Genomic DNA, 72,089 nt, shown 5'->3' with positions numbered 1-72,089 from the left:
AAGAAATACCTTATTATAATTATTCGATATAAGTAACAAGTTCTAATAAAATTATGGGTTAATAGGTCTTTACCCTCCTGTAATATAGGTCATTTCTGGTTTTCCCCCCTGTAATTTTTTTTATTTACCCCCTTGTAAAAAAAAATTTGTTTTGATTTACCCCCCTAATAGGCCAAACAAAATCAAAAATTTCTTAAAAAATAAAATAAAATTGGTTTTTGTTTGGCCTATTAGGGGGGTAAATCAAAACAATTTTTTTTACAGGAGGTAAATACAAAAAAATTTACAGGGGGAAAACCGGAAATGACCTATATTACAAGGGGGTAAATACCTATTAACCTTAAAATAATTGACCTCTAGGACTTAGACCAACAATATGGAGCTACATCATTGAAGGACCTTCAGCACGGTTCATACAAGTGTGTGAACTTGGGTCCACAATTGGTACAACATTGGAATGAAGTGAGATGAGTTATCACCAATGAGCGTCAGTACTAGGAAAATTAGGAATATGCTGATTCCCAAAAGATAAGACAAGAACAACTCACATAGGAAATTACCAAAGGGAGGAGCACCTTAGTTATTGGGTAGACTTATACTATATAAGAATAATGGAATTGTTGTTGTATGATAAGTCACAAATTAATGTTATTTACCATAGCATTTATCGACTTGCTTTGCAAGTAATTCAATATAAACACCCCCAACTATATATAAATATCGTTTATATTTGTAAACTACATCAGAAAGTTATTATGTTTATTTCTCATACCATTTTTTATAGGTTTTGAACATGACTACACCAATACAGAGCAAAAGAGTGCAAGCACTTGTGCCACAAGCCAAGTTAGAGCATCACAAAGACCTATGCTGAAAAGCTTGATTCGCTAGGCAAGATGAGCGAGTTGAAAGCAAGTGAAAACGAAGAGTTCCATAAGGAAAAACCAAAGGCGGTTTTGTAGGTGAGATTTTGTCTGCTAAAAGAATTAAGGCAGTTCAAGAAAATATTTGAAGATAACTGATTTTAGCGTCCAAAAAAGACCCCTCGACTCGCTAGGAAAGCCTAACTTGGCCAAACATATTTACCATTTCAGGACCTCTATAAATAGAGGTTTAGGTCATTTCTATTGAGTTAACCATTGTTAAACCGAACCAAAATAGAGAGAGACATAAGTTAGAGAAGGGCTAGGAAGCTTGGAATCAAGCTTGTTGATGTTTCTCCAACAACTATCAATTCTCTTATGTTAGTTATGTATATCATGGGTAACTAAATTCTCTTCGGTGCTAGGATTGGGTATAAATAGCTAGGAATCAACATAGTACTCTTAATTTGACTTGTTATATATGATTTATGCATTCAATATAACCTTTAGTTCAAATATGTTCTTAATGTTTTGCCAATGATGTAGTGTTTCGTAATTGATCTTTTGATTTAGTTTGAGCCTAGTTAGACTCACTATCAAAAGGATAAGGTTTAAACTATGATTAGGTGCTATCACGTTAGTGATAGTGGGTAAGTTTATATTCATGTATAACTATCTGAGCTTATGACATTGAAACAATAAGCTTTTTTGCCATCGATTCATCGAAGTCAGTTGGTTCAATGGATCTCGTGTTTCTAACCTTAGATGGAGACGTATGATGAGGGATAATGGAGTTATATACGAGGTATAAAAAATATACAATTGGTTATGAAGAAACATAAGAGGAATAGTTATTGAAATTCAATCCCAGCATAACTTTATCTATTCTGTTTCAGTTTACAAACACTTTTATAAAACCTTGTAAAAAATCTATCATTACAAGCTAAGTGTGATCTTTATGAGTTTGATATTTCATTTTTGATAAAAATTGGCATACTTACTGTTGTACAAGCAAGGATATTCAAAATCCTCTTTTATCATTGTGCCAATGGTTCGAAAATTGTTGTTTGATTTGAGCGACCAAGTTCTAGCTAGGGTTAACAACCAGTACTAGAGTTCTCTTACCATCTCATCCCTTCAATTGATGAACATGAGTGCTATTTCTTAGAGATAAAGTTTGGATTACTTTGGGTGAGTAATGAAAATATCTCACTCCTTTCCTTCAAAGATTGTAATACTCTTTTAATATGAAACTCTTCTATTAATATAGCTATTAAATTTTAATTCATCTCTTTATTACTTTATTTTATTAAGGTTAAGCTCATCATGAGTAAAACCCTTGTGGTTGAGATATGATGAAGTTATGATTATGTTTACATAAGTTTAGAACATTGCAGCTTCAAACTTCTTATAAACAAACTATTTTCATGCTAATATTTAAAAGTAAAACTTGATAACTTTTATATTTATTGCCAAATTTATTGAGACTAAAAGGAGATGGGAATCAAGTTGTCTGTTTAATATAAGTTACTTCCTTAGTCTTGAAAGAGATTAAGATCTTGAAAGACTGTCTGATGTGAGCATATATTTACAACGTGAAGTTCAAAGGTCTATCTATATTTCTTATCATAGGAAAAGACTAAGCCTCTCCACAAGAAGAGCTACTGAGATTTGACCGAAAGGGCAGTTGTCACCCGTTTACCAAGATGATTGTGTTGAAAAACTCGTAAGGCCACCTAGTCTCCAAGAAGCTGTATAAAGTTGCAATACTGTATATCTTTGCAAACCCATGTCATAACTAATTCATTGTTCCCAGCCATACTTTTTCATTTGAGATCTTTTAAGTGATTTTGCTTTTTTTTTTTTTCCTTCCCAACTTTAATTATTTTTAACTTCACTTTTATTCTTCTTACATTGAATGGTTTATTTTGTTTTAACGCAAAAACATTTACAAACTAAAAATCTACAGAAAGCTACATCGCCTCAGTCTTATGGGATGATCTTTTTTATATATTAATTGAGACATTGTATACTTGCACTAGTAAGACTTCTGAAAATACATACTCATTTCAGAGATACTACTATGCAAGAAAAATAGACACTAGAAACTCTTTGTTAGGTTTTGTGTTTACGTTGTTTGGAACAACAATTACTTGGAAGGCAAATCAACAATTAGTTGTATCCTATGAAGCCCCGATACGGATACGGATACGGGTACGATACGATACGGGTACGCGAATACGTCAAAAATTTCAAATTTAGGATACGATACGGCTTGGATACGTTTACAATTTTTTTTAATATATATATATTAGACATAAACGCACAAAAAATAAATAGCGTGAAATCTTAAAACTAATTACACCAAGTAAAAATACAATGGACCATTCACCAACTAAGATATCCTTTAAACCAAAACATAGCATATAAACAACCTGCACTATGATGATACCAAGGTAGTATGAAGATAGTCACCCTTTTCAAGTAATGGCCAATATAATGATCCCAATTTACAAAAATTAATACTTGTGATCAAAATACAAATAAAAATTTTAAATAAAAATTAAATTAAATCATTCGGATACTTCTGGGATACGTATCCGGGAGTATCCTTAACGTATCCTTAAGGTATCCAATATATTTTTAAATAAAAATTAAATTAAATCATTCGGATACTTCTGGGATACGTATCCGGGAGTATCCGCGGAGTATCGATATCCGATACGTATCCGACACGGGTACGGCACCATTTTGGAGTATCCGGGCTTCATAGGTTGTATCTCTTTCATCAACTCTAGCAGAGTACATAGCTCTGGTTGAAGAGGTCAAGGAATCCATGTGGTTGAATGGTATGATTAGGAAACTTGGAATCAATTAAGGGTGTATGAAAATACATTGTGAAGTCAGAGAATGCCATTAATTTAGCGAATCATCAGATGTGTCATGAAAGGACAAAGCATATCGAAATTTGATTGCACTTTGTTAGAGACATGATTGAGTCAAAAGAGATCATGGTAGAAAAAGTGGCATCAGAAGAGAATCCAACCGATATATTCACCAATTCATTACCAAGATCAAGGTTCAAGCATTGCTTGGACTTGATCAAGTTATTTGAAAAGGAGGTGGAGAATGGAGAGAGCAGCTAGGAGATGGATGTAAAGACAAGGTAAAGAATTGTTGCATATGTCTTAAAATCTCAAGTATGAGTTATGTTTATCTCGTGATGCAAAGGAAGTATTTGCAACGTGCAACTTAAAGGATTGTAGGGAGTCTAGCCACTGTCTATCTCGTGATGTAGAGGAAGGACATGCGATGCGGATGCACGAGTTTTTCGGTTTTTTTGGCCGCCAAGTTTTAAGGACTGATTGAATCCAATAAATAAGTAGCTCAGGGTTAGTATTTTGAGAGGTGAAAAAACAAGGGTTTTGCAGCTAACCCTCACTCGAGGGTTTAGAGAGAATTCATAGACTTTCTCTTGGTGAGAACTTTAGAGTTGGGAGAATCATTGTTGGATTAACCTTGTAGAATACTAAACATTGAGTCTCTTGGTCAAGGGTAGAGATTTGGAAAAAAAGGTAGAATTAGGTTTGAAGACTAATTTCTTGTAATTCCTTTGAAATATTTGTACAATGTTACTCACTTGATTAGTGGAATAGAGAGCTGCTTTCTCCCCTATAGTAGGTCATTATTGGACCTAACTAGATAAACAATATGGTGTTCTTCTTTCTTCTTCTTTCCTTCATATTGCTGTTTTTTTGTCATTATTATTGCATTTCTTTGATTTTGATTGGCATCAATTTGCTCCATGCATCAAGTATTAGTGTGACTATAGAAGAATTCACAACAATCTTAAAAGGTAAAATTCTAACATGTAGACTGCTCCGCTTGACCCAGAGAAAACTTTGTTTATAAGATTGACGAATGGAGCTAGGTTGTTTATTGTATAAGGACTGAGATGAAATTAGATAAATTTTAGAGATAGAAAGTCGAGCCGTGTGTTTTGTTTAGTAACAAAAACTAGAAGCATTTTGTTTTTGGTGAGATTAAAAATGACTAATAGTAGTTTTAAATTATAAACTAAAAACCAAAACTACATTGATCTGAATAGAATTGTATTTAGATCTCTTAAGCAAATTTTTATATTCGACTCTTGAGGATAGAAATAAATAAGTTCTCTATGTAAGATTAATCAACAACAAAGTCGATGAAATGTTCGTGTATTCGCAAAAAGACTTTGAGAGGACAAATTTGCACGACTGATTGATGTCGGTTAAAATGTTACTGCCAAAGCTTGTTGTGTAGGGTTGCAATTAAACCGGAGAAAATGACCCTTCAGGAAATAGGAACCTTGGCTGGTCTGTTAAAACTGCAGAAAAAACAGAGCGTGTACCTAGGAACCTTGGCTGGTCTCAACTTAACATAAGATACACAAAAGTGATGAGATTCCTTGTAGTGACAGTTTGTCTTTTCTACTTTTTATTGATATGATTACTAATAGTCTGTCTTGTAACACAATAACTACATGAATGTTTCATTAATATTATCGTATTAATCCCTCAATATACTTACTTGTTATCATATCAATCCGTATACGAAAAGAGGTGTACGACTTAGTAGGAGAGGTTCTGAAAGAGTTTATTCAATGAATCTAAAAAAAAATTGTTTATATTTTAGATTAGAGGGAGTATGACTTAAGGTGCGTTTAAAATTGTTTTTTTTTAACCTGAAACTAAACAACATTGATCGTTTCCTTCAACAAAAAAAACATTGGTCGTAAAGGACCGGACAAAAACAAGAATTTTTATCCCTTACTAAACCATAAGACGACTTTTTGTCCATATTTTCTTACATAAGAAACATTATTTCTGTTTTGTTAATTAAGCGCAGCTTTGTCAATAATTATATAACATTACCTATCATCAACATTTTAATATTAAAAGGTTATGGGACACATGAAGAGAGAAGGTGCTTCTTTAAGGTACTCTTCTAAATAAGTACATTTTTGTTTTTCCTCGGTGGTGGTACATTATTGTAAGTTACAACTTTTGGTACATTAGCGATGGTCTAAAACACTTTTGGTGTTTGTTAGTAAACTAATCGGACTACACTATCATAGGACAGAACATATTTCCACTTATTTAAGATTACATAGGACTCCCTCCGTCCCGGATTAACTGAGTCATTTACTAAAAAAAATGTCCCAAAATAACTGAGTCATTTCAATTTTCAATACTACTTTCATCATTCTCAATTCAATATATTCCACTTTTTCCTGTTTATAACTCTAATTAATACTACTTTCATCATTCCCAATTCAATATATTCCACTTTCCCCTTTATTTATACATTTTTCTTAATAAATGTGAAATGAGTCAAGGGCTCAATTAATTCGGGACGGAGGGAGTAATAACCATGCAATTATGATAAAGTTGTTAATAAACGAATTGTTGGAGAATCTGAGTTTGAATTATGGATTGAACAATTCTCTGCTAGACTTTACCTACCTTTCAGCCGAACTTCAGATTATCACTCATTTCCTCAAAAAACCAAAAAGTTAATATAAGATAAAACTCTTCTGACCCTCCACATTTATAAGCGGGGCGTTCAAATTCAAATTAATTGAATGTTAAAATTAATATCAAGACGAACTATGTTATCCTCAATATTTAATTTGTATATACACGGTAAAACTTTTTTAAAATATGCATCAAATTAAATTATTTTATGACACCACTTTTTATAGGTTAATTTTAAAATATTTCTACAAGTATTTGTATATCATGATTTTATTTGATGCATGTGTAAAAAAGTTTTCTACATGTTATACTCAATATTTAATTTGCTTATAAGTTAATATCATGAGAAATGCTAGGGTCACACTTTCTAACACACTCTTTGGACACACTCTCATCTATTGGAGCAACCTCATCAGTTCTTGTTAGAGGGTGTGATCATATCATTTCTCTAATATCATATTTTACATTGCAGCCATGTTACAGTATGTGATTAAATGTAATTGTTACAATCTCTGTGTACATAACTCAATTGGTAAGAACAATCCATTGTAATATACAATCACGGCATAAATATGATTCAATCCCCTCCAACAAAAAATTAGCATCTTTTTTTTTTTGAGAGCAAAAAAAAAAAATTAGCATCTTATTCTATTAATTTAATGACCAGATAATCTTATATTATTTCTACAAGCAGAAACTAATGATTGAAATCTAACCTGTCTGATTAAATTTCCAAAGAAATACACTTTCAAAATCAAAGTCATATTCCTAAAAGACCTGTGATGTGGAACATTTTTCAGCAAAAATAGAACCAACTTTTGTCATAACTTTGTGGTAAATATATGAAAATTGTACCAACTGTAATCCAATTATCTGATGGAATGATGGTCACTCAGTGGTAGTAGCATCAATCTTGAACCTTTTTACTGTCATCTACTGGCTTGTGTCCAAAAAACAATACACCAATACCAACTCTTCTAACAATATTATGGTTCAATAAATTCATTGTTTTTTCTAGTGAATTCCAGAAATGTCATTAGTCACTGTGCTATCCAATTCATGCTGATTGGCTGCTGGAAAGATCTTAATAACTGCTAAAATTTTGACATTAACCTCTATTAACCCACTTGGGTTGGTCTGATGTTGGCATGGAACATTAGAATGAGCTCCTCCTCGAAGTTTCATGTTCGATTCTCTCTGGTGTCAATTTAGGCGGTTTAATTTAGTTTCTTCAAAAACCATATTAACCACTATTTTCATGTGTATACTTAAACACCTCAAAATCGTGTATATTTGAATACTATTTGGATGATTAATAGATATAATGTACATTTGGATATCATAACATCATGGTTAATAACATTCAAAGTTGTGGTTAATTACATTCATCAGATAGTTAATGTGTTGCAACACCTTATTATATCCATTAACCACCCACTTAACGTAATTAACCATGGTTTAAAATTATGTTAACTATCTAAGTGATTGTCAAACTTGTGTCAAAAAATGATTTTCACTCAAAAATATTGCAGTAAATGCCATGTTTAACTATCACCATATCATTGTCGGAACAAACCACATAAAACACCTTCCTTAGCTGCAAAACCAGATCCTAGTTCATTATCAATCACAGTCATCATTGTGCAAAACAATCTTTTGAAGTCTAATTCAATGCAATTAGTTGCACAAAAGTACTATTGCATACTGAAATACAAATCACAAGCACTTTCCTTTTTCTTTGTTTCGATACAAAATGAAACACAATATTGTACCACATGAATCAATAATCAATCTATACCTGTATCCTAATTCAAACTTTTCAACCGCTCAAAATCGACTCGAAAATCAACTTAAAATCAACCTCGCCAATTCAAACTTGCAAATGAATTCGCTTCAATAAATAAATAACCTATAACCTCAAGCAAAGCTAGAGTTTTTAAAAATTCTCCAACCCAACTATATCATCTACAAGCTCCTCTACTAACAACTTAACTATCTCTCTAACAATATCTTCAACATCTTCACCTAATTCTATCCACCTAATTTCCCCTCCTCCAAGCATATTGTCTGCCGACTCCTTCCCGGCTTTCTTTTCTTGCGAAACAAGCAACCCCCACATTTCATCCTCAATCATGTCTTGGCTTGGTTCGCTATTCATTCTTCTCGACACGAGCTTTTCCCACATTGGAACATATAAATAAGGATGAAGAATATCTAACAGCCCAAAATTAATACGATCGAAAAGAAGCCGTCTCTCGGATCTTTTCCAAAGTTGTTGCTCGCCGAATTTCTTTTCTAGGGTTTCAAAGACAGAAGGTCTAATAGGACATTCTGCAGAGTGCCATGTGGAAAAATCTTTGAACAAGCTTGCATTAGATATACCTGCTTCGGTTAAGACCTCAACGACGTAGGAGAAGTCTCTACTTTCTTCTGTTCTAGATAACCCTGTTATATCTTTCTTCTCTTCAAAATCGCCTTCAGATTCGTTCCCATAATCTTCATCGCTTGAAACATTCAATTCATGTCCTTCATCGTCCACTTCAGAGGAATCTGAAGAAATGATGCAACATTGGTAAATCGTACGAAAACGAAAGGAGATACTAGGAATGAAATGATAATTTTACAAAAATTGCTTCATGGTGATCATGACGTACCATATACACCAGAACCACCGCATTCAGAGATAACTGAAATGTCATCGCTAAATGTGGAATCCAAAACTGAAATTGGACTTGGTTCATATGCCCCCTGGAAGTTACCAAGAGAATCTGTGTCAGCCACGGTGCAAAGTGAATAGACAGAATCTTCTTGAAATTCCGATGTCTCCTGTAATTTAAGAATAATAAATTAAACAGAATGAGTAATCAAAAATTCAAAAATACACGGAATCCTTTTATAATGTTCTAAATAACCCTGAAAAATTATTCAAAAATATATGTTGACTTAGCAGCAGGGACTAAAGCCTCTTGCAAGATAATTTTATAGGGGCTAAAGAGTGCAATTTTTATCAGACGCTTAGATATCTCAGTTAACTTGAAGGGGATACATTCATGTACAATCTGGGTTAGAACCGGTGACCTCTTGATCTGCAGTCAAATGCTCTACCACTGAGCTATGGACCCTATATGATAATGAAACTCCCTTTATGTTATATATTGCTAAAACTATCTGCACTAATCACAAAAACTATGCATACAAGCTTACATGTTTTAATATCAACCGTGATAACTTATGAGTGGAGCAACATAATTTCCCATTATATTCAAAAAAGGGTTACCACATTATAGTCTGGATCGAGTCTTTCATCATATTAAACTCCAAATTCAATCTTTCCTAGAACTTGGAATAGCACGACGCGGAGCGGTACTTTTGGGAATAACATGAACTGAAACTGGTTCACCAGGGAGCATTCATTGGTTTGGAGTTGGTGGAAATGGCACATTGGTAGGGTGAAAATTAACTTGAATTGCACTTCGTTCACCAGTTGGAAAAACTTGGTTTGGAGTGGGCACAACTGGGACATTGGTAGGAAAACAATGAACTGAAACAGGTTCACCAGTTTGCAGAACATGGTTTTGAGTTGGTCGAAGACTCCAAACCATGTTCACTCACAAGGCTTTTCATTATCAGTGTACTAAGGTAAAAGAAAATCAGGAAACAAATTTGATAGGGTTTCTGATAGTTGATGAAGTTGATGAAATAGCATCAACTATGAATATTATTGATAACAATTTTATAGTTGCTTGATAGTTGTATGATACAAAATACTAAACTCGAATCTCTTTTTATAGTAATTCGTAGACTAAATCCTAAATAAATAAGAAGATCAGGAAACAAATAATCATAAGTAAGAAATATCGGAATTAATCCTAAGAGACAATCTAATATTTGCTAAGATTGAAAACTTCTAACCTAGATATTGCGCGATATTATGAAATTATTCTGTTTTCGAACAAAGCTAATTTCACTTTTCGCATAACTAAAAAGAATTTCCTATAAGATCTTCTTACATCTAGATTCTCAACAACTCTGATTTCATCCGACCTTAAGAGATCTCAATTTACTTCAAGATGACACGCATTTATGTACAATCTATTAATAGTGAACGAGACGACAAAATATTAAACACTTTCATGTACAGGAATTTTAACAAACTAAATGCTGAACAACTTGGTGAAAAATATGAACAATCATAATAGTCGAGTAAGAAAATTCATACCTGTTGTTTTGAACCATAAGAAGCATGGCTTAACGAATCAATGTCTCCGAGCATTACTAAAGAGGCTGTTGATTCAGATTGCTGGGTGGTTGAATTATTATCAGAGCAACCAACGACTTTAGTCTTTGCATCCAACACCAAGAAATCAACTGATGAATCAAGAGGCATGGCAATTTTCTTAGACATGTCATCATCTTCATTGTTCTTCACGTCTTCATTCATCAAGCTTGTCTGCTGCAACATCTGACTTTCTATGAAGGAAGTTGTAGGATCCGAGCTTGACAATTGAGAAAGCATCGGTTCCGTTTCGGACAAATCATTCCTGTAACATCTCTTCTTCATCTTGTGCAGGTCAGAACAATGCTCAGATTCATTATTATTGCAATAAGAGGAAAAAGAATTGGATTTCTCACTACTAGAGTTTAGGTTTATATCTTCTGAACAATCCTTCTGATTGATATTTTGATTCTCTGACTTCTCGGTTGACCGATTTGTGGACACATTCTTGCTTAAACCCCAATATTTCTGAAACAAATCTTCCTTTGTCAAAGTTCCACAATTATCAGAAATAATAGAGGCTGCACCAAGAGATTTTCTTATTGGAACTTTTCTTGCAAAGCTATAACTGAAACCAACCTTACATCTATTGTTCCTTTTAATTACACTGTTTCCTTCTTTCCCAGGATTCGCTTTCGTAACAGAAATTCTTGAGTTGAAAGTTACATCCTCCCCATCAAATTGAGATTTCGAAAGCCTATATGTTTCAAACATTCCATCTTTTCCACGCACAACAATTTGCAACCCGTTATTCGTTTTCTGTTGATGTGGAAAATTTTCCTTTGACGGGTTATGGTTCTTATCTCTATGTATTATTTTGACCACTTTCAAGACATCGTTGGATTGTTCCTTTTTATCGCTACTCGGTCCAAAAGAATGATGCTGATGAGATGAACGCTTCTTTCTGACACCGATAGAAGCAACTTTCTGCAGATATTCCTCAGATAACACTTTCGGCCTATTTCTAACAGGACTATTTTGGGAAGGCACTTGATCAAGTCCCATCAATTTCAAAATTACACTTGACGGTTCGCGCTTGTACTCCATTTCGCGATAATTGTTCATCAAGATTAAGTCGATAAACCAAAACTCAAACACTCCCTAAAAGAATTCAACAAAATTGTCTGCAACAAATGGAAGCAACTCCTACAGCTTACTAAGGAAATGAAGGTGATGAATACCACCAATAACCGCAACTTATTCAACCATTTCTATAGTTTCCTACACTTCAACACCTTCTACTTCCCTGAAAATGAAAGAAAGGGGAGCAGGTGTGAAAAGCAAATTCAATTTCAATCAATAAAATCAATCATCTAAGAAGCATGCAATCATGAAACCATATTCATCATTATATAAGTTCAACCAAAAGCATATAGTGCAAAACATAAAGAAGAAGAAAACTAAGAAACTGAAGTAAATTTGAAGATTGGTCTAAAATCAAAGTACACCACAAATTGAATTGAATCCTAAATTGGTTAGTACCCAAAAAATAGCATAAACTAAAAATACAAATTTATCATAATAAATTTGAGTATAAAAGCATAATGAATAAAGGGATCAACATGTCAATGAACTCAATTCAATTCAACTGTGTGCAATCAAGTGACAGCAAAGAAACAGTGCAAATTGCTCAACCAAGCATAACAATACATGATTATTGTGAGAGAAAAATGATTAGATTCTTATAATTCCTTTACAAACACAATAAAGAGAGAAAATCATTCTAATCCAACAAAAAAAAAATAGAAAATAGAAACCTGGTTTGATAAAAACACAAGCAAGCCAAGATCTAAACAAAATCATGAAAGTTTCTAAACTCAAAGATGATAATCATGAAAGAAAAAAAAAATCATAATTAAAAAGAAGAAGGAAAAGAAGAAACCTAGGAAGAATATGCCAAAAATAACAAAAGGGGTGAAAGAAAGAACCTTCTCTGACAATTCACTGAAGAAAAAAAAATAATGATGCGACTATTTTTTTGGATTATTCTTGATGGCCATAATCCAAACTCTTCATTGCATGCAATAAAAAAACCAATCATAGTTTCTTGCTTTTGCAAGAAAGCAACTTGGCCAATAATAATAATAATTAAATAAATCAATTGTTGCAACACAATTATTGTATGTTTTAGTTTTTTATTTGTGACATGAAAATGACAGATCCAACATGAACATCAAATGGATCGAAATAACAGTAATTTTTTGGTCAAAAATCAAAATGACACGTAACTAACTTTCTGGTATAATATTATTGACAAAAAGAAAAAACAACTTTTGGTAATTTGATTTTTCAGGTATAATATTATTGTCAATAATACCAAAGATTTGGTTTGAGGGTTTGGATTTCTACTTTTCTATAGAATTTACTATGAGAAGATGGTGCATTGGTTCATGGAAACAAGATCTTTCTATTCTACAAACACTTGTAAAATATTTATATTTACCTTTCTTCAAAAGCACTGATAGAATAGAACGTTTCTTCAGGGTATTATCACAGCTCGAAGTCTAAACTTTCCGTCGAAATACTCCTTCACTATTTAAAATGAATGTTCTTTAAAATACATATTAAAAAGATAATAAAGACAATAGTCCATTTTAATAAATCAATCTTATCAAATATTGACATAGTTTTCACCATTATAGAGTCAAAGATGAATATAATATTTAATAGTAAAAGGTGCATATTATTATTAATTAGATTAAGAAAAAAATAATATATTGTAAATTGTAAAATTACATTCATTTGAATAAAAAATTGGTAGTCTAGAAACATCTATCTTAAAACGCATGAAGTGTTAAATAAAAAAGAATTGCAATGATATTGTAAGAAAAAAAATTAATGATAAAAAAGAATTGATTGAAATGATTGAGTTTATCTTTCTTGTATTTATCATCAATATTATCTTTTATCTTCTTCGCTCCCTTCCATTTTAGTTTTAATGTATCTGCATAATTTTTAAAACTGATTTGGTTGAATAACAAAAAGTAATGTAAGTAGAACTAAATAATAGCCATTCGTTTGTGTGCATGTAAATTATATTTTTGCAAATCAATAGTCGCAATTCAAAATAGTCACAAACATCTGTACATATAATTTTAATCAAAATTAAAATTTCATAAAATAATGTTTCTTTCGTCTCTCTTTTAAAAATAAAAATACTACATTCGTCTCAAAATAAGTGACATAGTTGACTATATACATTATTCACATAACATATTTTGATTATGTTTTTCTACTATTATATAATGACAAATGGTAACATGTAAGATGTTGGATTTATTTCAATAAATATTTTTAAAATATCAAATTTTTATAATTTTCACAAATACAAATTTAAAGATATTCACAATTGAAGATGTGCATTGTCGTGTATGCAATGATACAATGTCACTTATTTTATGACGGTGGGAGTATTATTTATATTTTATACACATTAACATAGTAAAAAACAGATTGATAGATGTTCTTATAATTTGCCTGTCAGCTAGTTATATAAACTAAGTTACTCTCCGTAAAAGTACAGCTCCTATTCAAAGATCAAACTAACACAAATGTTGACCTTTGAGACAAATTCTCAAATTTTTGGCTCATATAACAATCAAATTAGTGAAAAGCTATTTCCAAACTCTTACGAGCTTCAATGGAGAATGGACAAAATAAAAATTCTGTTTTACGTTATAAAAACTTTTTTATTTTTGGTTAATTCAATTGTATTTGGATACAATATCACTTAATATAAAGCCTTCAAGTTTTTAGATCATACTATTTGAATAAGAATAAACTAATATAGAGAGTTAAGATCATAACTTTCAGGCATGACCACTTGAATTCTATCATTCAAATCAAATCAAAGATACTTATGTACAAGCATAGAATCGTGTATATATATGAACTTTCGCTAACTATAAGCAACTAGCAACAAACCCGTGCTAAGCATGGACCCGTGCTCCGCACGGGTTAATTCAAATATGCTTGTTGTTTATTTAGTTAGTTCTTAAAACTTGAATTTTGATATCGTGATGACGGTCGATCCATTAGTTATTCTACACATATGTTCACTTTTCATTTTTTGTAACTTGGTTTCGCGCTCATATATGAGTTCACTGGGTTGCACCCGTGATTAGTGAGTTTTTTTTTAGGGTTGATCAATCTTTTGAAAGTTACTCTCTCTCTCTCTCTCTCTCTCTCTCTCTCTCTCAACTAAATTGGATCTTTTGTTACAAAAGATACAAAAGGGTAAATATATGTTGATGTATCAAAATATTAACATAGGACAAACTTGTATTTTTACATGTCATTAACATTCATAATTAGATAATAAGATAATAGATTGTAAATTGTTTTTTTTTTTAAAGAGATTGTAAATTGTTTTTAACTCTTTAGATATTTAGAAGTTGAATTATAGGAGAAGTTGTTTTTATTGAGAGTAAGATTAAGTTTGTTTGTTCTTTAAAAAAATATTAAGTTAGTGTTGTTTTATGATTTATCGAGAGAGTTTGTTTTAATTTGTTTTTAAGGGAGAAAAAATAGGGGGAGATTGAAGCAAAAGACACAAAAGGATATAATTTTGATGACGTGTCAAAAAATTTAGAAGGGGTAAGATTGTATTTTTGATAGACATTAAGTTTCATATATAGAGAATAGATTAGCATAAATATGATATGATATGATACGCATTCCATAAAATTGGCATAAAGTTCTTCAAATTTAAGAAGCATTGGATAAATGCTTGCTTACAATATGATTTTGACATTTGAATTATTATGGTTTTTCTTGAAAAACTCAAAGAAGTAAGAAAAGAGAACAGAATTAGCCCCGCATCGGCTGAAAAATGAAGTATTACGGTATTTATAATATTCAAAGTGCCTCCTATAAATTGAGTTTATTACGAGGTTGTATGAGATGTGATGAATGCTAAACGTAGTCATTATTCATACGATCTAGGTAGTAATCTTTTTATATTATATCGTAACAATTTATAAAAATTATTGGTCGTAATTTAGTTACTCTTCTATCTTTTTTACTATCGTTTGACTACGGGTTTATGTTCCAATTCAACTGTTATTTTGATATTTTAAGGGTATGATTTGTTATTTATCCTCTTTCTCAATTACTTTTATTTAAAAAAAAACTAAAGATTGTTATTTTTAAATAATTTTTTTTTTCAAACAATTTTTTTTATAAAACAAAGTTTGTTTTCTTTGTTATATTTGCATTCAAATCTATGTATATAGTATTGATTGAAATCATAGTTGAAGTCTAAACTTTGATTGAAGAAGTTCGAGGAAAGTTAATTTCTTCTTAACTTCTGATTAATGTGAAGTTAGAATAGTTTTATTTTGGGAAACCAGGAGAATGTGAGGTTTTTGGGAGAGACTAATCTTAATTGGAATTGTAGTGGAGTTAGGGATGGCAATTGGACCCAGGCTCGATTGACACCTGCAATGGGTAGAGTAAAACCACGCTTTTATGGCTATGGGCTTGGGTCCGGGTAATTACCCGCAAATTTAAATGGGTATGGGTGCGGGTAAGGGTACTATACTACCCAGCCCCGCAACCGCTCAAAATCGACTCGAAAATCAACTTAAAATCAACCTCGCCAATTCAAACTTGCAAATGAATTCGCTTCAATAAATAAATAACCTATAACCTCAAGCAAAGCTAGAGTTTTTAAAAATTCTCCAACCCAACTATATCATCTACAAGCTCCTCTACTAACAACTTAACTATCTCTCTAACAATATCTTCAACATCTTCACCTAATTCTATCCACCTAATTTCCCCTCCTCCAAGCATATTGTCTGCCGACTCCTTCCCGGCTTTCTTTTCTTGCGAAACAAGCAACCCCCACATTTCATCCTCAATCATGTCTTGGCTTGGTTCGCTATTCATTCTTCTCGACACGAGCTTTTCCCACATTGGAACATATAAATAAGGATGAAGAATATCTAACAGCCCAAAATTAATACGATCGAAAAGAAGCCGTCTCTCGGATCTTTTCCAAAGTTGTTGCTCGCCGAATTTCTTTTCTAGGGTTTCAAAGACAGAAGGTCTAATAGGACATTCTGCAGAGTGCCATGTGGAAAAATCTTTGAACAAGCTTGCATTAGATATACCTGCTTCGGTTAAGACCTCAACGACGTAGGAGAAGTCTCTACTTTCTTCTGTTCTAGATAACCCTGTTATATCTTTCTTCTCTTCAAAATCGCCTTCAGATTCGTTCCCATAATCTTCATCGCTTGAAACATTCAATTCATGTCCTTCATCGTCCACTTCAGAGGAATCTGAAGAAATGATGCAACATTGGTAAATCGTACGAAAACGAAAGGAGATACTAGGAATGAAATGATAATTTTACAAAAATTGCTTCATGGTGATCATGACGTACCATATACACCAGAACCACCGCATTCAGAGATAACTGAAATGTCATCGCTAAATGTGGAATCCAAAACTGAAATTGGACTTGGTTCATATGCCCCCTGGAAGTTACCAAGAGAATCTGTGTCAGCCACGGTGCAAAGTGAATAGACAGAATCTTCTTGAAATTCCGATGTCTCCTGTAATTTAAGAATAATAAATTAAACAGAATGAGTAATCAAAAATTCAAAAATACACGGAATCCTTTTATAATGTTCTAAATAACCCTGAAAAATTATTCAAAAATATATGTTGACTTAGCAGCAGGGACTAAAGCCTCTTGCAAGATAATTTTATAGGGGCTAAAGAGTGCAATTTTTATCAGACGCTTAGATATCTCAGTTAACTTGAAGGGGATACATTCATGTACAATCTGGGTTAGAACCGGTGACCTCTTGATCTGCAGTCAAATGCTCTACCACTGAGCTATGGACCCTATATGATAATGAAACTCCCTTTATGTTATATATTGCTAAAACTATCTGCACTAATCACAAAAACTATGCATACAAGCTTACATGTTTTAATATCAACCGTGATAACTTATGAGTGGAGCAACATAATTTCCCATTATATTCAAAAAAGGGTTACCACATTATAGTCTGGATCGAGTCTTTCATCATATTAAACTCCAAATTCAATCTTTCCTAGAACTTGGAATAGCACGACGCGGAGCGGTACTTTTGGGAATAACATGAACTGAAACTGGTTCACCAGGGAGCATTCATTGGTTTGGAGTTGGTGGAAATGGCACATTGGTAGGGTGAAAATTAACTTGAATTGCACTTCGTTCACCAGTTGGAAAAACTTGGTTTGGAGTGGGCACAACTGGGACATTGGTAGGAAAACAATGAACTGAAACAGGTTCACCAGTTTGCAGAACATGGTTTTGAGTTGGTCGAAGACTCCAAACCATGTTCACTCACAAGGCTTTTCATTATCAGTGTACTAAGGTAAAAGAAAATCAGGAAACAAATTTGATAGGGTTTCTGATAGTTGATGAAGTTGATGAAATAGCATCAACTATGAATATTATTGATAACAATTTTATAGTTGCTTGATAGTTGTATGATACAAAATACTAAACTCGAATCTCTTTTTATAGTAATTCGTAGACTAAATCCTAAATAAATAAGAAGATCAGGAAACAAATAATCATAAGTAAGAAATATCGGAATTAATCCTAAGAGACAATCTAATATTTGCTAAGATTGAAAACTTCTAACCTAGATATTGCGCGATATTATGAAATTATTCTGTTTTCGAACAAAGCTAATTTCACTTTTCGCATAACTAAAAAGAATTTCCTATAAGATCTTCTTACATCTAGATTCTCAACAACTCTGATTTCATCCGACCTTAAGAGATCTCAATTTACTTCAAGATGACACGCATTTATGTACAATCTATTAATAGTGAACGAGACGACAAAATATTAAACACTTTCATGTACAGGAATTTTAACAAACTAAATGCTGAACAACTTGGTGAAAAATATGAACAATCATAATAGTCGAGTAAGAAAATTCATACCTGTTGTTTTGAACCATAAGAAGCATGGCTTAACGAATCAATGTCTCCGAGCATTACTAAAGAGGCCGTTGATTCAGATTGCTGGGTGGTTGAATTATTATCAGAGCAACCAACGACTTTAGTCTTTGCATCCAACACCAAGAAATCAACTGATGAATCAAGAGGCATGGCAATTTTCTTAGACATGTCATCATCTTCATTGTTCTTCACGTCTTCATTCATCAAGCTTGTCTGCTGCAACATCTGACTTTCTATGAAGGAAGTTGTAGGATCCGAGCTTGACAATTGAGAAAGCATCGGTTCCGTTTCGGACAAATCATTCCTGTAACATCTCTTCTTCATCTTGTGCAGGTCAGAACAATGCTCAGATTCATTATTATTGCAATAAGAGGAAAAAGAATTGGATTTCTCACTACTAGAGTTTAGGTTTATATCTTCTGAACAATCCTTCTGATTGATATTTTGATTCTCTGACTTCTCGGTTGACCGATTTGTGGACACATTCTTGCTTAAACCCCAATATTTCTGAAACAAATCTTCCTTTGTCAAAGTTCCACAATTATCAGAAATAATAGAGGCTGCACCAAGAGATTTTCTTATTGGAACTTTTCTTGCAAAGCTATAACTGAAACCAACCTTACATCTATTGTTCCTTTTAATTACACTGTTTCCTTCTTTCCCAGGATTCGCTTTCGTAACAGAAATTCTTGAGTTGAAAGTTACATCCTCCCCATCAAATTGAGATTTCGAAAGCCTATATGTTTCAAACATTCCATCTTTTCCACGCACAACAATTTGCAACCCGTTATTCGTTTTCTGTTGATGTGGAAAATTTTCCTTTGACGGGTTATGGTTCTTATCTCTATGTATTATTTTGACCACTTTCAAGACATCGTTGGATTGTTCCTTTTTATCGCTACTCGGTCCAAAAGAATGATGCTGATGAGATGAACGCTTCTTTCTGACACCGATAGAAGCAACTTTCTGCAGATATTCCTCAGATAACACTTTCGGCCTATTTCTAACAGGACTATTTTGGGAAGGCACTTGATCAAGTCCCATCAATTTCAAAATTACACTTGACGGTTCGCGCTTGTACTCCATTTCGCGATAATTGTTCATCAAGATTAAGTCGATAAACCAAAACTCAAACACTCCCTAAAAGAATTCAACAAAATTGTCTGCAACAAATGGAAGCAACTCCTACAGCTTACTAAGGAAATGAAGGTGATGAATACCACCAATAACCGCAACTTATTCAACCATTTCTATAGTTTCCTACACTTCAACACCTTCTACTTCCCTGAAAATGAAAGAAAGGGGAGCAGGTGTGAAAAGCAAATTCAATTTCAATCAATAAAATCAATCATCTAAGAAGCATGCAATCATGAAACCATATTCATCATTATATAAGTTCAACCAAAAGCATATAGTGCAAAACATAAAGAAGAAGAAAACTAAGAAACTGAAGTAAATTTGAAGATTGGTCTAAAATCAAAGTACACCACAAATTGAATTGAATCCTAAATTGGTTAGTACCCAAAAAATAGCATAAACTAAAAATACAAATTTATCATAATAAATTTGAGTATAAAAGCATAATGAATAAAGGGATCAACATGTCAATGAACTCAATTCAATTCAACTGTGTGCAATCAAGTGACAGCAAAGAAACAGTGCAAATTGCTCAACCAAGCATAACAATACATGATTATTGTGAGAGAAAAATGATTAGATTCTTATAATTCCTTTACAAACACAATAAAGAGAGAAAATCATTCTAATCCAACAAAAAAAAAATAGAAAATAGAAACCTGGTTTGATAAAAACACAAGCAAGCCAAGATCTAAACAAAATCATGAAAGTTTCTAAACTCAAAGATGATAATCATGAAAGAAAAAAAAAATCATAATTAAAAAGAAGAAGGAAAAGAAGAAACCTAGGAAGAATATGCCAAAAATAACAAAAGGGGTGAAAGAAAGAACCTTCTCTGACAATTCACTGAAGAAAAAAAAATAATGATGCGACTATTTTTTTGGATTATTCTTGATGGCCATAATCCAAACTCTTCATTGCATGCAATAAAAAAACCAATCATAGTTTCTTGCTTTTGCAAGAAAGCAACTTGGCCAATAATAATAATAATTAAATAAATCAATTGTTGCAACACAATTATTGTATGTTTTAGTTTTTTATTTGTGACATGAAAATGACAGATCCAACATGAACATCAAATGGATCGAAATAACAGTAATTTTTTGGTCAAAAATCAAAATGACACGTAACTAACTTTCTGGTATAATATTATTGACAAAAAGAAAAAACAACTTTTGGTAATTTGATTTTTCAGGTATAATATTATTGTCAATAATACCAAAGATTTGGTTTGAGGGTTTGGATTTCTACTTTTCTATAGAATTTACTATGAGAAGATGGTGCATTGGTTCATGGAAACAAGATCTTTCTATTCTACAAACACTTGTAAAATATTTATATTTACCTTTCTTCAAAAGCACTGATAGAATAGAACGTTTCTTCAGGGTATTATCACAGCTCGAAGTCTAAACTTTCCGTCGAAATACTCCTTCACTATTTAAAATGAATGTTCTTTAAAATACATATTAAAAAGATAATAAAGACAATAGTCCATTTTAATAAATCAATCTTATCAAATATTGACATAGTTTTCACCATTATAGAGTCAAAGATGAATATAATATTTAATAGTAAAAGGTGCATATTATTATTAATTAGATTAAGAAAAAAATAATATATTGTAAATTGTAAAATTACATTCATTTGAATAAAAAATTGGTAGTCTAGAAACATCTATCTTAAAACGCATGAAGTGTTAAATAAAAAAGAATTGCAATGATATTGTAAGAAAAAAAATTAATGATAAAAAAGAATTGATTGAAATGATTGAGTTTATCTTTCTTGTATTTATCATCAATATTATCTTTTATCTTCTTCGCTCCCTTCCATTTTAGTTTTAATGTATCTGCATAATTTTTAAAACTGATTTGGTTGAATAACAAAAAGTAATGTAAGTAGAACTAAATAATAGCCATTCGTTTGTGTGCATGTAAATTATATTTTTGCAAATCAATAGTCGCAATTCAAAATAGTCACAAACATCTGTACATATAATTTTAATCAAAATTAAAATTTCATAAAATAATGTTTCTTTCGTCTCTCTTTTAAAAATAAAAATACTACATTCGTCTCAAAATAAGTGACATAGTTGACTATATACATTATTCACATAACATATTTTGATTATGTTTTTCTACTATTATATAATGACAAATGGTAACATGTAAGATGTTGGATTTATTTCAATAAATATTTTTAAAATATCAAATTTTTATAATTTTCACAAATACAAATTTAAAGATATTCACAATTGAAGATGTGCATTGTCGTGTATGCAATGATACAATGTCACTTATTTTATGACGGTGGGAGTATTATTTATATTTTATACACATTAACATAGTAAAAAACAGATTGATAGATGTTCTTATAATTTGCCTGTCAGCTAGTTATATAAACTAAGTTACTCTCCGTAAAAGTACAGCTCCTATTCAAAGATCAAACTAACACAAATGTTGACCTTTGAGACAAATTCTCAAATTTTTGGCTCATATAACAATCAAATTAGTGAAAAGCTATTTCCAAACTCTTACGAGCTTCAATGGAGAATGGACAAAATAAAAATTCTGTTTTACGTTATAAAAACTTTTTTATTTTTGGTTAATTCAATTGTATTTGGATACAATATCACTTAATATAAAGCCTTCAAGTTTTTAGATCATACTATTTGAATAAGAATAAACTAATATAGAGAGTTAAGATCATAACTTTCAGGCATGACCACTTGAATTCTATCATTCAAATCAAATCAAAGATACTTATGTACAAGCATAGAATCGTGTATATATATGAACTTTCGCTAACTATAAGCAACTAGCAACAAACCCGTGCTAAGCATGGACCCGTGCTCCGCACGGGTTAATTCAAATATGCTTGTTGTTTATTTAGTTAGTTCTTAAAACTTGAATTTTGATATCGTGATGACGGTCGATCCATTAGTTATTCTACACATATGTTCACTTTTCATTTTTTGTAACTTGGTTTCGCGCTCATATATGAGTTCACTGGGTTGCACCCGTGATTAGTGAGTTTTTTTTTAGGGTTGATCAATCTTTTGAAAGTTACTCTCTCTCTCTCTCTCTCTCTCTCTCTCTCTCTCAACTAAATTGGATCTTTTGTTACAAAAGATACAAAAGGGTAAATATATGTTGATGTATCAAAATATTAACATAGGACAAACTTGTATTTTTACATGTCATTAACATTCATAATTAGATAATAAGATAATAGATTGTAAATTGTTTTTTTTTTTTAAAGAGATTGTAAATTGTTTTTAACTCTTTAGATATTTAGAAGTTGAATTATAGGAGAAGTTGTTTTTATTGAGAGTAAGATTAAGTTTGTTTGTTCTTTAAAAAAATATTAAGTTAGTGTTGTTTTATGATTTATCGAGAGAGTTTGTTTTAATTTGTTTTTAAGGGAGAAAAAATAGGGGGAGATTGAAGCAAAAGACACAAAAGGATATAATTTTGATGACGTGTCAAAAAATTTAGAAGGGGTAAGATTGTATTTTTGATAGACATTAAGTTTCATATATAGAGAATAGATTAGCATAAATATGATATGATATGATACGCATTCCATAAAATTGGCATAAAGTTCTTCAAATTTAAGAAGCATTGGATAAATGCTTGCTTACAATATGATTTTGACATTTGAATTATTATGGTTTTTCTTGAAAAACTCAAAGAAGTAAGAAAAGAGAACAGAATTAGCCCCGCATCGGCTGAAAAATGAAGTATTACGGTATTTATAATATTCAAAGTGCCTCCTATAAATTGAGTTTATTACGAGGTTGTATGAGATGTGATGAATGCTAAACGTAGTCATTATTCATACGATCTAGGTAGTAATCTTTTTATATTATATCGTAACAATTTATAAAAATTATTGGTCGTAATTTAGTTACTCTTCTATCTTTTTTACTATCGTTTGACTACGGGTTTATGTTCCAATTCAACTGTTATTTTGATATTTTAAGGGTATGATTTGTTATTTATCCTCTTTCTCAATTACTTTTATTTAAAAAAAAACTAAAGATTGTTATTTTTAAATAATTTTTTTTTTCAAACAATTTTTTTTATAAAACAAAGTTTGTTTTCTTTGTTATATTTGCATTCAAATCTATGTATATAGTATTGATTGAAATCATAGTTGAAGTCTAAACTTTGATTGAAGAAGTTCGAGGAAAGTTAATTTCTTCTTAACTTCTGATTAATGTGAAGTTAGAATAGTTTTATTTTGGGAAACCAGGAGAATGTGAGGTTTTTGGGAGAGACTAATCTTAATTGGAATTGTAGTGGAGTTAGGGATGGCAATTGGACCCAGGCTCGATTGACACCTGCAATGGGTAGAGTAAAACCACGCTTTTATGGCTATGGGCTTGGGTCCGGGTAATTACCCGCAAATTTAAATGGGTATGGGTGCGGGTAAGGGTACTATACTACCCAGCCCCGCAACCGCATATACATATTTATCTAATATAATAAATATTTTATTTATTTTTGGTGTACAATTATTTAATTTATTTAGCTATTTAATTCTAAACCTAAACCTAAACCTAAAAACTAATGCGGTAATCGTTTCATCCTTACCTAAGCTCACGAGCTACAAATTTATGATTTAAATCAATTTGTTATTTATTTTAGCATGCACTTTTTTATATGTATTTTGAATATTTTATTTTAATTTGGAGGAATATTTTGGATGTTTTTTTATTTGGCTAAATACTATGATTTCTAGTATTTTATGAGTTGTTTTAATAAAAAATTGGATCATAGTTTTATTTCAATTGTGATATTTTTTATTGTCTTTTTATAATTAACGTGCGGGTAATGGATACAGGTATGGGCACTTAGATGCTCATAGAGTATGGGGAAGAGCACTAAAGTTGTTACCCACGAGGGTACGAGGTCGGGTACATGCATTTTTTACAAACGCAGGTATGGGGAATGGTACTATAGTACCCTACCCATTTGGTACCCATTGCCATCCCTAAGAAGAGTTCTCTTTATGTAAACATAAGAGAGTCTAATAGACTTGGACCTTTATTTGATCTTTGCTAAGTGGATATGACATTTTAGGCGAACCGGAACACTCAATAAATAGGACAAGTTTCTCCAACAATAACAGTCAAGGCAAGTACTATAAGGTCCCCAACATTCTTTTCTTCCACATACACACAAAAACAGAGCAATAAAACAGAGTTTTGAATAACATTTTCAGCTACCCTTTTGCTTCTTTTGTTCAATTCACGTACAACACACTATGTTCAATCAAGAGAAACACATGCATTGCCAAGTGAACCATCATCATGGAGCTACTGCATGAGAGTAAGAACAATAGTTTTGGCTTCTCATATCAATGGTTCTCTTGTTCCTCTTCTCAAAGATGCTGGTGCTTTGTGGCTTTAGATGATTATAAATTTAATTTCATAGTTAGTCATACTTAATCAATGGCTTATAATGTGTAGGTAACGGGTAACCTCTTTCATATTTCACTTTTGTGTGTTTTTCATGGCATAAGCTGAAGAAATACAAACAAATTGCTGAGTAGTCATTTTTTCTTGCAGAAAATTGCTGAGTAGTCTATATGACAAATCATATCGTATATAAATTAAAAATCCTCAAGGATTTCATCCCTGAAAATGTTAGAAGAAGTGATAGGAAATGGTTGAAATAATGGAATAGAAATCACTATGACTATGATAAACTTACCAAGTGAAAATCATTTATTTGTTATTGTTGGAACATTGGTGTAAAAATGGAAAGAAATTGGAAGGTTGGAAGATTAAACACCAAGTTATTAAATTTTGATCTAATATTGTGTGAATTGAAAAAATAGAGTGTGGGAGTCTCACATAAAATAGAACATACACATTAGTAGTGTTTAAATAGTGGTATTTAATTTTAAATATCTGATAATGATGAAAATAATAATAATAATTATTATTTATTCATGGATATCACTTCTCATAATTTTAGGTTATGTTTGTTGTGATAATATTGAGAATCCAACTGAATTTCCTATCTTTCCTTCGTTATTGGGTTTGTTTCTTTTTGAACTTATCCGATTAGTTTGTTACTTGAGCTGATATGTGGGTTGCTTAATTTTTAAGTTTACTTAATTCTTAAGTTTCTCCAAATTAATTACAAACTCTCCCTATAAAAGGAGAACTTGCCTAGTTCCAAAATCACACCAAAGAGTTTCATTGAGTTGTCGGAAACTCTTTCTCTCTTCTCCCTTTCTTGACTTGTGTTGACGAGTCTTTCTTCTCTTCATCTCATTTTTCTGTCCCATAGGAATTAAGAGTGTTCTTAGGACCGTAGCCCTTTTTCAGTATAATGTTCCTTCGGAATTAAGAATGGTCTTAAAAACATAGTCCCTTCGATAATATAAGTCCCTTCGGAATAAAGAGTACTATTAAGATCATAATCCCTATTTGGAATAACAATGTCCCGTCGGAATTAAGAATGATCTTAACGGTATATAAATATTATTTTAATATTTTTCTGATTGAGGAGAAATTAAAAAATCGAAATGGTAGAATCATCATATTTGAGTGGTCGTAGTGCCATATTGATATTTTGAAGAACTTATAGGTTAGAATGGTGGTAACACCATATTTGAGTGGTCTCAGCACCATAATAGAGTGGTAACAATACCATATCAAAGTGGTTTCAGTATTAAAGAGTGGTCTTAGTACCATATTTGAGGGTGTAAATCTCGAACGGTTCTCTACGGTGCAGTAGTTAACCGCACAGTTGTAGCTGAGCTTGTTTTATCCTGGAGACGGCGTGGTTGATAGTCTGCCTTGCACAATTTTAGGCAGTGCCACGAAAAGTCTTAAAGAGTGCGACCTGGTCGTGACTCAACCTAGTAACAACTTCGGTAGATAATAGAATTTGGAAATCCAAATACAACAGTTTGGAAATCCAAAAACAACAATTTTAAGACGTTTCTTTATGTTGTCTACCGAAGAAGTTACTTATTGAGATTGAGTTGTCCCTAAGTACAAAAAGGATAAATTAAGTTATAGAAATACATCTTTTGACTGAAATGATGAAGTGTTTGTTGTTACAAGAACTCTAAGAAATTCACATATGCGACTTTGAAATTTATTTTCAAAAATCAGAACCGCACTGTGAATAAATAACTTTAACTGTTAAGAGATTAGAACAGACAAGTGTTGTTCCATCATCCTTAATTTTCCACTTGATTCTTGACAATTGACAAAGACATATTTATCATAACAAACTGTTGAAAACAGGTGATCGGAATGGGATGAAAAATAATTGTCAAGTATTGGAAATTATTTGTACGGTGTTGTGGCAAATTATGCTAAGGTTCTAATTTGAAAATTGAGTGTATGATAGAAGCATCTTCTGCCCATGTTATAAGAATCTCGTGCCTTCTCTTCCAAAGCTCAGCACATGAACCAAGTTTTTGGTAAATTAATGTAGCAACGTACACTTACGCCATCAATTATTTGCTAGAGCACCAATTTTGGTAAACGGAGATAAACCCGAGCACTCAGTTATTTTAGGATTGTGATTCTATAAGAACAGATCTAATGACTTATATTCCATGCACTCTTGTGGAAAAGATTGCACATTTAATGATATGTTCAAAATTAAAATTCTCCTTCTATTTTATTAGTTGTGTGATTTTAATATTTGACATATCAAAATTTATCATGTGAACAAGTGTTTAATTTTAAACTTGAGTAACTTGAACTTAATTCCAACGTTATATGATTAGACAATTTTATTTATTGCAGTCAAGATATATGAACCAAAAGTTTATATAAATCAAAATTTAGAGAATATGAATCTCTAAACTTAATAAATTATTATATGTGCGAACTTGGAGGCACATAAACTAGAAATGATAAACTGACATTTTATCATATTTATTGATGACTGTGAATTTTGGAAAATAAAATTGATATGTTTGATATGTTCAATTTTTATAACGAAAATTGAAATTTATAGAGTACCCAAGTCTAAGAACAAAAATTCTAATTAAGAAATTTTTGAAGAAAACACAACCCAACTTGTCTTATTGTTGAATTTGGGATTGTCTGGACTATATTTGGATTCTGGACCCCAAGAGAGTTGAACTCACTAGTAGAGCATGTGAATGTGTACTCATTGAGTATGCTATAAATAACGAAACATATAGGTTTTATGACCTAAATGCTAAAGTGATCATAAAATAAAACGATGTTGATTTCTATGTAAATATTTACCCCTTTAAATAAAGAATAGTGGGGGCATTAGCAGAGGCGCTAGCGGGAACACGACATTAGTTGAGGCAAAATAACTTTCCTTTAAAAATTAAGAACTAGTGGGGGCACTATATCTGATCACATTTCAGTAATCAGAAATAGTTATGAAAACATCGTACGAGATGTTATTGAACCTCGAGGAGGTAAGAAAGCTAGAATTGGTAAAGAGTATGAACTTTGTTTATATATTGGAAGAAGATCCATTAAGCCTTATAAAGCTATATCCTTAATGGATGCTGAATTATGGCAAGAAGCAATAAACGATGAAATGGATTCTCTAGAGTCTAACAAAACATGACACTTGATTGAGTTGCCTTATAGTTGCAAAACCAATCGGTTGTATTTAGATTTTGGAAAATGAAACTAAAACCTGATGAGACGGTTGATGAATACAAGGCTCTCCTTGTAGTCAAAGGTTTTAGAAAAAGAGAAAAATATAGACCGCTTCGATAGTCATTCACCATTCACTAGAATCATATCCATAAGAGTACTAGTCCCTTTAGCTGCCGTTCATAACTCGATAGTACTCTAAATGGATATGAAAGTTGCATTTTTTATGGTGAACTATAAGAAGAAATCTATATTGAACAACCTGAAAATTTTTGCGATTCATGGACAAGAAAACAAGGTATATCAGTTAGATAATTCTTTGTGAGGTCTAAAATAAACTCTTAAGAAATGACATGAAAAATTTGACATTCTAATGCTATCGAATGAGTATAAAGTGAATGAAAGTGACAAATAATATTTGCACGATCATATGTCTCTATGAAGACGACTTGCTCATATTTGGTTTAAAAATTCATGTTATGAATTATGTGAAATCATTGTTTATCAACAACATTGATAAGAAAGACCTAGACAAAGGTGAAATAATTCTTAGATTCAAGATTACTAGATAAAAAAAAGAGAACCTTTTTTGATGAAACTCACAAAGTTGAGAAAATCTTAAGGAAATGTAATTATTTAACCGTAAACTTGCAATCATATATTATGATCTAAGTGTAAGAACACCTGAGATGGGGTTAGAAAAACAGAATATGCGAGCATCATTGACAGTACTTAGGTATGCCACTGAATGTATTAGACCCGACATTGCCGATGTCGTGAAACTCTTGTGCAAGTTTACTAGTAGACGGATGAGAAGCATTGTCATGCTATAGAAAGAGTCATGATATGCCTTAAGAAGACTATGACTCTAGGATTACTTCATTAGGAGTAATCTATTGTACTTAAATTGTACAAGATATAAAATTGAACATCTTTCAAATGAGTATTTAGCTACCAGTGACTGCACATTGAGCATCACTAGAGGAGTTGTTTGTTAAAACAAATGATATTGAATCAGTCCACTATGGAATGTATCTGGGATGAGAACACTAGAGAAAATTAGTGAAGATGCATGTTGATAATTATCCAATACGTTTCCGATACGTCCCAGATACGCGAAGGATACGTCTGTGTGGTCCGATAACTTGGTTGTTCCTTTTGGTAGGCGGGAAGCTGTTGGGACATTTCAACGAATATCCTAGATGAGGGTGCTGTGTCAGTAAGCCCTATCAATATAGAGGCGTCTGCTTCTTCTCAAGCTAGACCCTCGGAGATTATGGGTAGCAACAATGATCAACAGATGAAGCTAAATGATGGGAGGTGGTCATTCCCCGTGTCATACCTACTACATCAGTTAGAGCTGTGGATCCAGACAAGTTGAAAGCTTGGGTAGATACTCCAGTGCTTACTCCTATCCTGCAACCTATAACTACCAATTATGCTAGTTTAACAAGTGACAAGCTCCCTTCAAGCCAAACCTTGGTTTCTGCTGCCAAATCCTCTCTACACTATGCTGCAACCTTAAAGAGTGTGCAGATTCTTTCCAAATTTTGGGGGGATGAAATAGAAGAGGAGGTGGAAGACACTCTCAAACATGACAATGCAGAATCCAACATATCAGACTTTGAGCAGCATTATCCATGTCTCTCAGAGAGCAATAAGGCAGAGATAAAGAAGAAGAAACAGGTAAAAAAAGAGAAGCCGACTAGCTTTAACTCAGCCGGAATGAGGACTTGTGCCCAAAAGAGTACCTGCAAAGCTGCCTTGGCAGATACGGGATAGTTGGTTCAGATGTAAGAGAATAACTAGGAATATCAATATTTTTGTTTAAATTTTCATAGAGAGGATAGTTTTGTAGCAGTTGTATTAGCCTACAATGGTCATAATCTTGATTTTTGAAAATTTTTCGTATCGGCGTATCGGTGCAGTATCATATTTTATATCCGGGCTCCACAGATAGTAACTCATACTATTAAGTGGCTCCCACCATCATTAATTATTTTATACGTTTTTTCAAACTTTTTTGTTTTTATCGCAACAAATGGAAGAAATGGAGAAGTTAACAAATGGAGAGGATTCTTTTTTTTTTTTTGAACAAATCAAAATGAGATTTCCATATAACCACGGTGATGCATCCTGCACAAGGTGTGCAAAAGGAGAACCACCGGCAAATTTACAAAGTCACATAATCCTTAAAGAAAGAGCACAAACAACACAGTAAAATAAATGATAGCTAAACTCCCATAAAGAGTAGCGGATGTCGCCACCGGTCTGTATAGTTGTAAGTGAATGAAGCCTGCTTTGATTTTAGCCAGAGAAACGAATTTAGTTTAACTTTTTCTGTTAGAGTAGCAGAAGTAGAGACCATGTTTTGAAATATACGGTTGTTCCTTTCCTTCCAAATAACCCAAATAGTAGCAAACCAAATTTCCCTCAGAAATAAATGAGAAGCTCGAGGCAAACCTGCCATCAAAGTAAACTACATAAAATGCTGTCGAAGATCAACCAAAGTAACAGAAGAGATACCTAACCAGTTCCAAACATTGGACCAACTTCACAATAATTGTCACAGCTAAGAAACAAATGTGATGTTGTTTCATTACTGTCACACCCAGCTGCTCCACGCGTGATATCATTAGCATGAAGAACACCCCGCCGTACTAAATTATCTTTCGTCGGCAGTCTATTGCGAAGGAGTCGCCAAACCAAGAGAGACACCTTTGAAGGGATATGCCTGTGGCATACGTCATCCACAAAATTCCTATCCACCATGTCACCTGAATGTGTGATAAACAGATATGTGTCCCGCACCGAGTAAACATGAATAGGATCTAACAACCACCTCCAATAGTCACTGACAGTATCCTGCAAAACAATGTTATGTAATAGAAAAGAACACTCCCTAACACTCTCCTCCTCCCACGCTAACAGACGGCGTCTCCACACCCACTCCCCTGTTATACCCTAATTTTGGACCTAAAAATACTTGCTCAAAATATTTTTCCATCTTTGATATATGTCTATTGCCAATTTGCTATTATTTTACACTGACATTTTACTCTGCTTTATCTCTCAATTTAGCTTTAAAAATCTTTTCAACTGTGTATTTGTCTATGTTTTCTTGCATTCCAAGTCATCCAAAAACATCTTTCTTGCATTTCAAGTCATGTGATGTGTCTCTGATCAATTGCATCTTTCTCTGCATCTCATTTCAATGTTATTTGCAAAATTCATGAAAAAGGGTATTTTAGTCATTTCCTGCCTCCAAATTCATTTTAGTCCTTGAAAATTGTTTGAGTCTTTACAAATGGTTTGAATAAGTCCTTGTTTCAATCTCATGTTAAAGTCTATTTCAAAAATTGCATTTGAGTCATTTTTAGTCAGTTTAGCCCCTAAGGGCATTTCAGTCTTTTCCTGTGTTAAAACTCTGTTTAATCTCTAAAAATTGTCTCTGAGTCTTTTAATTTGCTTGTATAAACTCTTGCTTTAATTCCCTGATAGAAAACCAGTATAAAATTGCATTTGAGTCATTTTGAGTCGTTTCAGTCCCTAGGGGCATTTTGGTCATTTCACGTGAAATTTTGACAGAGAGAGGTTACTTTGAAGTACCTCATTTAAGTAGTTGGTTCATTTTAGTCCTTTTTGTGTTTTTTATTTTTGTTTCACTTTAAGTTTTTTTTCAATTACCAATTTTAATTCATTTTTAATTTTACTTTTTAGTCCTTTTTGCATATTAGTCCTTCGAAGTTTTGAAAATTGCATTCAGGTCCTTATTGTTTAAAACTTGTGTTTTTAGTCCTTTTTCTAAAAATTACAGAATAGTCCCTTTTCATTTCAGCCCTCAAAATTTCGCAAGTTTTCATTTTTTAAGTCCTTTCACTTAAATTGCAGATTAGTCCTTTTAATTTGCAGATTAGTCCTTTAGGTTTTCATAATTTGCAGATTGGTCCCAAAGTCAAGTCCAGTGTCCAATTCAACGGGGCAAGCACCTATTGGCTATCAAATACACATGTCAAGCTATAAAAGGATCCAATCATCACAATCACCATTAAAAATGCCAACTCATTACAATCACAGAAACAGAATCACACATTCTCTCTCTTGGCAGTTACGATAAAAAACAAAAGAAACCCAGAAATTCATCCCCAATTCATCAAACCCTAAATTTCTAGAACAAGGAATTGGATCGAATTGAAGCAAATTCGTTGCAGTTCTCAGAGATTCGAGTTCGAATCTTCATCATTGAACTGGAGGAACTGCAATCCAACCACAAATTCAAAAGAATTGTGCGATCACAGTTCAGAGAGGTGAGAAGAAGAGAGATCGAAGCAGAATCACATCAGTGAAGAAGAAGAAGAGAATAACTGATTTATTTTCAGTTCAAGAACTCACCAGAAGCATTCGCAAGGATCTTTTCTTCGAATCTCCGAATTAAAACCAGGTATTCCTCCAAACTCCTTCGTTTTTCATCGCAAAATCTCAACGAAGATCCACAAACACAAATAAACAGTGAATCGTAGAAGAACTTTGAAAAGATTCGAAAAAGTTTGAAACGAAACCCTAAAAATGTAAATCTTCAAAGATTCACCGTTTATTTTGTAAATCCAAGCTCATAATCATAATCAGTGAAGAAAATAGTGTAGATTAGGGTTTCCTTTCAAGAAGTTACGAAAAGTTTTGAAAACCTAAAAACCGTAAGATTCAAGCGTAGATCTGTTCACATCTAGGCCTCATTTCGAAAAATAAGTTTCAGAATCATGAAAAGGAAGCAAAGACGAACACAACGGTGTAAAGATTTTCAGAAAAGATGTTCAGGTGCGGCGGCGCCACCGGCGAGCCACCGCACCTCTTCCGTTTGTGTTCGTCGGAGAAGACGACGGAAAGGAAGAGAGAAGTGAGAGCTTCTCTCACTAGGATGAGAGAAAAGAGAGAAAGAGAAGTGGGAAATGGCCTTGGACCGGCCTCTTGAGCTTTTAAAGGAGCATGAACCAGTCCGGTTCACCTGAACCAGTCTGGTTCACTCCTGGACCTTGTGTTTGCACCGTCTGATCTAGGGTTTTAGGAACTGGATCAATCCAACGTCCCTGATACGTTTGGATGATCCAGGATCCACTTTCCCTTGGGCCTGGGCTCTTTTCTTGTGCAGGCTTTACATTCTTATGTTTTTCTTGCTATCTCTACGCTGCCTAATACTTTTTACACCTCTGTCTCATTAAAAAACCCTTAAAAATGCTTAAAGATTGTTCAAATCATTTTCTTGATATTTTTTGATGAATCTTGATGTATTTATATGTTAAGTATTCATCAAAAATGAGAAAATATTTTGTTCTTTTGTTGATTCATTTCTTTTCCATTTCTTGTCAAAAAATCTTGTTAAAATCTCTAAAATCTTGTGAATTTTCTTGCAATCATACTTGATGTTTAATACTAGTTTCCTATGAATTTTTGATATGAAAAATGGATATAAAAACATAGGCGATCTTGCTTGTGATGTTTTGGTGCCTTTTGTCAACATTTGTGAAGTTTTCTTTGCATAATTTGATTCCAATACTTGATCTCATAATGATTGATACTTGATGAATCAATTTTGTGATATGTTTGTCCCTGGTTTAGTGTATTTGGTGCTGTTTGTGATATATGATAACTAGTTTCTTATATGGCAAGTTACTTGAATTTTAACATGTGATTGAGTGCAAAATAGACCTAAGAATGTACCATAACTTTTTGGCTTGAGATTCTCTTGTAACTCTCACATTAGGGCTGAGCTTAAAACTCTTTGGAAAATGTCATAATGTGAGGGTTATGAGTCTTTTGCTTGCTTGGGATTTTGGTATTTTGTTAGGTGTACTTTGTCACTTTTTCTTGCCATTTTACCATGTTATTATGCCTTTTTCCTTGCCTATTTTCTTATCATCCTATGCCTATTGTCACTAACCACTTTGTTCATTGTTTCATAAGCATCCCTCATCATCTTCACTTCATTCCCCATTTCCTTCCTATTGCACTTTGTTTTGGCTTTAATTCATTTTATGTGAGACTAAGTTCTCACAAAGGGAAGTAGTTTGTATTTAGGCAAATGATGTAAAGGACAATGGACACTAATGATGTACACCGACACAAGCACCGACACATGCACACACATCACATGGTTACTTTAGATGTATGCTTAGGGAATGCATATTTAGATGTATGCTTAGGAATCGCGATACTTAGAAAAATTCTCTTTTCCAAAAAAATATGAACAACATCACTCAAATGATTTTCTAAATAAACCCTGGGGTCCAAATTCCCATTGATTTTCCCTTTCTTTTTTAAATAAAACCTTAATGAATTTTAATCATACTTTGACTTTCTTTTGCAAAATAACTAATTCAACCTCACAATTTCACAATCTTATGCCCTTGAGGCCTCTCTCTCATTCTTCAAAATTCCAATTTTCAAACTTAAAATCAATCAACAAAAACAAAAACATTTTTGGAAGAGAACTACGGTGGATTTGATCCCTTAAAAGGGTACGTAGGCAAGGAAACAATATTCCTTCAATTCAAATAAAATAAAAATTCAAACATCTTCTTCTCCCTCCAATTCTCACTTAGAAAACTCTTAGGTGTAAATATTATTTTTTCAAATAGCATTTAAAAACAAAGCGCGCGCGTAGAAAGTAAAGACGGTTCCTATAGGATACTATAGCCGTTATGGGTGCCTAACACCTTCCCGTAGCAAAAACAACTCCCGGACCTCGATTCTCAAAGGGTTTTGCTTATTTTTTCCCTTCCCAAGAAAAAATGAGATATCAAAGGTTAAAAGGTTCAAACGTAATCAATGTTTGACACCCGAAAAACCAAGATAAAACAGTTGGCGACTTCACTGGGGAGATTCGAGAGTTACGCCTAGTCTTTATTTCCACGCTTGCGCTTTTGCTTTTACTTGCTTCTTTTTGCTTTCTTATGTGAATAAATGTTTAAATCCTTGCAAACGTGTGGGGTGAGAATATCAAAAGTCTTACACCCGGGCTGAGTGAACTTAGGATTTAGGGGGGATATAATCGACAATTCATTTCGAGGGTTGCCTCGTGTATTGGATTATGCGATCAATCCCACGTAGCTGAGGCATTTTGGGGGTGATGTTGTCGGCGCGTGTTGTCGCGTTTAGGCACTTTACTTCTAATTGTTCTATGACGCTATGAACCGTAGATAACCGAACCCATCCATGGCCATTTTCTAGGATGTAGTGCGGAGGCTAGACCGAGTGTTGTCTCGAGTTTTAGTCGTCACGCGATACTACGCTCAAGTTAGACCTTCTTACGGATAATCATGGAGCGAGTGTTCGTCTCGTGGCACCGTGATATACGTCGGAGAGGTTGCGACTTGGGAACTTTTTAGAACCCGGTTACTATTATCCAAAGCCCTAGATTCACCGGACACCGTGTCCACCCATAACTCCTTGACCTTGAATTTTAACCCACCATGTTTTCTCCGTACTTGAATGTGATCATGCATACATGCATAAACTTTTTTCCATGCATTTATCGAAGGGCTTAGACGAATTGAATTTGTAAACATTGTAGGAATGAAGAAGACTAAGTCCTACAAGTTCAAGGAAGTGGATTTGGCTAGTTTGAGAGATTTGGCACTCAAGATCGAGGATCCGACTGGTTTCCGAAATCGTTACGGGGCCTTACTTACTCTTCTCTAGACTAAAGTGGATGAGAAGCTTGTGCACACTCTAGTGCAATTCTATGATCGGGACTATCGGTGCTTCACTTTTCCCGACTTTCAGTTAGTGCCCACACTCGAGGCTTATTCTTGCTTGATGGATCTATCTATTGCTGAGGGGGTACCCTTCGCGGGACTTGAGAATCCTCCTACTCCATTGGTTATTGCTAAAGACCTTTATCTCAAGACCACCGATGTCTCCAAGAATCTTGTCGCTAAGGCTCACATCCGAGGGTTCACTTTGGAGTATCTACTTGAGAAAGCCAACCTCAAAACCACTTGTCAGGACACTCTTGAGGCTATTCTTGCACTCCTCATCTATGGGCTTATTCTCTTTCCGAATCTTGATGGCTTCGTGGATATGAATGCTAGCTGACACATACCATGCTATTCACGATCGATCCGGCAAGGGTCGTGGATACATCCTTTGCTGCGTACCTCTCCTCTATAGGTGGTTTATTTCGCACCTCCCGAAGTCTTTCCATGATAATCCAGAGAATTGGAATATTTCACAGAGGATCATGGCTCTCACCCCTAATGAAGTGGTTTGGCTCACTCCCGCTGCTAGAGTCAAGGAAATCATCTTCGGTGGTGGGAAGTTTCTTAATGTATGTAACAGCCCGGTGGGCCCCTCGCAAGGCAAGGCACTGCACCCCCCGCACTGCACTGTTACTCACAAGCTTAATCACTAGCCCCCTCACCATACTAGTGTTTTTGCCTCCCGTGGGAATCGAACCTAGTACCTGGGGATAAGTACTACTTCAATGCATTCCCACTACCAATTGAGCTAGTAGCTCAATTGGTAGTGGGAATGCATTGAAGTAGTACTTATCCCCAGGTACTAGGTTCGATTCCCACGGGAGGCAAAAAACTAGTATGGTGAGGGGGCTAGTGATTAAGCTTGTGAGTAACAGTGTAGTGCGGGGGGTGCAGTGCCTTGCCTTGCAAGGGGCCCACCGGGCTGTTATAATGTACCTCTTCTTGGTACCCGGGGTGGAATCAACTACAACCCGGAGCTCGCCTTGCGACAATTTGGTTTCCCGATGAAAGAGAAGCCCATCAATTTTACTTCATCTCCTTACTTCTTCCATTACTCCAATGCACCCACAGGAATAAGAGAAGATTTCATAGAAGCTTGGTCTAAGCTTCGGAAGAAAGAGGTGAATCATATGGGTGTAAGGTCCGGTGTTGCTCATGAGGCCTATACGCAGTGGGTGATAAACCAAGCTGAGAAGATTGGTATGCCTTACCCCGCCATGAGATATGTGTCTGCATCTATTCCAACCATGCCTTTGCCTCTACTCTCGCCTACTCAAGAGATGTATCAGGAGCACCTAGCTATGGAGAGCCGAGAGAAGCATCAGTGGAAGACTAGATACTATGAGGCTGAGAATTTGATCATGACTTTGGATGGAAAAGATGAACAGAAGACTCATGAGGTGTTGACATTGAAGAAAGAGTTGGCTAAAGCTAGGAAGGAAATTGAAGAAAAGGATAAGTTGCTTATGAGGGACTCCAAGAGGGCTAGAGGTGCCCGTAACTTCTATGCCCGATACTGCAGCTATGAGTCTGGGTCTGAGTCTGAGGATGATCCTTCCACTTCCTATGCTTGAGGATTTCTGTTTCCTGTTGTTATTTCCAGTTGTTATTGATGTTTTACATTTCAAAGTCTATCCCTTGGCTTAGTATTTCAAAGGGAATTATTTTGTAAGACTCTGTGATGTTTGATTGTTTTGTCTAATTTTGATGTTTCAATCATTTAGTAATGTTTACAAGTTTCTAATTTGTCTAAAACCCTTCGATAACACAAAAAAGAGTCTTTTTGCATATGCATTAACACATCTCATGCATCATGTGCATTCATTGGTCACAAAAGACTTCTCTCGTGCTCATTGCCTCCTGGTTCTTCTTCCGCAGTCTGAAAAGTGGCTCGTGCTCGTAAGGTTTACCAACCAGATAGAGTTCATCAGACAAGATTTTACAGGAGAAGAAACATGGCTAACTTTGAAGAAGAAAATGCTCAGCTCCGTGCCGAATTGGCTGCTATGAAAGAAGACTTGGCCAAGGCTCATGACGCTATGTCCACTATGATGGCTGCACAAGAGCAACCAGCCACATCTGTCCCAGCTTCTACTGAAGTGATTCCATCTATCCCACTATCTACTGTGATGTCTGATGCTCGGTTTGTTATGCCCAATGGACGCCCTTATGGACTCTCAGCTTTCTATGCTTCTAATACTGCGGCTAGTATTTCTGGTATTGGCAATCAAGGACAGATTCCTGTGACAACTTTTACTCCTACGTCTACCTCTATGCCTCAAGTGACTACTGCTGTTACCGATCCTATTGTACACACTGTACAACAGGTAATCGATGTTGACACTCCGCGTGGACAGGACCCTATAATGGAGGCTATGAGAAAACAGTTAAGAGAGCTAGCCGGAGAACTCCGTGAGGTCAAAGCTAGCCGTGGGAACGGTGTTTCTGCTAAGGCTCGTGATCTATGCCCAGTATCCCGATTTGAGGTTCCTAAGAAGTTCAAAGTGCCAGATTTTGACAAATACAATGGAACTTCTTGTCCACATAGCCATGTCATTCGGTACGTTCGAAACATGGCCAACTACGTAGAGAATGATGCGCTGATGATCCACTGCTTCCAGGATAGCTTGATGGAAGATGCGGCAGACTGATACACTGGTTTGATCAAAGACAATATCCATACTTTTGAGGAACTTGCTGCTGCTTTTGAAAATCATTATGAGTTTAACACCCGCTTGAAGCCAAATAGGGATTCTCTTAAGTCTTTGTCTCAGAATTCGGATGAAACCTTCCGTGAATATGCTCAGAGGTGGAGAGGGGCAGCTGCCCGTGTTTCTCCTCGGTTGATGAGGAAAAACTGACACATACATTCCTGAAAACTCTGAAGAAGGAATATGTTGAAAGGATGATAGTCTCTGCTCCGAATAATTTCTTCGATATGGTTACTATGGGAACTCGTCTAGAGGAGGCTGTCAGAGAAGGCATCATTGTTCTTGAAAAGGGGGAATCTTCAGCTAGTGCACCTAAGAAGTATGGTAATGGCCACCATAAGAAGAAAGATTCCGAAGTAGGGATGGTATCTGGTAACCAGCCTACAGCTGCTGCTCAGTTACCTTTGCCTTACCAATACATGCAGTACTCTCAACATCCTTTCTTCCCACAATTCTACCAGCAATATCCTCTGCCACCGGGTCAACCGCCAGTGCCCGTTAATGCCATTGCTCAACAAGTACAACAGCAGCCTCCTGCTCAACAGCAAGTGCAGCAACAACAGGGTCCTCGGCCCAAGACTTATTTCCCACCAATACCAATGCGGTATGCTGATCTGCTCCCAACTCTACTTGCTAAGGGCCACTGCATCACCAGACCAGGCAAGCCCCCGCCTACACCATTGCCTCCCAGGTTCCGACAGGATCTCACATGTGAATTCCATCAAGGCGCTCAAGGCCACGATGTTGAGGGTTGCTACGCTCTGAAATATGTGGTAAAAGATCTGATAGACAGAGGACGGTTGACTTTTGAAAATAGTGTTCCTCATGTTCTTGACAATCCACTTCCAAACCATGCTGCCGTTGACATGATCGAGGCTTTCGAAGGAGTTCGTGTTCCTAGAGAGGCTCCCACTTTAGATGTCCGTAATGTTGCTACCCCTTTGATGCCACTACATGTCAAACTTTGCCAGGCTTCTTTGTTTAATCACGATCACGCTTCTTGTTCAAAATGTCTGCAAAATCCTATGGGTTGTTGTATGGTGCAAGGTGACATACAAAGTTTAATGGATGATAAGCACTTGATTGCCAGTGACATTTGTGTGATTGTGCCAGTGTTTCATGATTCTCCCACTGAAAGTATGTCCCAGACAAGGAATGTCGAACCCTTAGTGATTAGATTACCTGGTCCGGTATCTTATGCCTCTACAAACGCAATCCCTTACAAGTATGATGCAACCATGATTGAGAATGGAGTGGAAGTGCCTCTAGTATCCCCAGCTACGGTTGATAATGTTGCTGGTGAAATTACTGCTCTGAGAAGCGGAAAAGTCCGTCCACCTTTGTTCCAAAAGAAGGTAGTTACACATGTTGCTACAATAACTCCACCAGTTGCTCCTCCTATTGACAAGAACACCGGCCCATCAGGCCAGTCCATTGAAGAGTCTAATTTGGACGAAATTCTGAGGCTTATTAAAAAGAGCGATTACAAGATTGTTGAACAGCTGCTGCAAACTCCGTCAAAAATATCCATCTTGTCTCTGCTTTTGAGCTCAGAAGCTCACAGGAAAGTGTTAATGAAAGTGCTGGAACAAGCCTATGTTGACCATGAAGTCTCCGTGGATCAGTTCAATGGAATAGTGGGTAACATTACTGCTTGCAATAACTTGGGGTTTGGTGACGATGAGCTCCCCGAAGCAGGGAAGCACCACAATTTGGCTTTGCATATCTCAGTGCACTGCAAGTCTGACATGATATCCAATGTGCTGGTGGACACTGGATCGTCCTTAAATGTAATGCCTGAGTCTACACTGATACAGTTGAGTCATCATGGACTCTCTCTAAGGGGAAGTAGCTATTTGGTTAAGGCTTTCGATGGATCTCGTAAGGATGTTCTTGGAGAGGTAGATCTACCAATTACCATTGGTCCTGAGACATTCCAGATCACTTTTCAGGTCATGGACATCAATGCTTCTTACAGTTGTCTCCTCGGAAGACCATGGATTCACGATGCTGGGGCAGTAACTTCTACTCTGCACCAGAAGCTCAAGTTTGTGAGGAATGGTAAGCTTGTCACTGTACATGGTGAAGAAGCATATCTGGTTAGCCAAGTGTCATCTTTCTCTTGTGTTGAAGGAGGGTCCGCTGAAGGGACATCATTTCAAGGCTTGACTGTTGAAGGTGCGGAACCCCGGAGAGCTGGTGCTAGTATGGCTTCATTGAAAGACGCCCAGAAAGCTATTCAAGAAGGGCAAGCTGCTGGCTGGGGCAAAGTGATACAGATTTTGGAGAATAAGCGTAAAGAGGGCCTTGGGTTCTCCCCAACTTCCGGCGTCTCGACAGGAACTTTCTATAGTGCTGGGTTTATCAATGCTATTGCTGAAGATGCTGCTGAAAGTAGTTATGTGCCTATATTTGTTGTACCAGGAGGCACCGTGAGAAATTGGGAGGCCATTGATGTTCCTTTTGTCATGCATGCTTCCATGTAATGTGTCTTGTTGCTCATGTTTTTCTTCGTTTTCAAAATAACAATCATCTCGCTCTGCCCAAGGCGAAAGTGATATCCTTGTAAGAGCATGTTTGTTTCGGCATTGCCGTTATCAATAAAAGTTGCCGTCTTTCTCACGACTCTTTGTTTTCTACTTTTTAGTACCTTTTTCTTGGAAATAATGGTAATGCCAGAAAAAACCAAAACATCTGTATTTTCTTATTAATTTCAAAAATCAGCATGAAAAACATTTTTCTAAAATCTGTTGGAACAAAATGTGTTTAACAATGAACCTTAAAGAGTTTTGATGATAACAAGGTATTAAAAATTGTAAATTGGACTAGCTAATATTTGTTCAAGTGTACAGGACCATAATTATAAAGTCACATCATCATTGGTTCTGAATGAGCAAATAAAGAGCAAAAGAAAATGAAGCTTAGATGATTCTGAAGGCAAAGCGCTCCTGAAGTCAAGCTGCTCCTGAAGAAATAGCGCTCCTGAAGTAAAGCTGCTCCTGAAGAATAGTGCTTCTGAAGACAAGAGGTCCAGAAGCCACATCATCAGAAGCTGCGTCATCAGAAGCTGCAGAAGTCATATCATCAGAAGCTGCCTCATCAGAAGCTATTTCACCAGAAGCTGAATCTCAACTGGATTTGCAAAAGATTCAAGAATTGAAGAATTATCAATGCAAAAGCTGTCCATTGGATTCGAAAACACAAACAAAGGATTAGTGGAATTTTGCAACGGTCATTTCAAAGATGTTTGAAGGCTTGTGCTTGCATTTTGGACGAAAGCGTTGACATTGTACTTTGTACGAATTGTACAACCACGTTCTCCACTACTCTGTTTTGTGTCCACGCTTCAAGACAAGAAAACAGCTCCAGAATACGGTCTCGCCTGCATATATGTTCCTTTGGATAAGGAATGGATTTCAAATTGGTTCTTCATAGGACAACAACCAAATCAGGCAAAAGATCATTGGTGAAAGATCAAGCTTCAACTAACGACTCTTTGGTGTGCTGGCAATTTCATAACGTCTCTTTCACACCTCTATATAAAGGAGTGAAGACCTAGAGAATTGGTAATGCAAGAACGCTAAACGAAAGACTCACAAGATTTTCACAAGTACCAAACCTCTGCTGAAATTGTTCTGCATTCACTTAGAATTTCTGTGTCTCAAAGTCATATCTTAGAAATTCTTAAGTTCATTGAGTCTGTATCTGATTTGTTTGTGAGCACCTCTGATTGTATATCAAGTGTTCAACCTTAAACAATTTTCTGTGTAATTTTGTTTAGTTAGGAAGTCTCTTGCAGTTGTGCTTGAGCAGGAAGTCTCTTGATTGTGTTCTTGAGCAAAGGAAGTCTCTAGCTTGTGTGCTTGAGCAAAGGAAGTCTCTTGCTTGTGTGCTTGAGCATTTGTAATCAGATATTACTCATAGTGAAATCTCCTTGGAAGTGCAAGGGGGACTGGACTACTTCCGGATTGTGGAAGGAACCAGTATAATTGCTTTGTGTCGTTCTTCTTCTCTCTCTCTGTTTTATTCCGCTGCATTTAGATTCTGATTATCACTTCAGAAGCTGTCTCACCTAGCTTCTGATCAGTGTGTTCAGTTTTTAGGAGAAACGAAGAATTTTTCAAAACACAATTCAACCCCCCTTCTTGTGTTTTTCTCACCTTCAATTGGTATCTAGAGCCTTGGTCTGTTGTGTAACACTTAACCGTGCAACAGTCAAAGATCTGAGAAAAACATGTCTACTCCTCCTCCTACTGGTTCTAGTGATACTAGCTATAAACATGTCTCACATGATTATAGTGATAGTAAGAAAACTAGTGTTGGAAAAGTTCCAAAGTTCAATGGAGATGCTGAAGAGTTCTCTTGGTGGAAGACCAACTTTTACAGTTACATCATGAGCCTGGATGAAGAATTATGGGATATTCTGGAAGATGGTGTTGGTGATTTAGTCCTTGATGAAGAAGGAGCTGCTGTGGATAGAAAGAAACATACTCCAGAACTGAGGAAACTTTACAAGAAGCATCATATTATCAGAGGAGCCCTTGTCACTGCCATACCCAAAGCAGAGTATATGAAGATGAGTGACAAATCCACTGCTAAAGCTATGTTTGCTTCTCTCTGTTCAAATTATGAAGGGAGCAAGAAGGTCAAAGAAGCAAAGGCTCTCCTGCTTGTACATCAGTATGAGTTATTCAAGATGAAGGATGATGAAACTATTGAGGAGATGTACTCAAGGTTTCAAACCTTAGTTTCTGGGCTACAGATTCTAAAGAAGAGCTATGTTGCTTCTGATCATGTAAGCAAGATACTCAGAAGCTTACCTGCCAGATGGAGACCAAAAGTGACTGCCATTGAGGAAGCTAAAGATTTAAACACTTTAAGTGTCGAAGATCTTGTTAGTTCTCTCAAAGTTCATGAGTTAAGTCTTAATGAACATGAGTCTACTAAGAAGAGTAAATCAATAGCTCTTCCATCCAAAGGCAAGTCATCAAAAGCTCTCAAAGTAGTTGAATCTGAAGAGGAAGAACAGTCAAGTTCAGATTCTGAACCAGATGCTGCTGAAATGGCCATGCTCTCAAACAGACTTCAATATCTGGCCAAGAAGAACAGAAAGTTTCTCTCCAGAAGGGGTAACTCCAGAAGCTCAAAGAAAGAAGATCAGAAGGGATGCTTCAACTGTAAGAAGCCTGGACACTTCATTGCTGAATGCCCTGATCTTCAAAGAGAAAAGTCAAAGGACAAGTCAAAGAGGTCTACATTCAAACCAAGCAAATTCAAGAAGCAGATTAAGCAGAGTTTAATGGCAACCTGGGATGATTTGGGTAGTGAATCTGGATCTGATAAAGAGGAAGCTTATGAAGATGCAAAGGTAGCTGTTGGGTTGGTAGCAACAGCAACTTCAGAAGCTGGATCAGATTCAGACTCAGAAGATGAAAACGAGGTATATTCCAAAATTCCCAGAGATGAACTTGTTGAGTCACTTAAAGAACTTCTTACACACTTTGAAGTAAGAACCAATGAGTTGAAGGATTTAAAAGAAAAATATGCTGATTTGGTACAACAGCAAAAATCAACTCTATTGGATCTGAAAGCTTCTGAACAAGGGCTTAGGGGCTTTGACTTCATGTGTAAAACATATGAAGATCAGCTCAGGTTCTTATGTCAGAAGCTACAAGAAAAGTGTAATGGAAAACCTTTAAGTAATCATGAAATTGCTCTTGAAGATTTCATTATATCTGGCATTGACAGAAGCAGAGTAGCTTCTATGATTTATAGCATTTACAAGAACAATGGCAGAGGAATTGGTTTTCCAGAGGTGAAACTTGAGAAAACCAATCTAAAGTCTTGTTGTGAATGCATCAAGGAAGGTCTGAAAACATTCTTTGTACCAGAAGGGGCTGAGTTGGAAACTGTTGTTCAATCAGAACCTGAAGCTTCTAGTTCTAAGGCTAAGATTATTTCAAAGCCAAAGAACTCTAAGTCAAAGGCTATGATCAAATCTGATTCCAAGACTTCAAAGGTTAGGATCCTGAAAAGATCAGAACCTATTCCTCAGAGTCTGGTGAAACCAAAATCTGGGGTTCTGAAGTCTAAGTTTCAGAAGAAGACAGTTACTGCTTCTGAAGTACCAAAACCTAAGGTGATGGTTAATCAGAAGCAACCCAACTCACAGCACAAGGTACAAGAAGTGAAGAGTAAAGCCTTAAGTACTAACCTTCCAGGACCCATAGAACAATGGGTACCTAAATCTAAAAATGTCAATGATGCAGGTATGTCTAAGAGCAGTGCCAAAGCAAAGATCATGGTACCTAGACAGCGGTTGCTCAAGACACATGACAGGAGACAAGTCCATGTTCCTCAGCCTAACAATGAAAGAGGGAGGAAATGTGAAATTTGGAGGCAACCAGTCAGGCAAGATCATAGGTACAGGAACTATTGGTAATTCCTCTACCTCAATTAATAATGTATGGTTGGTAGATGGTCTTGAACATAACCTTTTGAGCATTAGTCAATTTTGTGATAATGGTTATGATGTGCTTTTTGAAAAACCCAACTGTACAGTAATCAACAAGGAAGACAAATCCATTGTGTTCAAGGGAAAAAGAGTTGACAATGTCTATAAAATCAATTTTTCTGAACTGGCTGATCAGAAGGTGATTTGCCTACTATCAGTGAATGATAAGAAATGGATGTGGCACAGAAGGTTGGGACATGCTAACTGGAGGTTAATCTCTAAGCTTAGTAAGTTACAACTTGTGAAAGGGCTACCAGACATTGACTATCATTCAGATGCACTCTGTGGTGCATGTCAGAGAGGGAAAATTGTGAAATCATCTTTTAAAACCAAAGACATTGTTTCAACCTCCAGACCTTTAGAATTACTCCATATTGATTTATTTGGACCAGTGAGTACTGCATCCCTATATGGAAGTAGATATGGATTAGTCATTGTTGATGATTACAGCAGATGGACTTGGGTGAAATTCATAAAGAGTAAAGATGTTGCGTGTGATGTATTCAGTAGCTTCTGCACTCAAATTCAATCTGAAAAAGAATCAAAAATTTTGAAAGTCAGAAGTGATCATGGTGGAGAATTTGAAAATGAGCCATTTGAAGCTTTTTGTGAAAAACATGGAATTTTCCATGAGTTCTCTTCTCCTAGAACACCACAACAAAATGGGGTTGTAGAGAGAAAGAATAGAACTTTACAAGAAATGGCCAGAACCATGATTCATGAAAACAATTTACCAAAACATTTTTGGGCAGAAGCAGTGAATACAGCATGCTATGTTCAGAACAGGATCTATATTAGACCTATTTTGGAGAAAACAGCATATGAACTCTTTAAAGGAAGAAAACCCAATATCTCTTACTTTCATCAATTTGGATGTACATGTTACATTCTGAACAACAAGCTCTACCTAAAGAAATTTGATGCCAAGGCCCAAAGGGGAATCTTTTTAGGTTACTCTGAAAGGTCAAAGGCATACAGAGTGTATAATTCAGAAACACTTTGTGTTGAAGAATCTATGCACGTTAAATTTGATGACAAGGAGCTTGGAGATAAAACTTCAAAGCAAGGTGAAAGTTCTGCAGAGATACAGGTTCCTGAAGCTACTCCAGAACCTGATCAGATAACTGAGTCTGAAGATAGTCCAGAAGCTGAACCCACATCAGAAGCACAAGATGAAGCTGCTTCTGATGAAGCACAAGATGGCTCACATCAAGCAGATCCTCCCAGAAACACATTCAAACACAAGTCTTCACATCCTGAGGAGCTAATCATTGGAAACAAAGATAGTCCAAGAAGAACAAGATCACATTTCAGACAAGAGGAGTCAATGATTGGACTAATCTCAATGATTGAACCTACAACAGTTGATGAAGCACTTTTAGATGATGGATGGATCCTAGCTATGCAAGAAGAGTTGAATCAATTTCAAAGAAATGATGTGTGGGATCTGGTACCCAAACCTCAGCACAAGAACATTATTGGAACAAAATGGGTATTCAGAAACAAGCTGAATGAGCAAGGTGAAGTAACAAGAAACAAAGCCAGGCTTGTTGCACAAGGGTATAGTCAACAAGAAGGCATTGATTACACTGAAACGTTTGCTCCAGTTGCAAGATTGGAAGCAATCAGGTTACTTCTTTCCTATGCAGTTAATCATGGCATAATATTATATCAAATGGATGTCAAGAGTGCTTTTCTAAATGGTGTCATAGAAGAAGAAGTGTATGTCAAGCAACCTCCTGGATTTGAGGATATTAAATATCCTGACCATGTTTTTAAACTGAAGAAATCACTATATGGCTTGAAACAAGCTCCCAGAGCTTGGTATGATAGAATAAGTAATTTCTTAATCAAAAATGACTTTAAAAGAGGACAGGTTGATACTACACTCTTCAGAAGGACCCTTGGGAAAGATATTCTTGTTGTGCAAATATATGTTGATGATATAATATTTGGTTCTACTAATGCATCTCTTTGCAAGGAATTTTCTGAGTTGATGCAGGATGAATTTGAAATGAGCATGATGGGAGAGCTGAAGTTCTTCCTTGGCATTCAAATCAATCAATGCAAAGATGGAGTCTATGTTCATCAATCAAAGTACACAAAGGAGCTTCTGAAGAAGTTCAAACTTGAAGAATGTAAAGTGATGAACACTCCAATGCACCCTACGTGCACCTTAAGCAAAGAAGATGAAGGAGCTAAAGTAGATCAGAAGCTGTATAGAGGTATGATTGGTTCTTTGTTATACCTCACTACATCTAGGCCAGATATTTTATTCAGTGTTTGCTTGTGTGCAAGATTCCAATCAGATCCTAAAGAATCTCATATGACTGCTGTCAAGAGAATCTTCAGGTATTTGAAAGGAACAACTAATCTTGGACTCCTTTATAGGAAATCCTTAGATTATAAGCTAATTGGATTCTGTGATGCTGATTATGCTGGTGATAGGATTGAAAGAAAGTCAACCAGTGGCAATTGTCAATTTCTGGGTGATAATCTTATATCCTGGGCTAGCAAAAGACAAACAACTATTGCTATGTCTACAGCAGAAGCAGAATACATTTCAGCTGCAAGTTGTTGTACACAACTACTCTGGATGAAACATCAGTTGGAAGATTATCAGATGACTGCTAACAGTATTCCCATTTATTGTGATAATACTGCTGCTATTTGTTTGTCTAAAAATCCAATTTTGCATTCAAGAGCGAAGCACATTGAAATCAAACACCATTTTATCAGAGATTATGTTCAAAAAGGAATTTTAGATATACAATTCATTGATACTGAAAATCAATGGGCTGATATATTTACTAAGCCTTTAACTGTTGAAAGATTTGATTTTATAAAGAAAAATTTGAACATGCACTTTGTATCTGATTAAATGCTTGCTTGCTCCTGAATAGGATTTTAGGTTCTGAAGTTAGTTCAGAAGCGGTAGTCCATCAGAAGCTCTTTATTGAGGTTCTGAGGAAAACTCGCTTCTGATGATGACGTCAGCATCTGAAGTCTAGAAGCTGGATTTGTTGCTTCTGAATAGTTGAATTAGTGGAAACGTTGGAAGTTACCTTTTAAAAAGTAACTTCTGGCCCACTAACTTGGTAGTCACTCTGTGAACTTCTTACGTGGCCTGTATGTGTTGGTGTATAACTAAAAGGGCAATGATGATTTAATAGCTTTGAAAGTACTTTTCACGCGCCCCCAATTTTGTCATTAATGTTATGTTTGTTTGTCTCTTTTGAATTGCAATCGTTTTACTTTTAACACTTTGACAATTCACACACTACTCACTCACAACAAACACATTTGCTCTCAAACCTCTTGCAAAGTAAGCGCATTCTCTCAACCTTAGAACCCTAAAATCTTCATCTTCTTCAAATCTTCGTCAATCATCAAATGGCATCATCAAGCTCAAAAGTTTCAGAATCTACATCAAACAAGCAAAGCGTATCAGAATCTGGGTCCATCTACAAAGAGAAGACTATGGATATTCCATGGAAATCCTTAATCGTCCAAGTAGAATCACCAGTGGACTTCACTTCACTCAAGAAGTACGAAGTGGACATGGAAGGCTACGTAGAAACTCAGAAACTGTCTGGCTACTTCAACATGCTAAATGGGCCAACATATGTGAACTTGGTCAAAGATTTCTGGTTAAGGGCTGAAATCGTCAATAGAAAGCCTGTGAAGGCAGCAGATAAACCAGCTGGGTCGAAGAAAGGAAAGAAGGAGATTGAGTTGAATCCCACTTCCTTCAGTAGCCTTGAGATAAGGTCTGAAGTGATGGGTATTCCTGTAATCATCACAGAGGAGATAGTTGCTAAAGCTTGTAGAATGGATGCAGAAGGAAGGTTTCAAGAAATTGTTAAAAAGGATGATGTCCTTCTGCAAAACTACTACAACACTCTTCTGGGTGGAAACAAAGATGCTAAGCCTTCTGAAATGGAGATTCACAATAGAATGTTGGTGAAATTCAGCAATGATTGCTTCTTTCAAAGAGCAGGTGGGTCTGATCAACCCAACAACCAACAGAAGCTAGCAATCTATTTCATGACCAATCTGGAAAAGATAAACTTTCCAAGATATGTATTGGATCATCTCTGCTGGGCTATTAATGAAAGCACAGTCAAAGGAAGGAAACAAGTGCCCTATGGAAGATTGCTCTCTGAGATCTTTTATCAAGGGAAAGTGCTGGATTTGTTGAGAAGAACAAGGGATGCTTCTGATAAATGCTTCGAAGTTTCTACTGCAGAGAAGACTATCAGTAGCAAGACTTTGCATTCAATGCACTTTTTCAAGACAGCTCCTAAAGATGAGAAATGGTTGGAGTTGACCACAAAAGAATCTGAGATTATCAGAGACTTTCCTTCCATAGTTAAGGAAAGTAATCCTGAACACTTAGCTAGATTAGTAGCTGAGTACGTCTTGGAGGAAGATGCGAGGTCTCAGGAGGAAGCTGCTCTTGCTAAAGGGAAAGGCAAGAAGGCCAAAGCAGTTGCTGTGTCAGAAGCTGCTGTCTCTGATGCACCTAAAGGGAAAAGGGCCAGAACTAGTTCTGAATCTGATGCTGCTCCTACTAAAGGAAAGAAGGCCAGAACCAGTACTGAGTCAGAAGCTGCTATTGCTAAAGTTGCTAAGTCTGAAGCTAAACCTGTTTCTATCAAGGATAAAGGAAAGATGCAGAAGATTGGTGCTGCTTCTATTCCTCAGAAGAGAAGAAAAGGTAAGGCAGACTTGGTAATCACTCAAGAGCAGCTGGAGGAAGCTCTTGAAGAAATGGAAAAAGAAGAGGCTGATCCCAAGCTGAAGAAGAAGAAGGCTCCCCTTCAACTTGTGAGTCCTATGGTTGAGATGACTCCAATAAGGAAAAGGATGGCTGATGAACGTGCTTCTGAACTTATTGCAGACAAAAAGGATCTAAAAGCACAATACACTCATCAAAGAGATGAAAAGCTCAAGGCTTTGGGATTGGAAGACTGTGATAGGTTCTACAAAGATAAATTGGCTGAAGTAAGAGCCATTGCTGGTAAGCCCACTGAAGACAATGAGGAAGACGATATGATGCTCATTTTCGAAAATGCTCCAGAAGAGGGAACTTCAGAAGTAGTTCCTCAAGCTGCTGATCCACAGAAGATCACTTCTGAAGCTGGCCCTGCAGATCAGGTAATTCAGATTCCAGTCACCTCTATCCCCATTTCACCTTCTTCACCATCTGTACCTGAACCAATAGAAGACACTTCTGTCTTAGACAATCTTGCTCTCCATTACTCAGGTGAGTTACCCATAGACAAATCTACTTCAGAAAAGGCCTCTGAAGCAACTCCAGAAGCAGCTGCTTCTGAAAACGTTGTTTCAGAAAACCCCCATCAACAAACACCTGAACCACATAAACCCACAACACCCCCACAATCACCAACAGCTACCATTGACCCCCAACCAAACACTCAAACATCAACTTCACCACAACAACCACCAACTGAAATTGAACACTCCCCACAACCAACTCCCATGGATGTTGACATCTCTCTAGTCAATGTTCAAGCCTCAACCTCTACCACTCACATTGCCTCTGACCAGCCTTCATCTTCAAACACTCAAACACACTTTACCATTCCAATTCCTAACCCTGTTCAAGATCTGGAAATCAGTGATTCTGATCTTGAAATCCTTGAACAACCACCCACAAACATCCTGGAATCTGGATATATTAATTCTGAGCTTCTGACAATCCTTAGTAGATTGCATAATCTTGTGGATCAACGAAGGACAATTGATCTCACAAGTGCATATGAAGACTCCTGGGCATCTCTTCAGAACCGGGCAGCTGAGCTTATTGAAGAGATCAAGGCTAAATGCATCAGAGTCAAGCAAGCATCAGTCAGAAGGTTAATGGAAAATCTGAATCAGAGTCTTAGAGTAAGAAGTTCTACACTGCTCCTGGCAAACCAGCCTTTCTTCTTAGAAACGGATTACTTGACCAGAGAAGCAAGGTTGTGTAAGCTTCTGAAGAAACAGATGGCACAGCAGCAGCAAGAAGCTAGAGAAAGGGAACAAGCTCTTCTCCAGAGGCAACAACAACTTGAAGAACTGTTGCAGAAGAAAATTGAAGAGATGGAGAAGATGAAGAAACAACAACAAACCAACCCTTAGTTGCACACCCTTGTGTTTTTCTTTTTGTTTGTTGTTTGTTTTAAATTCCTAGTCCTTGCTTCTGAAAACTCAAACATATACTCCCCCTTCTTAATGCTTACTGGTTCTGACTGATTAGCTGCTTTTGATTATTGATATTCATGTTCCTATACTCTGCTCTGATTTATTTAGTTAATTTCCTATTATACTCTCTCATGTTTGAGTTTTTCTCATATCTTTTTGTCTTTTATGCTTAAATTTATTTCAATTTTTTTTGATAATGACAAAAGGGGGAGTATATGTGACAAGTATTTAAAGGCTCTGAGCCCCATTAATGGCATTTGAAATTTTTGAAAAACTTCTATCATTTTTTTTTACCTTATTGGTATAAGCTATGAACGAACGAAGGAGTATCAAAATTCAAGTAAAATTAATTGAACCATTCTTCTTATCTATAAGTTAATTCTTTCAATGATTCAATTTTGTTTTTAAGCTCTGATAATTTTATTGCGCGAAAAATGAATTTAATTAACCTGGATAGAACTTAGGGGGAGCTTACAAACCTCACCTTAAATACTATCAGACTCAGGGGGAGTTTGAGCTTACAAACCTCAGATTCTGAGCTTACAAACCTTAGAACCCCAAAGTCAACTTGTTAATTAGATTAACAACAATTGATCAATTTTAAATACTTTTGTTTGTCATCATCAAAAAGGGGGAGATTGTTGGAACAAAATGTGTTTAACAATGAACCTTAAAGAGTTTTGATGATAACAAGGTATTAAAAATTGTAAATTGGACTAGCTAATATTTGTTCAAGTGTACAGGACCATAATTATAAAGTCAAATCATCATTGGTTCTGAATGAGCAAATAAAGAGCAAAAGAAAATGAAGCTTAGATGATTCTGAAGGCAAAGCGCTCCTGAAGTCAAGCTGCTCCTGAAGAAATAGCGCTCCTGAAGTAAAGCTGCTCCTGAAGAATAGTGCTTCTGAAGACAAGAGGTCCAGAAGCCACATCATCAGAAGCTGCGTCATCAGAAGCTGCAGAAGTCATATCATCAGAAGCTGCCTCATCAGAAGCTATTTCACCAGAAGCTGAATCTCAACTGGATTTGCAAAAGATTCAAGAATTGAAGAATTATCAATGCAAAAGCTGTCCATTGGATTCGAAAACACAAACAAAGGATTAGTGGAATTTTGCAACGGTCATTTCAAAGATGTTTGAAGGCTTGTGCTTGCATTTTGGACGAAAGCGTTGACATTGTACTTTGTACGAATTGTACAACCACGTTCTCCACTACTCTGTTTTGTGTCCACGCTTCAAGACAAGAAAACAGCTCCAGAATACGGTCTCGCCTGCATATATGTTCCTTTGGATAAGGAATGGATTTCAAATTGGTTCTTCATAGGACAACAACCAAATCAGGCAAAAGATCATTGGTGAAAGATCAAGCTTCAACTAACGACTCTTTGGTGTGCTGGCAATTTCATAACGTCTCTTTCACACCTCTATATAAAGGAGTGAAGACCTAGAGAATTGGTAATGCAAGAACGCTAAACGAAAGACTCACAAGATTTTCACAAGTACCAAACCTCTGCTGAAATTGTTCTGCATTCACTTAGAATTTCTGTGTCTCAAAGTCATATCTTAGAAATTCTTAAGTTCATTGAGTCTGTATCTGATTTGTTTGTGAGCACCTCTGATTGTATATCAAGTGTTCAACCTTAAACAATTTTCTGTGTAATTTTGTTTAGTTAGGAAGTCTCTTGCAGATGTCTTTGCATGGTCCTATGAAGATATGCCGGGTCTAGATCCCAAGATTGTGGAACATCGGATACCGACAAGACCTGAATGCCCTCCTGTCAAACAGAAATTGAGAAGGTCTCGCCCAGACATGGCTCTTAAGATCAAGGCTGAGGTGCAAAAGCAAATTGATGCGGGCTTCCTCATGACAGCTGAATATCCTGAGTGGATTGCCAACATTGTACCAGTACCAAAGAAAGATAGGAAAGTTCGAATGTGTGTTGATTACAGAGATTTGAATAAAGCCAGTCCAAAAGATAACTTCCCATTGCCTCGTATTGATGTGCTTGTTGACAGTACTGCTCAGTCTAAAGTGTTCTCTTTTATGGATGGTTTCTCTGGTTATAACCAGATACGAATGTCACCTGAAGATAGAGAAAAGACGTCCTTCATCACTCCATGGGGAACGTTCTGTTATAAAGTGATGTCGTTCGGCATGATAAATGCTGGTGCTACCTATCAAAGAGGTATGACAACTCTGTTTCATGATATGATTCACAAAGAGATTGAAGTATATGTTGATGATATGATTGTGAAATCAAGTGATGAAGAGCAGCATGTGGTGTATTTGAAAAAGATGTTTGAAAGACTAAGAAAGTACAAGCTGCGGTTGAATCCTAACAAATGCACATTTGGTGTAAGATCTGGAAAGTTGTTAGGCTTCATTGTCAGCAAAAGAGGCATTGAAGTTGATCCTGATAAAGTCCGAGCCATCAGAGAGATGCCGACCCCTCAAACCGAAAAGCAAATTAGAGGTTTCCTCGGACGCCTGAATTATATTTCAAGATTTATATCTCACATGACTACTACCTGTGGACCAATTTTCAAATTGCTCAGAAAGAATCAGCCTGTTGTATGGAATGATGAATATCAGGAAGCTTTTGATAGCATTAAAGAATACTTGTTGGAACCACCTATCCTTGTCCCACCAGTGGAAGGAAGGCCTTTGATTATGTACCTGTCAGTGTAGATGATTCCGTAGGTTGTGTTCTCGGTCAACAAGACGAGACTGGAAAGAAAGAACATGCCATCTACTATCTGAGCAAGAAGTTCACTGACTGTGAGACTCGGTATACAATGCTTGAAAAGACTTGTTGTGCTTTAGCTTGGGCTGCCAAACGCCTGCGTCATTATATGGTAAATCACACAACTTGGTTGATATCCCGAATGGATCCAATCAAGTACATCTTTGAGAAGCCTGCTGCTACTGGAAAGATTGCACGTTGGCAAATGTTGTTGTCTGAATATGATATTGTGTACAAAGCTCAGAAGGCAATCAAAGGAAGTATCCTTGCTGAGCATCTTGCTTGCCAACCTCTTGATGATTACCAACCAATTAAGTTTGATTTCCCTGATGAAGAGATTATGTATCTGAAAGCAAAAGACTGTGAAGAGCCATTGATCAATGAGGGGCCAGATCCCAATAGCAAATGGGGATTGGTGTTTGATGGTGCTGTCAATGCTTATGGTAAAGGAATTGGGGCCATCATTGTAACTCCGCAAGGGCACCACGTCCCTTTCACTGCTCGAATAACTTTTGAATGTACGAACAATGTGGCTGAATATGAGGCATGCATCTTGGGCATTGTAGAAGCCATTGACCTGAGAATTAAGCACCTTGACATCTATGGAGATTCTGCACTTGTTATTAATCAGATAAAGGGTGAATGGGAGACTCATCATGAGAAGCTGATCCCTTATCGTGACTATGCAAGACGTCTGTTGACATACTTCACAAAGGTTGAGCTGCACCACATCCCTCGGGATGAAAACCAGATGGCTGATGCTCTTGCTACTCTGTCTTCCTTGTTTCATGTGAACCACTGGAATGATGTGCCCGTAATCAAAGTGCAGCGTCTTGATAGACCCGCTCATGTGTTTACTATTGAAAATACGCCAGGTCAGGCTGAGGAAGATGTGAATGATAAAAGACCTTGGTATTATAACATCAAACAGTTCTTGCAGAATCATGAATATCCACATGGTGCTTCCAACAGGGATAAAAAGACCCTGAGAAGATGGGCTAGTAGGTTCCTTCTGGACGGAGAAATCTTATACAAGAGGAACTATGACATGGTCTTGTTGAGATGTGTTGATGAACAAGAAGCTGAGAAATTGATGTATGATGTACATGACGGTACCTTTGGGACCCATGCTACAGGTCACACTATGTCAAGAAAACTGTTAAGAGCTGGCTATTACTGGATAACTATGGAGCGTGACTGCCACAGACATGCCAAGAGATGCCACAAATGTCAAATCTATGCTGACAAGATTCATGTACCTCCACATGCCCTCAATGTTATTTCTTCCCCGTGGCCTTTCTCTATGTGGGGCATTGACATGATCGGGAGAATTGAACCAAAGGCTTCCAACGAACATCGTTTCATTCTAGTGGCAATTGACTATTTCACCAAGTGGGTTGAAGCTGCCTCCTATGCAAATGTGACCAAGCAAGTGGTAGTAAAGTTCATCAAGAATAACATCATCTGTCGATATGATGTTCCCAACAAGATCATCACTGACAATGGTTCCAATCTGAACAATAGCATGATGCAAGCTTTATGTGAAGAATTCAAAATCGAACATCACAACTCTTCTCCTTATAGACCTCAGATGAATGGTGCAGTCGAGGTTGCTAACAAGAACATCAAGAAGATTGTTCAGAAGATGGTCACTACTTACAAAGACTGGCATGAGATGCTACCGTTTGCCTTGCATGGTTACCGTACTACAGTGCGCAGTTCAACCGGGGCAACTCCTTTCTCTTTGGTATATGGTATGGAAGCAGTTCTCCTTCTGGAAGTGGAGATTCCATCTATTCGAGTGATCATGGAAGCAAAATTAACCGAGGCTGAATGGTGTCAAAGTCGGTATGATCAATTGAATTTGATTGAAGAAAAACGTATGGATGTTATGGCTCATGGACGGTTGTATCAAGTACGGATGAAGAATGCTTTTGACAAGAAAGTCCGACCTCGAGAATTCAAGGAAGGTGAACTGGTATTAAAAAGGAGGATAAGCCAGCAACCCGACCCAAGGGGCAAGTGGACACCTAACTATGAAGGTCCTTATGTTGTCAAGAAGGCTTTCTCTGGCGGTGCTTTGATCCTTACACACATGGATGGTACCGAACTTCTGAATCCTGTTAATGCCGATATAGTCAAGAAATACTTTGTCTAAAAAGAAAAGAACAGCGTGGTAGGTCGAAAACCCGAAAGGGCGGCCTAGGCAAAAATGCGCTTCCCGGTGGATCGAAAACCCGAAAGGGCGATCCAGGTAAAAGTTAGGGATAAAAAAAATCAATATGAAAAAGCTCGCTGAGATTGTACGCAACTCAGGCAAGAATGAGCGCCTCGATGAGCCGAAAACCCAAAAGGGCGGTTCATGCAAAAATGAGATTGATAATAAAAGACAAGTAACTATATCTGGCAAACCACCATCACCTCTTGGGGCATCTGCAGCTGTCAATGATCGTCTTCATCAGAAGCTTCTGTACTTGTGAATTCAAAATTTCTATGAAATGTAGCGGTCATCGTGTTCAATGTACCACCAACCAATAAAATTACCATTTTCCAAGCTTTGTAAATCCGTGAAGTCATGCCTTTGACTGACTCTCACTCTTCTACATCAATTTGAGCCTGTGCTATTGTTTGAAACTCTATTTTCTTTCTACTTTCAATGCTATATACAAAATATTTTCTTTCCATTTTGATAATGTCAATGTCTGAAACAAACATTTTTGAAAATTGAAAAACCTTTTTCTGTCTATTTTGAAAACAAACCTGAGCAATAAGGTACATTCCAGTGAAACATGCATGAATAAATGTATATCAATGTCTATTTCAATACATGTTACAAGCAGGTTATTCCCTAGGATGATCTGTGGTCAATGGCAAGAATGAAAAAAAACAGAATGAAAATTTGAAAAAAATGCAAATGAAAAGCTCGCTAAGTTGAAAACCCGAAAGGGCGGCTTAGGCAAAAATGAGCACCCCGCTGATTGACAACATATGAAGGCAATTCAGGCAAAAATGGGGCAGTGAAAAGAATGTATTCCCGGTGAATCGAAAACCCGAAAGGGCGGTTCAGGCAAAAATGGGATTGAAGAATGAAAAATGAAAGAACTAAAGAATGAAAAGCATTGACCACAGATGCGAACATCCAACGTTTACCCAGCACTGACACGCCTAACAACGGCGACCTGTATCCAAGAATCTTCCAAGGGTCCCTCCTCTACAAGTTTTTATTGCCCTTAGCCATGGTTTTGATACGTCTTCCAACGACGGTCTCTCCAAAGAGGATTTCCATATGAATATGTTATAGCACGAGCCACTACGTGCCCAATCTTCCAATGTTTTGTCTGTCTCTGTGAAACTGCTCTGTCAAACTACAAACCAATCATGCATTTCAAGCATTCATACATGCATAATCATGCATTTTATGTGCTCATACATTTAATAATCTTGTTATACCATACATACATTTTGCATTTCCAATCTCAACTTTCAATTCAGTTCCCATCTCAATTCCAATTCAACTGTCAATTCAATCCAATCTCAAATCTCAAGTTCAACTCAGTCTCCACTTCCAATTCAATTCAATTTCAACTCTCAATTCAATGTCTATGTCTATGTCTATGTCTATGTCTCTGATTGTTTTCAACTTTCAATGCCTCTTTTAATGTCAACTTTCAATTCAATTCGAATCATTGTTAATTCACTCTCAATTTGCTTTTGGGCCAACAATAATGGTCATGTCTATTTTCGAGTCAAGTCAATGTCAATCTACCCTCAATTTGTATCTTGTTAAATCAAAACTTCCAATTTGTATCTTGTTATTGGTGAAGTGGCTAGTTCGATCCAAAGAACAACTTGTACCTGCTTATATGCCCATGCTTCCGGTCAAACGACAAGTTCGATCCAAAGAACAGTTTGTACCTTACTTATGTTTTGTTATCGGTCAAACGGCAAGTTCGATCCAAAGAACAGTTTGTACCTGCTTACCTGTTTGAACCTTCAATCAAGCAGCAAGTTCGATCCAAAGAACAACTTGTATCATCCTTTTGTCTATGCCTCCAGGTCAAATAGCAAGTTCGATCCAAAGAACAGTTTGTACCTGCTTACCTGTTTGAACCTCCAATCAAGCGACAAGTTCGATCCAAAGAACAACTTGTATCTTCCTATATGTCTATGTCTCCTGTCAAGTGCCAAGTTCGATCCAAAGAACAGCTTGTACCTATCCTGTATTTATATTCCCAGTCAAGCGGCAAGTTCGATCCAAAGAACAGCTTGTACTCACCCTCTGTTTGTATTCCATGGTCAAGTGGCGAGTTCGATCCAAAGAGCAGCTTGTACCTATCTTTTGTCCCCTGGATTGTCTACACTGTCAATGTCTACCTAAATCCCCAGTGATGTGACATGCTTTGTAGACTCCAGTTGCTTGTCTTGCATTCATAATCAAAGTGTTGCATGGCATTCATGTTTTTGAAAATCTGAGAGCGTATTTTTATGTCCAAAAACAGTGCAAATGTTAATATTTAAGTATCTTCGTCCCGTCAAATCAAAGACTCCGTCTCTTGACCCTCCGGACAAAGAAACTTAAATAGGGGCAGCTGTTATACCCTAATTTTGGACCTAAAAATACTTGCTCAAAATATTTTTCCATCTTTGATATATGTCTATTGCCAATTTGCTATTATTTTACACTGACATTTTACTCTGCTTTATCTCTCAATTTAGCTTTAAAAATCTTTTCAACTGTGTATTTGTCTATGTTTTCTTGCATTCCAAGTCATCCAAAAACATCTTTCTTGCATTTCAAGTCATGTGATGTTTCTCTGATCAATTGCATCTTTCTCTGCATCTCATTTCAATGTTATTTGCAAAATTCATGAAAAAGGGTATTTTAGTCATTTCCTGCCTCCAAATTCATTTTAGTCCTTGAAAATTGTTTGAGTCTTTACAAATGGTTTGAATAAGTCCTTGTTTCAATCTCATGTTAAAGTCCATTTCAAAAATTGCATTTGAGTCATTTTTAGTCAGTTTAGCCCCTAAGGGCATTTCAGTCTTTTCCTGTGTTAAAACTCTGTTTAATCTCTAAAAATTGTCTCTGAGTCTTTTAATTTGCTTGTATAAACTCTTGCTTTAATTCCCTGATAGAAAACCAGTATAAAATTGCATTTGAGTCATTTTGAGTTGTTTCAGTCCCTAGGGGCATTTTGGTCATTTCACGTGAAATTTTGACAGAGAGAGGTTCATTTTAGTCCTTTTTGTGTTTTTTATTTTTGTTTCACTTTAAGTTTTTTTTCAATTACCAATTTTAATTCATTTTTAATTTTACTTTTTAGTCCTTTTTGCATATTAGTCCTTCGAAGTTTTGAAAATTGCATTCAGAACCTTATTGTTTAAAACTTGTTTTTTTAGTCCTTTTTCTAAAAATTACAAAATAGTCCCTTTTCATTTCAGTCCTCAAAATTTCGCAAGTTTTCATTTTTTAAGTCCTTTCACTTAAATTGCAGATTAGTCCTTTTAATTTGCAGATTAGTCCTTTAGGTTTTCATAATTTGCAGATTGGTCCCAAAGTTAAGTCCAGTGTCCAATTCAACATGGAAAGCACCTATTGGCTATCAAATACACATGTCAAGCTACAAAAGGATCCAATCATCACAATCACCATTAAAAATGCCAACTCATTACAATCACAGAAACAGAATCACACATTCTCTCTCTTGGCAGTTACGATCAAAAACAAAAGAAACCCATAAATTCATCCCTAATTCATCAAACCCTAAATTTCCAGAACAAGGAATTGGATCGAATTGAAGCAAATTCGTTGCAGTTCTCAGAGATTCGAGTTCGAATCTTCATCATTGAACTGGAGGAACTGCAATCCAAGCACAAATTCAAAAGAATTGTGCGATCATAGTTCAGAGAGGTGAGAAGAAGAGAGATCGAAGCAGAATCACATCAGTGAAGAAGAAGAAGAGAATAACTGATTTATTTTCAGTTCAAGAACTCACCAGAAGCATTCGCAAGGATCTTTTGTTCGAATCTCCGAATTAAAACCAGGTATTCCTCAAAACTCCTTCGTTTTTCATCGCAAAAGCTCAACGAAGATCCACAAACACAAATAAACAGTGAATCGAAGAAGAACTTTGAAAAGATTCGAAAAAGTTTGAAACGAAACCCTAAAAATGTAAATCTTCAAAGATTCACCGTTTATTTTGTAAATCCAAGCTCATAATCATAATCAGTGAAGAAAATAGTGTAGATTAGGGTTTCATTTCAAGAAGTTACGAAAAGTTTTGAAAACCTAAAAACCGTAAGATTAAAGCGTAAATCTGTTCACATCTAGCCCTCATTTCGAAAAATAAGTTTCAGAATCATGAAAAGGAAGCAAAGACGAACACAACGGTGTAAAGATTTTCAGAAAAGATGTTCAGGTGCGGCGGCGCCACCGGCGAGCCACTAGGATGAGAGAAGAGAGAGAAAGAGAAGTGGGAAATGGCCTTGGACCGGCCTCTTGAGCTTTTAAAGGAGCATGAACCAGACCGGTTCACCTGAACCAGTCTGGTTCACTCCTGGACCTTGTGTTTGCACCGTTTGATCTAGGGTTTTAGGAACTGGATCAATCCAACGTCCCTGATACGTTTGGATGATCCAGGATCCACTTTCCCTTGGGCCTGGGCTCTTTTCTTGTGCAGGCTTTACATTCTTATGTTTTTCTTGCTATCTCTACGCTGCCTAATACTTTTTACACCTCTGTCTCATTAAAAAATCCTTAAAAATGCTTAAAGATTGTTCAAATCATTTTCTTGATATTTTTTGATGAATCTTGATGTATTTATATGTTAAGTTTTCATCAAAAATGAGGAAATATTTTGTTCTTTTGTTGATTCATTTCTTTTCCATTTATTGTCAAAAAATCTTGTTAAAATCTCTAAAATCTTGTGAATTTTCTTGCAATCATACTTGATGTTTAATACTAGTTTCCTATGAATTTTTGACATGAAAAATGGATATAAAAACATAGGTGATCTTGCTTGTGATGTTTTGGTGCCTTTTGTCAACATTTGTGAAGTTTTCTTTGCATAATTTGATTTCAATACTTGATCTCATAATGATTGATACTTGATGAATCAATTTTGTGATATGTTTGTCCTTGGTTTAGTGTATTTGGTGCTGTTTGTGATATATGATAACTAGTTTCTTATATGGCAAGTTACTTGAATTTTAACATGTGATTGAGTGCAAAATAGACCTAAGAATGTACCATAACTTTTTGGCTTGAGATTCTCTTGTAACTCTCACATTAGGGCTGAGCTTAAAACTCTTTGGAAAATGTCATAATGTGAGGGTTATGAGTCTTTTTCTTGCTTGGGATTTTGGTATTTTGTTAGGTGTACTTTGTCACTTTTTCTTGCCATTTTACCATGTTATTATGCCTTTTTCCTTGCCTATTTTCTTATCATCCTATGCCTATTGTCACTAACCACTTTGTTCATTGTTTCATAAGCATCCCTCATCATCTTCACTTCATTCCCCATTTCCTTCCTATTGCACTTTGTTTTGGCTTTAATTCATTTTATGTGAGACTAAGTTCTCACAAAGGGAAGTAGTTTGTATTTAGGCAAATGATGTAAAGGACAATGGATTCTAATGATGTACACCGACACAAGCACCGACACATGCACACACATCACATGGTTACTTTAGATGTATGCTTAGGGAATGCATGTTTAGATGTATGCTTAGGAATCACGATACTTAGAAAAATTCTCTTTTCCAAAAAAATATGAACAACATCACTCAAATGATTTTCTAAATAAACCCTGGGGTCCAAATTCCCATTGATTTTCCCTTTCTTTTTTAAATAAAACCTTAATGAATTTTAATCATACTTTGACTTTCTTTTGCAAAATAACTAATTCAACCTCACAATTTCACAATCTTATGCCCTTGAGGCCTCTCTCTCATTCTTCAAAATTCCAATTTTCAAACTTAAAATCAATCAACAAAAACAAAAACATTTTTGGAAGAGAACTACGGTGGATTTGATCCCTTAAAAGGGTACGTAGGCAAGGAAACAATATTCCTTCAATTCAAATAAAATAAAAATTCAAACATCTTCTTCTCCCTCCAATTCTTCACTTAGAAAACTCTTAGGTGTAAATATTATTTTTTCAAATAGCATTTAAAAACAAAGCGCGCGCGTAGAAAGTAAAGACGGTTCCTATAGGATACTATAGTCGTTATGGGTGCCTAACACCTTCCCATAGCGAAAACAACTCCCGGACCTCGATTCTCAAAGGGTTTTGCTTATTTTTTCCCTTCCCAAGAAAAAATGAGATATCAAAGGTTAAAAGGTTCAAACGTAATCAATGTTTGACACCCGAAAAACCAAGATAAAACTGCCCCTCCACCCTCCGACCACCCTAAAGTCGACATCTCCTCCACCGAACATTCCTTAAAAATCGCCAAATCAAATAGGCGGGGAAATTTTAAATTTAAAGGCATTTCCCCTACCCAGCAATCATACCAAAACAAAGTGTTCCTCCCATTACCCACCACACGTCGGATATTATCCTCAAACCACCTTCCCACACACTCCCATACACCTTCACGGACTCTAATGATAGTCCGCCACCAACACGATCCTTGTCTACCCCCATCCTTTATACGGCCCCCCATCTCACCATACTGTGCTTTCAGCACATGATGCCACAACCCTTCCTTATCTTTCAACAGTCTCCAACACCATTTCCCCAACAACGATAAATTAAAAGCTCCCACCTTCCTAACCCCCAACCATCCATCCTCCTTTGATAAACAAATAGAGTCCCATTTTATCCATGCTATTTTCCTAGATTCCTCACCACCCCCCAAAAAATCTTTTAAAAAGAGATTCAATAGAAGAAATTATATCTGCAGGGGCTTTGAAAAAGGAAAGAAAGTAAACCGGAAGAGAGGACAAGACAGACTTCAACAATACCAGTCGACCACCAAAAGAAAGAAAGAAATTTATTGTTCCAAGATGATAGACGAGCTTCTATACGATCAATGACAGGTTTCCAAAAAGACAATTTTCTTGAATCACCACCAATAGGCAAGCCCAAGTAAACAAAAGGAATGATTCCCTTCCGACAATTCAGCACTAAAGCAGCCTCCGATAACCACGAATCAGAAACATTGACACCTCTCAACATACTTTTGTGAAAATTCACCTTCAACCCTAATATCTCCTCGAACAAAAGTAATACCGCTCGCAATGAACGAACATTCGGCCAAGTTTTTTCGCCAATTATAAGTGTGTCATCCGCGAACTGAAGATGTGTTAACTGAACCTCATTGTCACACCCAACACCATAACCATGAAAAAGATGCTCCTCGACAACCGCTTTCATTAACACATTAAATCCCTCAGAAGCCAGCAAAAATAGAAATGGCGACAAAGGATCCCCCTGACGAAGACCCCTCTCAATAGGAAATTCTTCTGTTGGACAACCATTCACAAGGACCGATGCGGTTGCCGTCCCAACACATTCATTTATCCACTTCCTCCAGATAGTTGGAAAATTTATCTTAACCATCACTGTGTCAAGATACCTCAAATCCACTAAATCGTAGGCCTTTTCAAAATCAACTTTTAAACAATAAAAGTTCCTTGTTCATACGTTTCGCTTCGTCGACAACCTCATTGGCTATTAGGATACCATCTAAAATTTGCTTCCCTTTGACAAACACTGATTGTGTGTCTGACACCACACTTCCAACAACACCGCGCAGTCGATTACCTAAAACCTTCGCTAACACCTTGTACAAACAACCCACTAACGATATAGGTCGAAAGTCATTACACCTCTGCGGACTACACACTTTCGGGATCAAAGCAATAAAAGTTGAATTTATCCCCTTTGTCAATTTACCGTTTCTATGAAACTCCGTTAAGAACCTCATAAAATCTTCCTTTAATAATTCCCAAAATTGTTTAATGAAACCAAAATTAATACCATCTGGTCCTGGACTTTTGAAACTATCACAATCCCAGACCGCTTGCTTCACTTCTTCTAAAGAAAAAGGCTTTGTTAAATTTCCGGCGTCAGCATAAGAAAGTTGGCGAAACTGGAGTCCCTCAATAGCAGGCCTGGCCGCCCCAATGGATTTGAAATGAGAAGAGAAATGGTTAAAGACCGTTGCTCGAATATCATGCACTCCATCAACAATAACACCATCGACAGACACCACATTAATGGCATTATGGCGCCTTCGATTGGACATAAAACCAAAAAAATTTGGAATTTGCATCTCCTTCTTGTAACCAACTCATTCTCGACTTTTTCCAATTCATACTGTTTTGAACCCACTCCAATGAATGCAAATTAACGGATAAAGAATGGAGCTCCTCCATCTCGTCCTCAAGGAGCAATGTTTCTTCAGCTTTTAAATCTAAAAGGGCCATGCGGTTCTTAGCACTAGATATCTTACCATCCAAATTCTTAGAGTGTTGTTGGTGCCACTCGTTTGAATTTGCTTTCAAAATCTTCAATTTCTTTCTCAACACAAAACCACCCCAAGCTTGGAAATTGAACGAGTTCCATGTGTCACGAACGAAATCATTATAGCCCGGGAAGTCAGCCCAACACTTAAGCATTCTCAATGGACGAGGACCCCAATTAGCATCATCGACATGAAGCATTAAAGGAACATGATTAGAAAGCCCCCGTTGAGAGGCCACCTGAATACAATTAGGCCAAACATCACACCATTTTTCAGACAATAAAAAGCGATCCAACCTGCTCATTGAGACGCCATCACCGTGATACCACGTGAACAACCTACTGCAGATAGGCAAATCAATCAGATTACTATCAACAATAAATTTATTGAACATGTCAGCATCACCCTGCCTGAAAACCGACCCCCTCCCTTTCTGTTCCTCCATAAGTCTGACTGCGTTAAAATCACCACACAAGCATACACATGTGTCTGTATGATTAAGAACAAAAGAATCAACCGCTCCCACAGCACCCTTTTTGCCACTGAGTCACATGGTGCATAAACATTACAAATAACAATCTCTTCAGCTGTAGAAATAACCATCCCCTTAATTACCAGTGCATTACCGAAGTGCATTGATGACCACACATTGACACGAGAACAATCCCACACTGTCACCAATCCGCCAGAAGCCCCCATCGACGGTCTATAAGAATAACCACAAGGAGTGTCTCCCCAAATAGATTTGATCAACTAGTCATCAACCAAGTCCCATTTTGTCTCCTGAATGCACAACACAAACGAATGCTTTTCATTAACTAATCGACGAACCTCCACCTTCTTCTCACCACCACCAAGTCCCCTAACATTATAAGAGATAATTTTCATTACAACCTTCAAACCGCCCCACCGACACCAACCCCCCACACTTCTCATTCTTCGTCCGCACTCCCACTTCCCCCTAACGCCTCTCGCACCACCTTAATACCACCTGCTGCTCTCCACTCCCTTCTCCCTTCCTTTGTCAACATATTAAAACTATTAAGAGTATCGCAATTATACCTCACCCCAACTACCTTGCCAATATCTCTAACATCTTGTGCCACCTCTGTCGGCTTACCATGTAATAACACCCAATTCTCCCAATCCTTAACACCGATGAAGAAGAATTTTTAAGTAGAATTTGATAAATCATTTGAAACCTTGCCAACTTTAATTTTTCTTTTTTGTTTCTTTAAAACTTTTAAAATTGCCAATCTATCAACATCCGACATTCTAGCAATGCGTTTCATGAAACCAACAGAGTGTTTAATAGATCCCCCATTAATTTTCTTTGTGGAAAGATGTGAAGATGCTGAAGCAGATTTCTTACTAGCTAGTTTGGAAACAATTGTTGAATCATTAACACGGTTAGAAGTGAAAGCATTACCTCCTTCATGAATAGGAACTTTGGAAAGATAATCTAGACTCCATGGCCCTTTTTCATTAATAATGGGTTGTACAGGAACAGCTGCACTAATAATATGCGGTGATGATTGTTGCTCGGGCAGCAGCTGCTGTTCCGCCGTATCCGACATTTCTTTTGTAACAACAAGTTGTTTAGGAATTGCATCTTGAACTATCTGTGACCCCGCCTGCTTGCTGCCTTGTCCACTCCATTCTCTATGCAAATCTTCCACCAAATCATCTAACTCCCACTCCCCTTGAACCTCCTCAAAACCATTTTCATTAATTGGAAACGACAATGGTTCCGGTTTAGACTCAATCTCATCCTCCGACATAAATGCATCCTCAATCCCAAATTACAACCCCACTCCTCCACCAATTTAATAACATACTTACGATCGTCAATAATAAATTCAGCTGACTTGTTCACTATTTCAATTTCTGGTGTTGATAATAGAATGCGAGCCAATCTGTCCTTTTCAACCGTACAAGCATCCGCATGAATAAATCTGCCCAAGCCCGAAACACATGATTTGAAAAATTCCTCATTCCAAGCATGAACGGGAACCCCGTAAATTCTCAGCCATGCCCCGCGTTCGTACCTGACCTCCGACGGTGACCACTTTTGAATATTAGAGAACAACATCCCAAAGAAATTGATTGCATCATTGAAAACTGTCCATACATCCTCCCCTCCATTACAATGAATAAATACACAGTCACCTCCCATTGGCGTAACGATCACATTAGGAAAACCGACGTCCTCTACTTTTTGTTGTATTGCCAATGCCGACTCCCCTGCTGACATCGTTCCCACAATCCCGGAGTTTGCCCATTTACGGTCCTGAATGCATGATTTAAACACCGGAATAAACTGGAAACTGTGTTGCTCTTGCTTCTTGATCGCAACTACTGGGTCAGCCTCCTTCCTCACAACCTCACGCCTGGTACTTTTATTTCTACCTTCGTCCTCCTTCTTACCAGCTACCTTCCCATCAGACCCTCTCCCCTCCAGTAACAAACTACCTCCCGCGCTCTTCTCACCCTCCTCCACTTTCCTAACCTTCAATTTTCTATCCTGACCACCTACTCGGACCTCCACATTCCCCACCATAACCGTCTTCCCCCCCCACACCACCATCAACCTGCACTGGTTTGTCTAACCTCACATTTTTAACACCTGAAGAGGATTCTAATAGATTGTAAATCTTCCCAACAATTGAGTCTCACCATCATCAATTATTTGCTTTTATCTCTTTAAATTAAAGAAATGGAGAAGATCCAAATTGGAGAGGATCTTGACTTGGCTCGTGAAACCCTTCATGGGTTAGCTAGCCGTAAAAAATAAAAAATTAATAACCATAGATCCAGTTTGTCAGATGTAAAATAATTTTATGATGGTCCATTCAAAAATAATATTTTTTTGATGGTTTTAATTTTCGGTATACTTAAATTCTCGAGATTTTAGAGGTGTTAAGTGGTGTATTGGCTCACCTAAAAAATTAAAATAGTAATGACATAAAAATTATATGTTTATTTTGCGAGATTTTAAATAATTTTTAAACGGTTTTAATTTTCGCGGTTCCAAAAGTGGTATACATGATTTTTGTCTTATACTTGAATGATTAGTGGAGGTTTACAAATTTTCTAGTCTGCGGGGTTTCAATCTCCATTATATTGTCCTATCAACTTAAATTTCTCCCAATCAACACTAGAATAATATGTAATTTATTTTTTAAAGTATCCCCAAGCTTTTTATCAAACTCCGTCACTTCAACTTCGTACTTAATGTTTGTTACAAATTTAATTTTGTGTTTATATATTATAGTTTATTTTAGTAGTTCACCCGAACTTTTATTTCTGCCATTGTCAGATACGTTACTATACGAATACGCAGATATGCAAAAATTTTAAAATTTACGGTACAATACGGCTAAGATACATTAATAAAAATTTGAGAAATGATTTTGTCAGAAAAAATTATGAAATGATAACTTGACTCAAATTTTTGACACAATACTGACACCATATACACTATTCATGAATACAAAGTTTTTTTTTTCTTTCCCTTCCTTCCTTGTACATGGGTAAAAAAAAATCTTTCATTTCTTCCCTTCCTTGTATACTGTTCAATTTTCATTCTCTATACACTTTTCAACGATGGTAGATCAGAACAAATTCACCTTTTTCGATCGTTGTTCGTCGTCATTTCGACTGAGGAGATGACCAATGATGATGGAAATATTTTTAATGTAATTCTTTGCATTTGAAGGAAAATTAGAAATCTATTAGAGGAGTTGTCATTGGTAATTTGATGAACTTTTTGTATTATTTTCATTCGAGTCGTTGTAACTCACTTTTATCACGAAATCATGGAACTTCATAGGTGTTTTCAGTGTTTTGTAGTGAGAAATCATGTAAATCAGAAAATAAAGACATCACATGAAGGATCAAGGATATGAAGCTGGAAGTTCAATGATCTTAGAAGGTTTTTAAAGACAATACAAAATGAAGAAAATTCATTTCAAATTCCAAGGCATTGCAAGACGGAAAAACAGGCGATAAATGGGTCAAAACCAGCTGAAAACGCACATAAAGGGATGCCTCATGTACTGGCAATATTCCAAAGGTTAAATAATAATTACGTTAGAAATTTCCCAACGGTTAAACAATAATAACGTTCGCTTTACCTCACAATTTAGAGGGAAAATAAATCTAAAAAGCATTGCAACAAAAAGACACAAGATAAGATCACTAACTAATTTTCTTTGCACTAACCAAGTAATTATCCTAATAAACTAATTTTTTTTTTTGATTTGGAATGATCTAGAAAATTAACAATTTAAACGGGATAAGAAACTAGGGTATTGCAATGTTTGTAACAAAGAGAAACATTTAAGAAATCTATATGGACGAATGCATATTCTATTAATTAAATAAAAACATAATCAATATATCATCAATTTTAAATTAAAAAATCAATTTTGCATATTAGACAAATAATCACAAAAATTGATTTTCTCTTATTCTTATGAATCAAACCTGACTCTTGGAGTCACATATTTCGATCAAAAACACCACCATTAATTAACTATATGCATGAATTGCAAATAATACATATATGTCTCATTTTTCAAGTATTAAACATGACTCCGTGAGTCATGCATGACATATGAGAACAAATATTATATATATTAGAAATACAAATTGATTGCAAATTTTAACACCTTTTAACGTTAAATATTATGTATCTAGTATCTACCAACACATTTTTGTTAAATAATCTCATAAAAATATCGCAACGTTCTATTTTTTTTCTTAGGGAACAATAATGTTACATTATAAAGAAATTAAATTACATAATTTACCACTTGGAATATAGACGATAGGAACGTCAACAATAATAATTATTTCTTTGATTTTTTTTTTTCAAGAATTATGTATTTGATATCTAATTGAGAAACGATATTTATTCAACTATTTTATAACCACTTTTGAGAGAACTCTTACTCTCACATACTCACACTGTGTTTTTACTCCCCCACCCTATTGTTTTGTCCCAAAAAAATAAAAAATTATTATTTCAAAAGTTATCGCAAAAAATGTTGTGCAAATATCATTCTTCAAAAAAATTATTCCTCTAACTATTAATGTATATCATTGTAAAAATTCTTAAATTCAATTTTGTTCTCTCTAGTTCACTAAATCCGCAACTTGGTCTCCCGTAATTTTTTTTTACCGTAATTTTAATTTTAATTTTATCCCTCTAATTTAAAATTTCAGACATTTGACTCCCCGCTTATTTTGACCTTAGATGACTTGACACTTCATTGGCTTAAATAATGTGGACTTGTAAGCTATGATGATGAGGCAGCCATACCGGTTTTTTTTTTTTTTTTTTTTTGCAGAGAAACATAATTAAAAATAAAAAAAAAAAACATAATTTAAAAGATTAAAAAAATAACGACAAATGACAAAGTAACTCTTCACAATCTTCTTCTTCACCGTCTTTTTGGTGTATGTTGATGTTGATGGTTCGTTTTGTTCTCTTATTCTTTCATTTCCGATTGTTTCATGTAAATTGTTCCGTATATTTTTTACAATTTTTGTGAGGACAAACTAATTCTTCACTATTTCATGTTCCACCTACTATTTTATTTTCACAAGTCACAAATTTAACATATTTATTTTCATAGGAATATTTAATTCAAGAATTATACGTAACAAAATATAATCATCAATTAAATTAAACTAGGAACATGTAATCAACACAAGGATGACCAAACATGTTGATTCTTAGAATTAGACAAATGATTTTCTATTCAAAACATTAAAATTTGGAAATGCGAATTCGGCCGAACATGAATAAAACTTTGCAAGGCACGTGGTTAGTATATCTATACTATATAAAAAGAAAACAACCTCTCTCAGTTGTTTTGGACTGACTTTTCTCTTTTAAAAAATGCCTTCAATTTTCAATAGAAATAGCATATGTAATAAATAGATAAGAATAAATTTAAATATTAAAAAAATGTAGCAAACATGATATGAATATATATATATATACACACACACACACACACACACACACACACACACACATATGTTTGTGTGTGTCGTTTTTTTCCTTTATCATTTAAAAAGTGTAACAAACTAGATATGTATGTTTATACTTAGGTTTTTATTATCCCAATTATACCCTTAAACAACTTTTTTTATACTAAAGATTGTTGTTGGTGTCATTAAAAAAATACTAGATTATATTTTTTTGTTATATTGGTGTCATTGAAATAAATAATCATGGTTAGTTTGCTTTGTTATAACTTGAAAGCAACAAACATCTATATTACTTTTTTGAATAACAAACTAGTATATTATTGTTTTAATCAAAATAAAAAATTTATAAAAAAAACATCATTCATATTTTCAAACATTAACTTTTCACTAGTATATATAAATAGAATGCATGACTTTTTTCGGATGGATTTTTCATTATTCCATTTTTTTATACTTTATGCCTTTAAACAAATTTTCTTTTAAAAATGTTATATTGTTGGTGTTACAAATATCTATACATATATTTTGTCACAAATATATATACATATAATTTTAATCAAAATCAAAATTTCATAAAAAAAAAAAAAAAAAAAAATCAAAGCTTATAATTTATATGTGTTACCGCAATAAAAAAAACTAACTAAGGTTCTGTCCTAAAAAAGAAAAACTAACTAGCGCAAAAGACTTTCAAAATAATAAACATTTTTCCTAAAAAAGAAAAACAAACTAGCGCAAAAGACTTCCAAAATAATAAACATATTTTCAAGATTTAAGATTTACATGTTTTGATCCTTTAAAAAAAAGATTTACATTTTTTGATAGATAAGAATTAAATTTTGCATCTATAACAGAAAAAGTTAAGTTTCGCAAATCCCATAAAAAAAAAAAACCTATCTATTTCCATATCAAGGTGTTCAACTGCACAAAATCAAATCCGCACCACATTTGTTAATTTTGTTGCTACAAGGGAAAAAAGAGAGGAAAAATGTCCCTGAAAAGAGGAAAAGATAAAATAGAAGATTTAGGAAAATTAATGTTTGCTGAGAAAGAAAAAAAAAAGAATATAAAACCGAAAAGGTTACAACAATGTTTGTTTCTTTTGTGAAACATACATAACAACCGAAATAGTCTTTTCTATTTCCTTCAATGAAACGTGCAACCTAATCTTTCTTGTTCTCTTCTTTAACTAATTTGAGGTCACTGAACACTGTATCATATCGCTTTCTTCACCTTCTCTTTTTTTAATTTGTTTTGCGGTGGTTTAATTACGTATTTATTATTGCTTTTGTTAGAAT

General features: G+C 35.6%; 4 protein-coding genes across 9 annotated transcripts; all 4 read right to left on the bottom strand.

Annotated features, from left to right (window-relative positions):
* Window positions 1-8,033: 8,033 nt before the first annotated feature.
* On the bottom strand, window positions 8,034-12,655 carry LOC146904923 (uncharacterized). 3 transcript variants are annotated; one of them, XM_085722891.1, is made up of 4 exons: window positions 12,413-12,655; window positions 10,599-11,901; window positions 9,034-9,205; window positions 8,034-8,929 (listed from the first exon to the last, which is right to left on the bottom strand). In XM_085722891.1, the coding sequence occupies exons 2-4, from the start codon at window positions 11,718-11,720 to the stop codon at window positions 8,316-8,318; spliced, it is 1,908 nt and encodes a 635-aa protein (XP_085579017.1). In that variant the 5' UTR covers window positions 11,721-11,901; window positions 12,413-12,655; the 3' UTR covers window positions 8,034-8,315. The 3 variants fall into 3 exon arrangements, with proteins under 3 accessions (XP_085579017.1, XP_085579015.1, XP_085579016.1); XM_085722889.1 differs by having other exon boundaries at window positions 12,538-12,655; XM_085722890.1 differs by having other exon boundaries at window positions 12,584-12,655.
* A 3,610-nt stretch (window positions 12,656-16,265) lies between these two features.
* Window positions 16,266-20,751, bottom strand: LOC146904922 (uncharacterized). Of its 4 annotated transcripts, none has more exons than XM_085725825.1 (4): window positions 20,594-20,751; window positions 18,609-19,911; window positions 17,044-17,215; window positions 16,266-16,939 (listed from the first exon to the last, which is right to left on the bottom strand). In XM_085725825.1, exons 2-4 carry the CDS (start codon window positions 19,728-19,730, stop codon window positions 16,326-16,328), a joined length of 1,908 nt encoding a protein of 635 aa, XP_085581951.1. In that variant the 5' UTR covers window positions 19,731-19,911; window positions 20,594-20,751; the 3' UTR covers window positions 16,266-16,325. The 4 variants fall into 4 exon arrangements, with proteins under 4 accessions (XP_085581951.1, XP_085581952.1, XP_085581953.1 ...); XM_085725826.1 differs by having other exon boundaries at window positions 20,548-20,678; XM_085725827.1 differs by having other exon boundaries at window positions 20,423-20,596.
* A 10,158-nt stretch (window positions 20,752-30,909) lies between these two features.
* LOC146904921 (uncharacterized) lies at window positions 30,910-63,884 on the bottom strand. Its single transcript, XM_085728394.1, has 3 exons — window positions 63,287-63,884; window positions 62,821-63,185; window positions 30,910-31,248 (listed from the first exon to the last, which is right to left on the bottom strand). Exons 1-3 carry the CDS (start codon window positions 63,882-63,884, stop codon window positions 30,910-30,912), a joined length of 1,302 nt encoding a protein of 433 aa, XP_085584520.1.
* A 49-nt stretch (window positions 63,885-63,933) lies between these two features.
* Window positions 63,934-65,490, bottom strand: LOC146904920 (uncharacterized). The gene is made up of 3 exons (XM_085728393.1): window positions 65,407-65,490; window positions 64,659-65,323; window positions 63,934-64,558 (listed from the first exon to the last, which is right to left on the bottom strand). The coding sequence occupies exons 1-3, from the start codon at window positions 65,488-65,490 to the stop codon at window positions 63,934-63,936; spliced, it is 1,374 nt and encodes a 457-aa protein (XP_085584519.1).
* Window positions 65,491-72,089: the final 6,599 nt, after the last annotated feature.

The sequence above is a fragment of the Medicago sativa genome, chromosome 7 (assembly GCF_051527215.1).
Source record: "Medicago sativa cultivar Bolivia chromosome 7, Bolivia_mono, whole genome shotgun sequence".
Lineage (NCBI taxonomy): Eukaryota > Viridiplantae > Streptophyta > Magnoliopsida > Fabales > Fabaceae > Medicago > Medicago sativa.
The sequence above is the reverse complement of the archived record's forward strand: the minus strand, read 5'-3'. Positions and strand labels throughout refer to the sequence as shown.

What these genes read in the sequence shown, in the direction of transcription:
- LOC146904920 (XM_085728393.1), bottom strand. Translation starts at nt 65,490, where the DNA reads ATGGGGGCTTCTGGCGGATTGGTGACAGTGTGGGATTGTTCTCGTGTC. An exon ending in TGCACTTCGGTAATGCACTG is followed by an intron (nt 65,324 to 65,406) that starts GTAATTAAGGGG and finishes AGTGGCAAAAAG; the next exon opens with GGTGCTGTGGGAGCGGTTGA. An exon ending in GTTAATTTGCATTCATTGGA is followed by an intron (nt 64,559 to 64,658) that starts GTGGGTTCAAAA and finishes GTCCAATCGAAG; the next exon opens with GCGCCATAATGCCATTAATG.
- LOC146904921 (XM_085728394.1), bottom strand. Translation starts at nt 63,884, where the DNA reads ATGGTTAAGATAAATTTTCCAACTATCTGGAGGAAGTGGATAAATGAA. An exon ending in TTTCTTTTGGTGGTCGACTG is followed by an intron (nt 63,186 to 63,286) that starts GTATTGTTGAAG and finishes TCTTTTTAAAAG; the next exon opens with ATTTTTTGGGGGGTGGTGAG. An exon ending in TGTTTTGGTATGATTGCTGG is followed by an intron (nt 31,249 to 62,820) that starts GTAGGGGAAATG and finishes ATTGTTTTGCAG; the next exon opens with GATACTGTCAGTGACTATTG.
- LOC146904923 (XM_085722891.1), bottom strand. Translation starts at nt 11,720, where the DNA reads ATGAACAATTATCGCGAAATGGAGTACAAGCGCGAACCGTCAAGTGTA. An exon ending in CTTATGGTTCAAAACAACAG is followed by an intron (nt 9,206 to 10,598) that starts GTATGAATTTTC and finishes CTTAAATTACAG; the next exon opens with GAGACATCGGAATTTCAAGA. An exon ending in CGGTGGTTCTGGTGTATATG is followed by an intron (nt 8,930 to 9,033) that starts GTACGTCATGAT and finishes TCATTTCTTCAG; the next exon opens with ATTCCTCTGAAGTGGACGAT.
- LOC146904922 (XM_085725825.1), bottom strand. Translation starts at nt 19,730, where the DNA reads ATGAACAATTATCGCGAAATGGAGTACAAGCGCGAACCGTCAAGTGTA. An exon ending in CTTATGGTTCAAAACAACAG is followed by an intron (nt 17,216 to 18,608) that starts GTATGAATTTTC and finishes CTTAAATTACAG; the next exon opens with GAGACATCGGAATTTCAAGA. An exon ending in CGGTGGTTCTGGTGTATATG is followed by an intron (nt 16,940 to 17,043) that starts GTACGTCATGAT and finishes TCATTTCTTCAG; the next exon opens with ATTCCTCTGAAGTGGACGAT.